Source organism: Rhinolophus sinicus, linkage group LG02, assembly GCF_036562045.2.
Source record: "Rhinolophus sinicus isolate RSC01 linkage group LG02, ASM3656204v1, whole genome shotgun sequence".
Lineage (NCBI taxonomy): Eukaryota > Metazoa > Chordata > Mammalia > Chiroptera > Rhinolophidae > Rhinolophus > Rhinolophus sinicus.
This window is the reverse complement of record NC_133752.1, coordinates 176,081,915-176,154,003: the sequence shown is the minus strand read 5'-3', so window position 1 is coordinate 176,154,003 and position 72,089 is coordinate 176,081,915. Positions and strand designations below refer to the sequence as shown.

General features: G+C 37.8%; 3 protein-coding genes across 3 annotated transcripts in view; 1 reads left to right on the top strand and 2 right to left on the bottom strand.

Annotated features, from left to right (window-relative positions):
• The window catches only part of APOBEC1 (apolipoprotein B mRNA editing enzyme catalytic subunit 1), a 3,363-nt gene extending 177 nt beyond the window's left edge, over positions 1-3,186 (top strand). The window contains exons 1-4 of the mRNA XM_019713467.2: positions 1-98; positions 1,179-1,576; positions 1,927-2,045; positions 2,500-3,186. The exon at positions 1-98 is cut by the window's left edge and continues 177 nt beyond it. Coding sequence (XP_019569026.2) covers positions 1,207-1,576; positions 1,927-2,045; positions 2,500-2,649 — 639 coding nt within the window. The 5' untranslated portion in view covers positions 1-98; positions 1,179-1,206 and the 3' untranslated portion in view covers positions 2,650-3,186. The remainder of the gene's footprint in view (positions 99-1,178; positions 1,577-1,926; positions 2,046-2,499) is intronic.
• Positions 3,187-30,887: 27,701 nt separating this feature from the next.
• On the bottom strand, positions 30,888-40,222 carry AICDA (activation induced cytidine deaminase). Its single transcript, XM_019713475.2, has 5 exons — positions 40,084-40,222; positions 35,484-35,631; positions 33,288-33,558; positions 32,863-32,978; positions 30,888-32,445 (listed from the first exon to the last, which is right to left on the bottom strand). The coding sequence occupies exons 1-5, from the start codon at positions 40,197-40,199 to the stop codon at positions 32,392-32,394; spliced, it is 705 nt and encodes a 234-aa protein (XP_019569034.2). The 5' UTR covers positions 40,200-40,222; the 3' UTR covers positions 30,888-32,391.
• Positions 40,223-53,315: 13,093 nt separating this feature from the next.
• MFAP5 (microfibril associated protein 5) lies at positions 53,316-65,627 on the bottom strand. Its single transcript, XM_019713463.2, has 9 exons — positions 65,394-65,627; positions 64,784-64,843; positions 63,729-63,764; positions 60,871-60,915; positions 60,506-60,538; positions 60,030-60,065; positions 57,180-57,267; positions 56,537-56,610; positions 53,316-55,259 (listed from the first exon to the last, which is right to left on the bottom strand). Exons 2-9 carry the CDS (start codon positions 64,839-64,841, stop codon positions 55,147-55,149), a joined length of 483 nt encoding a protein of 160 aa, XP_019569022.1. The 5' UTR covers positions 64,842-64,843; positions 65,394-65,627; the 3' UTR covers positions 53,316-55,146.
• Between the last annotated feature and the right edge of the window lie 6,462 nt (positions 65,628-72,089).

The window sequence follows — 72,089 nt, the reverse complement described above, 5'->3', positions numbered from 1 at the left end:
GAGCATTTTTTTCTCAGCAGCTCAATTTGTGTATGGGTATCATTTGACATACTTATCTCTTGGTTAACAGGTCCTTCAGCTGGCGATCCCACCTCCAGGTAAGAATAGTACTATCATATTGTGCATTTAATTAAACAAGAATAAATGAGTGTTTAAGAGCTGGAGGACTATAGCTTACCTTATTGTTCCTTTTCTTTTTTACTGTGCTCCCATTCTTTCTTTTTTTCTTTTCCAACTTCATTCTCTATGGTTATTGCTTTCTATGTCTTTTGGTTCCTGTTTAAATAAATTATCTTCCAGTTTTGTTCTGTTATTGTCTTACTATTGCTCTTCTCTCTTTAAATCACATATTTTTATAGCCATTAGTGAAAGGTCCAGGGAACTTATTTGTCACTTTGATTTTATCTTAATATTTTATATTATATGCCCAGTTCCCAAACATCATTATAACAGGGGGACTTTTGTCAAGGAATAGACTATCTCATGATGGGTGGAAAGCTTGATCTACGTAATAATACTTAAGGGGGAGTGGGAAATATTAGAATGTAATAAGCTTATGACTCAACCATTTTGGAAAGAAGAGTCATCAGTACAATCGTGAGTTTTCTGAGTCACAGCTTTGACACACGAAGAGTGTTAAATCTAAAGATACCATTGAGAGCAATTTGAATTTCTTTCTTATGAGATATTAGTATACAGAATTTAATGTGGAAGAATTCTGAAGCTAAATTACTCTATTCTTAGACTTGGCAATAGAATTTTGTTGACAATTCAAGGCTTCTACACCTGAGAAAATCTAGTTATGGTCCATTGAGTAATAGTGAAGATTAACAATTGGGACATGGCACCTCTATGTGTGAGATAGAAAGACTAGACTATAATGAGAAAAAGGACATATTGATACCTGAATTCAAGACTACCAAGCAATGGTACAGAGAGAGTGGTAACCAAATAACATGAGTTGGGAAAAATCTCTTCACTGTGTGGGTAACAGAAACTCTGATAATTCCAGTGGACCAGCCCAGATAAGTTTGAGACATAGAACAGAAACAAACAAAAAAAGTTTCCTGAGATGTCATGTTTTAGGCCTGCCTGATAGAAGAGGGGAGCATAAAGTTATTTCTAAGTTTTTCTCTAAAAATTGCATAACAACATGGGAGTGCTTTTTTATATTTCAGGAGAAGAATTGAACCATGGGAATTTGAAATGTTCTTCGACCCCAGAGATCTCCGTAAAGAGGCCTGTCTGCTCTATGAAATCAAGTGGGGTACAAGCCACAAGATCTGGAGAAACTCAAGCAAAAACACTACAAAGCATGTTGAACTCAATTTTATAGAAAAATTTACTTCAGAAAGACGTTTTTGCTCATCCATCAGCTGCTCCATCATCTGGTTCTTGTCCTGGAGTCCCTGTTGGGAATGCTCCAAGGCTATTAGAGAATTTTTGAGTCAACAACCTGGTGTGACTTTAGTTATTTATGCAGCACGACTTTATTGGCACATGGATCAACAAAACCGGCAAGGACTCAGGGACCTCATTAATTGTGGCGTGACTATCCAGATCATGAGACCCTCAGGTAAAACCAAAACCAAGAATCTTAAGTATTTATGAAAGACTGTGGTGGTGGTATGTTTCTGGGCCAGGAGATTGATTATCTCAGAGTGGATAAGATAAAGGACCAGGTCTGAAATTTATAGCAGGGAAAATATAAAAAATATGACTCCTTTTTTTGACTTTGCCACTATGGCTGCTCAGCCATCTTCAAATGATCTACTTTGTTTGTTTTAGGGATTCTGGGAAAGTCCAGCCCACCTCCAGCAGTAAATAAACCAAAGGGCTTTATATATGGTATATTTTTAAATTGGGCTTTCTTTAAGTAACTTTCTGTTGTATTTCTTGAATGAACCAGGAGTTTTGTTTCCTTAGAGCATGACCACTGCTGGAGGAATTTTGTCAACTACCCACCTGGGAAAGAAGCTCACTGGCCGAGATATCCCCCTCTGTTGATGAAGCTATATGCACTGGAACTCCACTGCATAATTTTAGTAAGTTATTTTAAGGGACAAAGATTCTGATGCAAAAAGACGCATACTTCTTCAAACTTCTTTCCTGATAATTTTGACATGTACTCTCCTCACCATTTGTCATTTATATTGAGGTTTAGTTATTTAACTACATCACTTATCTTAAGAAAATATAAGAACAAAGACAATCTCTTTGTGAAAAATAACTGAGAAAAGGGAAGAATAAACTAGTCTAAGATATATGTGGACACTATATTAATTAGATTTCATTGTTATTATTATAATAATACATACTGGCTCTATAGAATTGCAGATATTCTCCTTTCCCATATTGGTGTGTATCATTCTTTGAAGAAATGTAGTGTCCCATTTGTATTCTCTTAAGAGTAGTTCAATGGTCTTCCAACTGATGTTTTAAAATGTTTGTGGGGATAATAGTATTTAAAAAAATATTATCATAACTTTTTTATTCTAGAGTCTCCCTTCCTGTTTAATAATTTCAAGAAGAAGTCAGAAACAGCTTACATTGTTCAGACTTACTCTTCAAAATTGCCATTACCAAAGGATTCCACCCCATATCCTTTTATGTACGGGGTTGATACAACTTCCTGTGACTTGGAGATGAAGAGAATGATTCTTTGTGTATACTCTTTCAAGAACAAGCAATGATGATTCACTAAAGAGTGAGTGCCATTAGAATCTAGAAATTTGCATTTCCATACACAAACAATAAATAATCTAAAAATTAAATAAAGAAGACTGTCCCATTTACAACAGCATCAAAAACAATAAAATGCACAAGAATAAATTTAAACAAGGAGGTGGAAGAGCTGTACATTGAAAACTATAAGATGTTGATGAAAGAAATTGAAGAAGGCACAAATAAATGGAAGGGTATCCCATGCTCATGCATTAGAAGATTTAATATTGTCCATACTACCCAAAGCCATCTATAGATCTAATGCAATACCTTTCAAGATTCCAAAGGTATTTTTCACAAAGAACCCCCCCCCAACAATTCTAGAATTCATTTGGAACAAGAAAAGACCCCAAATAATGGAAGCAATCCTAAGGAAGAAGACCAAAGCTGGATGCATCACATTTCTGCATCTCAAACTATATTACAAACTATAGTAATCAAAACAGTATGGAATCAGCATAAAAACAGACAAGTGGGGCACCATAGAAAGCCCAGAAATAAATCCATTCATACATGGTCAACTAATATTTGACAAAGAAGCAAGAATAGTCAATGGGGAAAAGGTAGTCCCTTCAATAACGGTGATGGAAACCTGATACTCACATGAAAATGAATGAAATGGGACCCCTATTTTATACCACGCACAGTAATTAATTCAAAATGGTTTAAAGACTTAAATGTAAGACGTGAAAACTTAAAACTCCTAGATAAAAACATAAAGAAAAAGCTTTTTGGCTTTAGTCTTGGCAATAATTTTGTAAACATTACACCAAAAGTACAAGCAACAAAAACAAAAATAATCAAATGGGACTACATCAAATTAAAAAGCTTCTGCACAGCAAAAGAAACAATCAACAAAATGAAAAGGGAAACTATGGAATGGGAGAAAATATTTGTAAACCACCTGTGTAATAAGGGGCAAATATTCATAATACATAATGAACTCACACAACTCAATAGCAAAAAAAACCTACCAAATAATCGGATTTAAAAATGGGCAAAGGACCTGCATAGACATTTTTTCCAAAGAAGATTCAAATGGGCATATAGCTACAGGAAAATTTGGTCAACATCACTAATCATCAGAAAAATGCAAATCAAAACTGTAATGAGATAGTACCTCACAGTTATAATTTCTATCACCAAAAAGACAAGACATAAGTATTGCAAGGATGTGGAGAAAAGAGAACACTTGTATACAGTTGGTGGGAATGTAAATTGGTATAGTCACTATGGAATACAGTATGGAGGTTCCTCAAAAAATTAAAATAGAACTACCACATGATTTAGCAATTTTACTTCTGGATATATATCTGAAGAAAAGGAAATCACTATCTTGAAAAGATACCTTTTTATTTTTTCACATTTAAAAAAAAATTAATTTCAGGTGTACAAAGCAACATAATAGTTAGACATTTAAACCCCTCATAAAGTGATCACCCCAAGCTACTACCTCTCTCACATCTTATATAGCTGTTACAATACCATTGACTATCTTCCCGAAGTTGTACTCCACATCCTGTGACTATATATGCATATATATTTAGTTATAGTTGACATTCAATATTATTCTACAGCTTCAGGTGTATAGCACATTGGTCAGGCATCACACAGTCTATGAAAGTGATCTCCCTGATAAGTCCAGTGCCCATCTGGCACCTTACATGATCTTTATAACATTGTTGATTCTATTCCCCATACTGTATTAACTACCAATTTGTATTTCTTAATAACTTTAACTTTCTTACCCTGCTCCCAGCCCCATTCCCACATATCACCCTGATAAATCTAGTACCTATCTGGCACCATACCTAGTTATTACAATATTATTGACTATATTCCTTATACTATTCCCTATATCCCCAAGACCACTGTTTGAAGAGATATCTTCACTCCTGTGTTCATTACAGTATTTATAATAGTTAAGACATGAAAACAACATAAATTTCCATCAATGGGTGAATGGGTAAAGAAGATGTGGTATATAGAGCCACAAAATGGAATGTTATATAGCCAAAAAAAGGAAATCGTGCCATTTGCAAAAACATGGATGCACCTTGAGGACATTATGCTATTTGAAATAAGTCAGACAGAGAGAGAGAGAGAAATACTGTATGATCTCACTTTTATGTGGAAAAAACCCAACTCAGAAATAGAAGATTAATGGTTGCCAGAGGCAGGGGTGAAGGTAGTCAAAGTACACAAATTTTCAGTTTTACGATGAATAAGTTTTGGGGATGTATTGTATAGCATGGTGATTATAGTTGATAATACTGTATTGTATACTTGCAATTTGCTAAGAGAGTAGATCTTAAATGTTCTTACCAAAAAAAATAAATTGTAAGTATATGAGGTGATGACTGTGTTAACTCACCTTATCATTTTGATATATATATATATATCTATATATCTATATATCTATATAGATATATAGATATATCAAATCATTATGTTGTACACCATAAACTTACACAATGTTATATGTCAATCATATCTCAATAAAGCTGGGAGAGAAATTAAAACAAATGAATCTAGAAATTTTTACAAACAACATCATGGATTGTGTTATCTACTGCTGTTTCACAAATTACCTCCAATATTCTGTGGCTTCAAAACAACAATAAATATTTCTTATGTCACAGTTTTTCTGGGTCAGGAATTCAGGAGCATTTAGTGTATTTGTGGTTCAGGACCTCTCATGAAGTTACAGTCCAACAGTTAGCCAGGGCTGCAGTCATCTCAAGGTTTGACTGATGCTAGAGAATGTACTTCCCAGGTGACACACTCAGATGGCTGGCAAATGGATGCTAGTGGGTGGTGAAAAGTCTCAGTTTCTTGCCATGTAGTCCTCTCCACAGGGCTGCTTAAATGTCTTCATGACGTTGCAACAAGCTTCTACAGAGTAAGTGATCTTAAAGAGACCAAGGTTGAAATTGCCGTGTCTTTAATGACTTAGTCTTAGAGTAATACATTATTTCTTCTGGAGTATTCTATTGGTCACACTGACCAGCCATGATTCAATGTGGAAGGGGACTACACAAGGACTTGAATCCCAGAGATGACAATCATTGGAGGCCATCTTGGATTTTACATGTAAGGACTTCCACTGTGTTTTTAGAACAAATAATTACATGAAGCCAATTTCTAAGAAGGAGCTAAAGGGAAACAAAGAGCAAAGTAGCATCTATTTTTATTTGTTTCTGAATCAGAAGCATGAGATTTAATAGATGATTTATTAGTCAGAATTTATAGAATGATTTGTTGTTGTAATTAACAACACCCAAAACTTGAGTAGCTAAACACACATACACAAAAAGGTTATTTTTTGATCAATTGCAGCCTAAAGGCAAGTTGGGTGGGAATGTAATTGCTCTGTGGCGTTATTCAGGGACTGAAATTCTTTTTATCTGGTGACTCCACCATCTCCCATGGCCTTGGAGTCCTCTACTGAATTCCCTATATTCATCTAGCACACAGGAGGGTGGGGGGGAGAGAGAGAGAGAGAGAGAGAGCGCACATTAAATAGTATGAAAGAATGTTTTTAGAATCAAGGACTAGATATGGCAAGCATCGCTTCTACCCCCATTTGACTAACCCAAAATCAGTCATGTGGTTCTACCTAACTGTAAAGGAGGCTGAGAAACTCAGTTCAGCTCTGTGCCCAAGAAGAAATAAAAATGGGGTTTGATAACACATCAAGTGCCTGCCACAATGAGGAAACTAAGACACTATGACATTATGCAACTTGACCAGGGTCAGATAAGGAGTATCATGGCAGAAGTGGAATGAAAAATCAATGTGCATTTTTTTGGTCCCCTGAGGCATTCAAGATATGACAGTAACCAACATATCACCAACTTTCATAATGGAGTCAGACTAGCTCAGTGATCATGGCTTGCCTTCCTGGATTGGCATGAGAATAAGGCAATCTCTTTCTGGGGCATATAGGCTGGGAACTTATTAGATGTCTATATGAAGAGTATCTGTGCACTTTTAACCTATTGTGAAAGGTACCATTTATTAATTACTATAAAAATTTATATTAGGAAAAATACCTCTTAAAGAGAGGAGACAGTTTCTCACATGAACTGATACATGATTTTCTTTTATTATACAAGAAGAATAGTGTAAAGCACTAATTTTTAAAAGTCTCATATGTTTTGGTTTTCAGGAAGCTGAGAGCTAAGTTTTATACACATTTGTTACTTTGTCTTATATACTGAGCCTATTCCTGCATAGTCCACACCCCAGTTACTTAACTCTAGTCATTTTATCCTTGCTTTAAAGATTTTTTGCTAATTTGAACGATCATATTTGTGATTTGGGAAGTTAGTATAGATATGTCATAAAAATGTAAATGGTAAGCAATATAAAAACTATGTAATAAAGTTATGAAACCATATAGTAAGGACCTAAAAATTTAAATAAATAGATCACATATTAAGTATTATATGCCTATGATCAACATATTTCTAGAAGAAGGATAAGTCTGAGTTGACTCTTGACTAATCTCTGAGGTAGATACAAATCTTCTCAATCTTAAAACTTCCCTCTTGCCAAAGTAGACTCATTCTGATGCCTTTACTTTATGTCATTTTGTATCTGATCCTTCTCATATCCACTACTCTCATCAGACTTATCCCTCCAGTATTCCATTATCCCACAGTTCTGCTTTGTACTAAATCCACTTGATTTGCCTCATTCACATTTATATCCTCAGTGCATGGATTAGTAGCTATAAGAACAGCTTGCCCATAGTAGTCACTTAATTATATAAATTAATTATTTAGAATTATGAAAAGCAACATGAGAAGGTATAAGGAGCACTGTTTATTTGTCAGAAAACTTAAAAATGTTCATAGCTCTATCACCTTAACAACATTATAACTTTGGACAAGCACACTAACTTGTCTGGGCCTTAATTTACTCATCTATCATCAAAATTTTTATGATTCTGACTTAAAGAAAGGGAAAAGATTATGATGATAGATAGCTTATGGAAAGGGAAAATTGAAGCCAGAAATTTCTATTTCTTTCTATTATATTAGCTACCTATTGCTGTATGAAAAATTACCCCAAAATCTCATGGCTGAGTCAAGACACATTTATTATCTCATAGTTTCTGTGTTAGGAATTTGGGAGTCGTTTAGCTGGGTGGTGCTTGTTCTGGGCCTCTCATGTAGTCACATGAGAGGATTCAGAGGGGCTGTGCTCATCTGAAGGCGGAACTGAGGCTAGAGGATCTGCTTCCAAGCTCCCTCACTCACATCGCTGTTGGAAAGATGACTAGGTTCCTTGTCATGCAGACCTCTTCACAGGTTGCCCAAGTGTCTTCATAACATGACAGCTAACTGCAGTATACCAGATCGGACAAGTATGTTCGCAAACTCATCCTAGAAAACGTGCTGCATACCTCATTGCTGAATATCACTATGGTCACCTTCGAAGTGCTCCCCTTGGGAAGCTGTGTACCAATGCCAATGCCTAGTCCACCCTTCAAAGCAATTTTGGAACTTTCTCTGGAATGGCCTTCGGAGTTGTCATTGTATTACCCTTGATGTCCTCAATGTCATCAAAATGTCTTCCTTTCAATATTTCCTTTATCTTTGGGTAAAGAAAGAAGTCATTGGGGGCCATATCAGTTGAGCAGAGAGGGTATTCCAATACAAGTTATTTGTTTACTGGCTAAAAACTCCCTCACAGATACTACTGTGTGAGCTGGTGCACTGTTGTGATGCAAGAGCCATAAATTGTTGGAGAAAAGTTCAGGTTGTCTAACTTTTGCACATAGCCTTTTCAGCATTTCCAAATAGTAAACTTGATTAACTGTTTGTCCAGTTAGTGCAAATTCATAATGAATAATCCCTCTGATATAAAAAACGGTTAGCAACATCGTTGTAACAAGTTCGCGAACTTAATTGTCTGACCTCGTATTTTCACTAGGAATTCTCATCTACACCTCTATATTTCACTACCATCTTTATGTTGACATCTTCTAAATATGTACTTTTAGTTAGGCCTCTTTCCTGAGAAACATCTGCACTCATATAGGCCCAAGCAACTCACAAACCAATTTTTAAAAAGTAAGTATTCTGGATTCTATAAAATGACTCCACTATCTACTTGATAACTTAAAACAAAAAAACTGAGCTGTCTAGAAATTTCTCATTCCTTCTCATGTCCTGCCTTCCCTCCATTGTAGGGCGGTCAAGAGATGATAGTAAACTAAGGTAGTGGATATAGAGAGAAAGGGATGGAATCAAAAGAGTTGTTAAGATGTAAAACTAAAGGAGAGAAATGGATTGAACATGGGGATTGCAAGAGGAGGTTTCCAAGATGACTCTTGTATTCTGCAATTGAAATATTAGTGAAATTACAGTGGTGTTCACTAATATAAGGCATATGGTGAATATAGATAAATATTTATTTGACATTCTATTTATTTGATATCTTTATCAAATAAATATTTGATATTCCTATCAAATAAATATAAAATATAAAAAAGTCATTTCTAGGGGACTGGCTGTTTGGCTCAGGCAGTTAGAGCTCCATGCTCCTAACTCTGAAGGCTGCCGGTTTGATTCCCACATGGGCCAGTGGGCTCTCAACCACAAGGTTGCTGGTTCAATTCCTCGAGTCCTGCAAGGGATGGTGGGCTGTGCCCCCTGCAACTAGAAAACGGCAACTGGACCTGGAGCTGAGCTGCACCCTCCACAACTAAGACTGAAAGGACAACAACTTGAAGCTGAACGGAACCCTCCACAACTAAGATAGAAAGGACAACAACTTGTCTTGGAAAAAAGGCCTGGAAGTACACACTGTTCCCCAATAAAGTCTTGTTCCCCTCCCCCAATAAAATCTTAAAAAAAAAAAGTCACTTCTAAATCTGTAATTGCTAAATTGTATTCTATGGTGACTAGACTCTGTTAAAGATTCATCATGGACATTAGTTTTTAAAGTACACATTAGGAACTTTACAGAGATTCTGTGCAGAATTTCCCAACTTCTTACGAATTAAAGATAATTTTAAAAGGCACAGGTATTAAAAACTCATGAGAAAATAGAATTCCATCAAACACAGTTTGAGAAATGAAGAACATCTGTAAGAAAATTAAAAAACCTAAGAAAATACACTTCCTGCAGAAATGATACATATTTGAAATACTAACAAAAGCTGCAAATGTTTTTATAGACTGAGTGTGAGTATACATTTAGTGTCCAGCTTATTAGATGAAAAAAGAGTCATACTAATGCCCATCATCCACATGAAATTTCAAACACAGGTTTAAAAATAAAATCCTAAAAGCTTCCTGAGAGGGGAAAGAAATCTTACATACAAAATATAAAAATATCAGTCAGATTTCTCAAGATCAACATTGAAATCTAGAAGACATTTGACCCATGCATTTAAAGTTCTCAAAGTAAAATGTTTCTCAGCTTACTTTTATACGCAGCCAAACCATCTAGGGTGAATAGGAAATAAAGACATTTTCAACATGTAAAATATTAAAAAGAAAAAAGAATTATTTCCCATGCCTTCTCAGCAAGCAACTGAAGGGTTTATTACACCAAAATGAGGGACTAAACCTTAAAGGAAGAATGCTTGGAATCCAGAGCACAAGGAATTCAACACAGAAGATAAAAGAAAAAATCCACAGGCTGATAGCAAAGAGAGATCCCAGGACAATAGTAGTTTCAGTAAGTAATTATCTAGTTTGGAGCAAGAGGGTAAAGAGATTCAGAAAGAATGTATCTAAGAAAAAAATGTAAACTTTCCATTTTCCCATATCCTTGCCAACACTGGAGATACCTGTGTCTCTCCTTTCCTCTCACACTGCTCTACCATGCTACTTCACTTCAGGTACCAGATGTATGGGTTTTCCACACATCAAGCAATTCATCAATTCTCAGTGGACACTGACCAGGCATCTCACAAAATGAACTCAATTCTGACACTATTTTGTGTCAGATCTAACAGTTTAAAGGCTCAGTCCCACAAAACTGCCCCCATTTCAGATGCCAATTGAAAATCTTGGTTGTTAGTTGTGCTTCAGATTGACTGGCTATAAACAAACCCCATGACCCACTACTGGGGTTTGTTTAATTTGCTAAAAGCAACTCACAGAATCCAAAAAAACAATTTTCTTACTAGATAACGAGATTATTACAAAGGATATTAAGTGACACATGAACTGCCAGATGAAGTGATACATAGGGCAAGATCTGGTAGGGTCCCAAATACAGAAACTTCTGTCTCCATGTATCCTGGGACATGGATAATTCTGGTTCACCAACATAGAAGCTCTCTGAACCCCGTTTTTCTGAGTTTTAATGAAGGTTTAATTACATAGGCATGGTTGATTAAATCATTGGCCATTGGTGACTGAACTCAATTTTCTCCAATCCCTCCCTTCTTCCCTGAGATGGGGGGGTGGGGTGGGCGGGGGTTGGGACTGAAAGTTCCAACCTTCTTCATGTGGTGGATCCCCCTGACAACTAGCCTCTAACCTTAAGTTACCTAAGGGCATTCCAAAAGTCACCTCATTAACATAACAAAAGATACCTTAATAGCTCTCATTACTTAGGAAATTCCAAGGGTTTTAGGATCTCTATGACTGGAACGGGATAAAGACCAAATAACCAAATACATATTTCTTATTATAAGTCACAATGTCACATGGCGTATGATCAATCTCTTAAATCTTTGGCAATCTGATGGCTGAACAATGGCATTTTATTTTAATTTCAAATTCTTTAATTTGCTGTATTCAGCAGTTTGTGTGTTCATTAACTAATTACAGCTCTTCTGGGAATTGTCTTTTACTATTTATCCTTTGCACATTTTTCTATTGGTTTGTCATCTTTCCTCTATTAATTTGTAAGAGAGCTTTGTGCATCAGAGAAAACATCCATTCCCATCATAGGTATTTTCCCCAGTCTTTTGACTTTATGATTTTTTTTCTTAACAGAAATTTAAAATTTTTCTGTAATTAAATATATGATTTCTAGTTCCTATATCATGCTGATAAAGGTAACTCATATATCAGAATTGTGATATTGTGAATTAAAATTTGAATTATAATAAGAAATATATATTTGATCTTCATCTCCATTTGTAGAGCTTCTAAAACACTTGGAATTTCCTAAGTGGTAAGAGAGAGATAAAGATGTCTTTTGTTATGTTAATGAGGCAATTATTGTGGTTTTTAAAAATTAAAAAATATATAGTCAATATACAATATTGTATTAGTTTCAGGTGTACAACATACGGTAGTTATTCAACATTTATATACCTTATAAAATGATCACGATGCTAAGTCTAATAACCATCTGTCACCATAGAAGGTTATTAAAATATTATTATTATTATTATTTTTTTTTAAATTTTATTTTATTAAATTTATTGGGGTGACAATTGTTAGTAAAATTACATAGATTTCAGGTGCACAATTCTGTATTACATCATCTATTAAAATATTACTTACAGTATTTTCTATGCTGTACATTACATTCCCGTGACTTGTTTATTTTATAACTGGAAATTTGTACCTCTTATTCTCCTTGCCTTTTTTGCCCGTCCCATCACCTCCTTCTCCTCTGGCAACCATGAGTTTTGGCCTTTTAATTATAATGTGGTTTCTTGGTATGGGTCTCTTTGAATTCACCTCTTTTAGGACTCTCTGTGCTTCCTAAACCTTTATATCTATTTCCTTCTCCAGGTTAGGGAAGTTTTCAGTCATTATTTTTTTAAACAGGTATTCCCTTTCTGGCTCTCTCTTCTGGTATCTCTATAATGCAAATGTTTGTGCACTTGATGTTGTCCCAGAGGTCTATTAAACTTTTCTCACGTTTTTTCTTTTTGCTGTTCCAACTGGGTAGTTTCTACTACCTTGTTTTCCACGTCATTGATCCATTTTTCTGCATCATCTAATCTGCTGTGGATTCCCTCTAGTGTATTTTTAATTTTATTTATTGCATTCCTCAGTTCTGATTTTTAAAAATATTTTATATCTCTTTGTTGAACTTCTCCCTGTGTTCATCCATACTTCTGAGTTCAAGCATCCTTATGACCATTACTTTGAACTCTTTATCTGGTAGACTGTTTATCTCCATCTCATTTAGTTCTTTTACTGGGGTTTTGCCTCATTCTTTTATTTAGAACATTCTTATATCTCCTTATTTTGCCTAAGGCTCTGTGTTTGTTTCTATGTATTAGGCAGGTCAGCTACATCTCACAGTATTGAAAAAGTGGCGTTATGCACAAGGCATCCTGTGGGGCCCAGTACCACAACCCTCCCTGGTCTCCAGGGCTAGGTATTCTAGGGGTGTCTCCAGTGTGGGATGTGTATACCTTCCTGTAGTGGTTGGGCCAAGAGTGTGAGTACAATATTGGACCTGGTTGGCCCCTGTTCTCCTGGCTGTAAGGCCTGGCTGCCACTGTGGCAGGTACACTTGTGGGTGGGAGCTGGCCCCCAACCCCATGTTGGGGGCACTCTGGTGCCACCCACTGGGTACTGGGGAACAAGGTGCCACTTTAAAGGCCTGCTGGCACACCTGTGTGGTACTGGAGGGTGGGGTGCCACTTTGGAGGACGACCAGGATGCCTGCTGGATGGTAGAGGGTAGGGAGTAGTTTTGGGGGGTGAATGCTGACCTAGGCAAAGAGATTGGGTTAGGTAGGTCCTCAGGGGAACACTGGGAAGGTAAATAATTAGCAACTTAGTGGAAAGTGTCAGACCCGATACCTGCCAGTTTGGGCTGGCTGGGTGGAGGGAAGGCAAAGCAAACAAAGAAAAATTGGCAACTGCCAGTGCCTCAGAGAAAGCCTCAATAGATCCTTCTGGCACATGGCCTAAAATTAGTCAATATATATCCCTCACGTATGACCCAGGCACCTTTCAAGCTGCTGCTCTGTGCTGGGACTTGGAGTGAGTGAGTTTGAATGTGGGCCCTTTAAGGGGTGATTCTTGGTTTCCCATAGCTCTTCAGTCTCTGGGGGGTAAGCCACACTGGTTCTCAGAGCCAGATGTTGTGGGGGCTCCTCTTCCCAATGCAGGTCCCCCAGGCAGGGGAGCCTGAGTTGGGTCTCCAAGGCCTTGCTCTCGGGGGTCTCCCTGCAGTTGTGATATCTCTCCCATTTGTGAGATGCCACACCTCTACCTCTCTTACCTGTCTCGATGTGTTTTTTTCTTTATATCCTTAGTTGTATAGAATCTGCTCTGCTAGTCTTCAGATCATTCTAGAGGTAGCTGCTTTATATTTAGTTGTAGTTTTGGTGTGTTTGAAGGAGGAGGTGAGCCCAGGTTCTTCCTACTCCACCATATGACTTGCTGGTAATTTTTGGAACACCCCTATGTTACCCAGGGAAGGGGGCTTGTTGCTTGGGGAAACCAACCCTGTGATTGGAGGGTTGGAACTTTCAGTCTCAGCCCTCAACCTCCTAGGAGAATAGAAGAGTTGGAGGTTGAATCAGTTGCCAATGGCTAATGATAATCAATCATGCCTATGTAATGAGGGCTCCACAAAAATCTAACATGGTGGGGTTCAGAGAGCTTCTGGGTTGGTGAATACGTGGAGATGCAGAGAGAGTTGCACACCTGGAAAGGGCATGAAAGCTTCACGCCCTTTCCCCATACCTTGCCCTTTGTGTCTCTTCCATCTGGCTGTACCTGCGTCATACCTTTTAAAATTAAACCAGTGATCTAGTAAGTAAAATATTTCTCTGAGTTCTGTGAGTTGTTCTAGAAAATGATTCAATCCTGAGGAGGTGGTTGTGTGAACCTCTGATTTATAGCCAGGTGGTCAGAAATGCAGGTGACAACCTGGACTTGCGATTGGCATCTTAAGTTGGAGGGGTAATTGGAATCTCCATTTGTAGCTGGTTAGTCAGAGGCACAGGTAATAACCTGTGCTTGTGATCAGTGTTTGAAGGTGGGGCAGGGGTGACAGTTTTATGGGACTGAACCCTTAACCTGTGGAATCTGATGCTATCTCCAGGTAGACAGTGTTTGAATTGTGCTGAATTGTGGGATACCCTGCTGGTGTCCCAAGCATTACTTGGTGGTATGGGGGAGAAACTAGACCCCACCGCAGAATTGGGTCCAGAATCTAATTCAGAGACCCACAAAATGCAGGCTTGCCCACATCACAAAGTCAAAACCTGTCAGCCTGTACTTATGGGAAATGCTTCACTGTCAAAGAAATCTATTATAACATACACCAATCACAACCCTCCCATTCAGCTCTAGCTTACTTTGAAAATAAAACCTGCTAGGCTTTTCCTAGAGGAAATCCCAGATCTCCTAGGAATCATGCCCTGTTTTCATGTTGCTGCTTTTAGCACTGTAAAACTTGTTCTTGCTCAAACATCCCTCGGAAAAAATGCTTCACTGCTTGTCAGGCACTGTACTCCCCAATCCATAAATTGTTTTCCCTTGAATAGTGGACATCAAACTTGTTACTAAATTGTCTCGTTTTTGTCATTTGACAATGCTTAGAAAGACTTTTCTCTCTACCAGAGTATAAATATATTCATGTGTCTCCACCTCCTCCTCACTCAAGGTGGGGAGAGTGAGTTGACAAGAGAAATAGCGTAGACTCACAATACTATAGGGTTATAAGGGCCCATTTGGGATGGTGTTTATACATTTATAGTCTTTAATCTGCCCTCTTGTGTGGCATTCTTAATTTGCACTGAGCTGCTAAGGTGCAGGCATGGAGAGTGCTGTTGGTTAGGGTTAGCTATGTTTAGGGTTTTGGCAGATGGGAGCAATAAAAAGAATGAGAGGCAAAAAAGCTTCAGATGAGTATAAATCTGTGAGGTGGTTAAGAAAGAAAATGAAAAAAGGAGGGGGTTTGTGGGTTGGGTAAAGTCAGAAAGCCAATGAACTGGAAATCTTGATAAGATCATTAAATAGATGTAGTGGGTGTATTTAAACAATCAAGCTTGAAGAATAGTATGTTTTGGTCAGAAACAGGATGGATTAACTATTTTGAAACAAAAATAGCTATAACATCACCGAGGGTGTGACCAAGAGAGCCTGGCTGAGTTAGAGTAGGAAAGTAGAAAGGAGGAGGTGATGTAACTAAGAGGTAAGCCCCATTGGTCTTCTTTTTCAGAATTTTCGTGGTGTTCTCATGTTTCTTGTAGTTGATGAACTTTAGAATAATTTTGTGGAGTTCCTAAAAATTTATCAGAATTTTCAAAATGTCATTAATGAAACTTTACGTGCCTGATAAGAAAGGAGACCCTCTCTTTACTCACCAATTACGTGTTAACTCTCATGTGACCATTTCTTCCCAGCCAAGGTTCTCACAATAATGGTGTATACTTATCATTCTATTTCCTTATCTTCTGCTCCCCAACTCTTTGGAAAACGTTTGCTAAGGACACTGATGGACTCTCTTCCATCTTTATCTTTCTTTACCTATTTGCAGTTTTCATGTATTTGACCACATTATTCTTGGAACTCTTTCACATCAATGACATATTGATTGTCTCCTGGATCCCTCCTCAGTTTTCTTCTTAGGCTTTTCTTATTCTGTCCACCCCTGAAATATCAGTGTTTTACAAGATTATCATTCATTCATTCATTCATTCATTCATTCATTCATTCATTTATTCATTCAATAGATTGAGTAAAACCAATCTGGGAATATAGAAATTAATAAAACAGACCCCATGTTTGCCTTCATGGTGCTCAAATACTCATTTTCTCATACTTTCTAAAGACACTTTCCAGGAGATCTCGTCCATTTCCATGGCTTCAACTACCACGTGTAATCAGGAGTGATAGTCATAATATATCAACAGCTGATATCCTCAAGCACTAATGAAATCAGAGCAGGGCGGCAAACAGACAACGAGTCTGGCTACCCTCCCTTGTACTGGCTAAATATCTGCCCAACGTATAATATATAAATGGTTGTATATGATAATTTGATTTCTGGTAGTTAAGAGAACAGACTAGAACCTCCAAACTGTTCAAATTCTAGTTCTGTTACTTCCTACTGTGTGACCTGGGGCAAGTTACTTCATCTGTTTGTGCTTCAGGTCCCTCTTCTGTAAAATGGGGATAACAAAGTACCTAATGCATAGGGTTATTACGAGAATCAAAGGAGATAACACATGTAAAGATGTGAAGTATTTAAAACAGCTTGGATACAATGTACTCAGCACTCAGTAAATGATAGCTATTATTATTCGTCATTCCACAACTATGTCTCTAATCCTGATTCTGTTTTTCTTCAGCTCCAAAGTTTTAGATTAAGTGGTTTTTCCTCCAAATATACCAGGGATGCTTGGGAAATCTACAAGGTTCAGTATAATTAGTAGGAGCATCCTTGTAAACAAATGGGGCAATCAAATTTTATATGTACTTGATTACATGAATGGGTTGAATTGGGAGAAATAATAAAAAGGAAACATATACGGTACTACTCATTATGTATCAGGTTCTGTTAGAAGTGGTTCATATATGTGAACTCATTTAACCTTAACTGCCCCACCAAGTAAATACTATTATTTCCCCAGTTTATAAATGAGAAAACTGGGGCATAGAGGATTCAAATGCTTTGACCAAGGTCACATAACTACTGTGTTTTAAACCACTCTGCCTCCAGAGTTTAAGCTCGTCACACCACTATGCTGCCTCACCAAGAGGAAGTGGTTGTTTGTGACAAAAGAGTATTTCTTACAACTTTCTTTTCATATCAGATTTATTTCCCTCCAGATTTTACAATTTGGAAACATCCTCTGGAGGAAGTAAGCTGTGGACCCTTATTCTGCTAGTTACTAAAACAATATGTCCTTTCATTACATGTGGTATCAGAATCCTAATGGTGACTTGTTTTCTTATCTAATGTTTTAAACATCTGATCTTTTATCATGAAAGACATAGTCCTCATTTTAGACATAAAATGAGTTTTCTGAGACAGAACAGTTCCTGTGGGCACGGACAGCCCTGCTTCATTGCCTAATGAAATTGTTATTAAAGATTAAACAGGCACACAGGAGTCAGAGAGAAAGCTGGAGACAGAGGAACAAACAAACTTGAGCTAATAAACTCCTTGTCCCAGCACTCAGAGCTAGTGAACACACAGATGTGTCTACCTGTGTACAGACCTGGATGATGAATTTTGACCTGTCCACAATCTAATTCTATTCATGCTTTCAGTGTAAATGACAGTCACTTCGCTTCACTGAGACCCTATGCTTGCTGAGAACTGGCATCATCTGAAACTGGCCAAGACAGTGTTTCTCAAACTTAGGTTCTTAAACTATCAGAGATAATCACAACCTTTCATGTAAGAATATACTGGATCATTTTAAGTAACTGTTTTATAACTGAGAATTGTCAATGTCAAGAGAAGCCTGAATGAAAGCACCAGGAACTGTGCCAAAAAACGATTCACATGAACTTGAATAAATTGAAATTATGGGACAGCTGTGCCATCCTGAGACACAGGATGGAACTCTGAGCTCAAGTTTCCATGGCTATATACGTTGTTGGCATATTTACTTTGCAGTATATGCTTATGAAATGTCATCTTTGTATAAACCAATGTTTATATTAAAACATTTCATTATGAATAAATCGCCACTGAAAATTTCTTAGGACAAAAAGTGTGGAATTTTGTATTCCAAGTAGGTTATCACCACAGGTTCCGTCTAGTTTTATTATTCTACCATGGACTGATTTTGTGTTTTTAAGACTCTAGTTGAACTTCACCAGTTTTTATGAAGGCCTTCACAAACTTCTGTAGATTATTGATTTCAATATACTTTTTCTCTCTTGACTTAATTTTGGATTTTGATCCCATTTATAATAAAAAGTACATGAAGTCCCCATGAGATATAAATTAGAAGGAAAAAGAAACCAAATTTCATGGACCACGGCAGCTTTAAAACCCTGAGGATAGATTTTATTTGATTAACACTCAGAGGTGGTTGTTTGTGCTGTGCAGATTTCATGGTTCAAGGACTAGAACAGTTTGCTACGCATCAAGTTAGCCAGGCTTTGTGCCTACCTCCCTGATGATGTGTGACTTCAGACAAGTTTTGTTTTGAGCTGTCCCAGATCCTGGAAATCATACCCGCCCCTGGCCTCTTGGCCTAAAGATGGGACAGCTTCTGAGCTGTTACCAGCCCCACGACACTTCACTTTTTTTTTTTTTTTTTGGCTCCCTTAAGCCTTATCCTCACTTTGTAAATAGTTAAATTGTGTCATCTGTTCCTGCCAGAATTCTAAATGTTTTTATGAAATCTATAGGAAATACATTCTTACTCTTCCCAGCTTTTGGAGGCATTGGCTATATTTAATGATTGTCTTTGTGGACTGGCATGTGGATGCATGTGTTTGTGAGTTGCTATGGCTTACAGAGCCAGGAACAAATCATACACCCTTCAACTTGGACACCTGTATGGAATGGAGCCTAGGTACAACTCTTGTATACCCAACTATGGAGTACCCAGAGTTACCCAGAACCTGTCTTTGGGTCCCATGCCCTTCCCACTGCAGCAAATATTAGAGATGGTTAAGGAGTTAGAAGAAGGCCAGTACTCTCTGAAACATCTACCTTTTTTCCATTTTTATTGGGGCTGGATGCTGGTTTGTGAGCTAGAAGATCCAAGAAGGGTATATCTCAATAGAGAGGTGTTGTTGGAGATGATAATCTAAAGGGTTTATTAACTCTATCACCTTAAGTAGCTTTAAAAAAAAATGGGGGAAGGTAATCTTCCAGTTTGGACTGGAGGTAGGAGAGACATATCAGGAAGCAAACCAGTCAATATCTCTAGCTTGGGTTGTCTCTTGGTATATGACATATTCACTTTATGCTATAATTTACCAAGTACCTTAGAAAAAAGCTGGTGGATGGTCTGCAGCTCTTCTGGGCTTGTGATAGTACATATGAGCAAGTTGCTAGGATAAAGCCATAGCTGCTGCAGTATGGTATACTCTTGGCAGAGGGGTGAATTATACTATGTAATTTCTGTAAAGGCAGTGTTGGTGGGTCAGCCATATTCTTTGACGGATAAATGCCAGAAATATTCTCTCAGATTTTCACTGGTCATCAAGTAGAGGACTTGAATAGTGCTATCTAGAATGATGGTGTAAAAGGGCTGCTTTATGTTAGATTATATATTCAGGTAAGCAATAGAGATAAAATAATATGTCTTAAAATATAAGAAAAATTACCCTATATCTGCCTGAATACCCAAGTCCCTGAATATGAAAATGTTTGTGCAATTTCCTAGCTGTACCCCAAATCACATTTCACAGAGAGTCAATGAATAGCCTCATACCACAAAGTAATACACTTTTCAACCTTTAGTAAAGTTTTATATATCATTTAAGTACTTTTTTCCACAAATAAACAGAAGTTACCCCCTATATGATGAATAAAGAACGATAAAATAATACTGAAATATAGTTTCTGTGCTGTAAGCTTCCTTTACACCAGCCTAAAAATTTATGCACAAACAAAATAAAAAGCATTACATATCATAGATATTTAGTCTTCTAAGGAAATAATAAAACCATGTAGAAGTGGAAAAATTTTCCCTTCTTCCTTTCTAGATTCTATGGCTGGCCTAATAATTAAATTGACGTAAGACAGATAAGTAGGAGAAAAACAAATTTCATACGTATGGGAGCCTCATAAAAACGTGTGACTCAAAGGAGGCTTTTAAATCTTTAAGATGAAGAAACAATAAATTTGTGAATAATTGACAAAATAAAAGGGATTTGGGATTGGGGAATAAATTGGTGAAGAATTAACAAGGTTTGTTTATACTGTTGGGACGGTTTTTTCCTGCAGCCTCCCCCCCCTCCCCCCCAAGAGCTCCATACCCTTATTGGAGCTGCCTCCCTCCATCTCCTTATCGGAGATGTCTCCCTCCATCCCCTTATCGGAGATGTCTCCCGCGGCACTATGGTTAGAGGCCTCCCTGTCAAAACAATGTTGAGCGATCACATCTGCTAGAGACGGACCTCCCTAGCACCCCGACCAGATTTCCCCCCCAACCCGGAGGCCTAAACATATAAAACAAAGTGGCCAACCCCAGTTAGTGCTCAGTTCTTTGGGAACAATCCCACTGAGCCCACTGGCGTAATAAAGCTGTGTTCTCCCTGATCTCTGTGTGCTGCTTGAGTCTCTAGGTCCTTGTCATTCTTCCGCAACAATACAACTTTCTGGACACTACATTCCGTGTCTGGTGACATGGAATTCTCCTGGTACAGGGAGGATAGCTTTCACATGGGAGATTTATCTCCTGCATTCAGGGAGACAAGGGAGGGTCAGAGTGTCTGTTTTGTACTGGCTGGTTCTCAAGTACCTTTAATTCAAAAGAATCAATACATCAAAGTGGCATATTTTGAAGAGGGATATTTTGCTCCCTTTCAACCAGAAAATGTTAAACCTGAGAATGACAAGAGTTCTTTATCTTTGATAAAAGAAGAGACCCTATCAAGGGTTAAAAGGAATACTCAGGGCAGTGTATGACCTGGGTGACAGGTGAAGGCATTCTTAGGTTCACTAACTAAATGCACTCATGGCCTTAGGAAAGAGACATGTATGATAAAATCTGGAGTGATGGATCATGGAGACAGCTAGGGACTATTTGGAGACCTGTTGGCCTGAAGACCTATAGGCCTGAGGTAATCCTTCCTTGGGAGAAGGAGGGTTATATTATTTTATGAAATGATCAGTCAAGTGTAGCCACAAAAGGAGACAGACAGACGCAGAAAAAGTTTATTATATTCCCAGGTCCTAGAGACAGGAAGCATGCCACACAGGAGCATGTGGAAGCGTAGTCAGGAGGCAGAAGATAGGAGGGAGCAGAAGGTTTAGGCCACAACCTTTATTGGGGTTTCTAGGGAGAAAGGGTAAACAGTTTAAGATTAGCTAGTTTAAATAATTTCACTGAGCTCTAACCTATAGGGATGGCCCCTGTACCTGGGATGATTAAGGGAGAGGAATATTGACTCTTGGGGGTGTACAGGCCAAACGGAGGAGGGATGGCTCTGGATTGGTTAATTTACATATCAAGGGCATGCTGAGTCCTTGCTCTCACTAAGAATTGGATAGCCGCAGGAGAGTCAGCCTCTCCCCAACCAGAAATGTTGTTTTAAGGTGTCAAAACATAATATACAGAAAAAATTAAATACAGACAATACAGGGGACCCTTCTATACACATCAATTGCCTATATTTATATGTATAATAACATTAAGTTTATACATGAATTGAGTTATAATTGGCTAAGTGGCATGTTATGTTGACATTTAATTAAACAGTTATTTACTTTGATTTTGCAGGAATTTGGCAATGGGGAACTGGGTATTTTAGAGGTGTTTGGTTGCTTTGAGGTCTCAAATATGCTTTTAGACCCTCGAAAAACTCATAAACCTGAGGATAGCTCAGACTCCAGGCTATAACCTAGTCTATCATATTGCCTTACTCTACCTTCACATTTTTCAGCAGGGATGGGTTGTGACAACCCTTAACTTTTAATAGGTATATTATCACCCCTCCACTCAATAGGACCAGACAAATTTGCCCTTGACTAATGGACTGTAAAATTCCCTGGCATCAACTGACCTGATCCACCACAGAACAGGTACAGTGGCCCTGCTTTCCATGGAACCAGCAGATATATACTATTTGTGGTCTCCCAGGCAAGAGAAATTATGGCCTGGCTGCAAGCAATCTCAGTACAATTGAGGATCTGTTGCTAGCTTCACCTGTAGCCCAATTTAAGATGCTCAATCAATCAGAACAGCGTATGTATGTATCAAGGGACTATTATATTCAGATAATCTTCTATGACAACAATGGACAAATAAAAATACAAATCCTATAATTCTCTCTCATGCACAGTCAAACTTCCTGAAAGAACGATTTCTGATTGTTGCTATCTACCCCCAATTCTTTACTGCCTATTCATTCTTCAACCCAATGCATCTACCATATCACTGAAGCCCTTATTATCTTATCTCCTTCTAACCACTCCCACTTTCTGAAAACTCCCTACTTCTTTGTTTTCATTTATGCAACTCCTTTGGTTTCCCCTTTTTCCTCTGGATGTCTTTTTTGAGACTCATTGGTAGATTCTTCTTTCTCCTCCCATACCTTACCTGTCTCTGCTCCGTTCTCTATCATTCTCACTCAATACACTTTCCTGCTTTGGGACCTCATACACATGCATGGATTAATTTAATAAATAAGGCTAATGACAACCAAATCTATTTTTTCCAACCCAGACCTCTATATACAACCTGCTTTAACATGTCTCAAGATTAACTCATTATCTTTATTGTCCTATTCTTTTTTTCTTCCTCTATTTTCTTTTTTGGTAATGGGATTACCATCAAATCATTCTTCAAAGTGAAAACATTAGGAGTTATCCTCAACTACAATCTCTTCCACAACTAATTAGCCAAAGGTAGATGCTACTCCCTAGTATTCATTGCCTCTTTCCCTTATCCATGGCTCTAATTCTGCCTTAAAGCCTTCACTCCTTTTATCCTGGCCTAACTGCAGTAGTATTTTAAGAAACCTTCCAGTCTGCAGTTGATGCTCTAATTCTTCCTCCACACCACAGCCAGAATGTTTCTAAATGGCAAATTGGATCAAGTTATTCCCCCTTAAAAAAAAATCCTTTCAGATGTTCTCTATAGTTTTCAGTTTAAAAATTAAACTCCTCTGCTTAATCCTGGGTGTTCCATGATCAGGCCCCCCTGCTAATGTGAAGATCAGCTTTATCTCCTCCCACTACAGTTAGTTATACCTCCTTTAATCTTCTGCACTACTTTTAACCTCTCAGTCGTCAAACATGCAATTCTGTCAGGTATATCCTTACCACTTTTCACTACTAACTTCTTTTAATCTAAGCAAAAGGACTGGGCGGGGGCAAGAAAAAAGCTTCTGGAATTCTAGTAATGTTCTATTTCTTGGTCTTAGTTTGTCATACATTTACAAAAATTCTCAAACTGTCACTTATGATTCATGCACTTTGTGTACATATACATTAACTAAAAAGTTATTTAAAACTTAAAAAGAATTAAGCTCACAGGTATCCTGCTCTAGAAAGCCTTCTTTGAAACTTCAAGCTAATTAAAATGACTTCTTCCATGCATACATCTGTGTATTTGTGTCAAACTGTGTGTAATTGTAGATTGTTGGTCTCTCTCTCCTCTAGGATCTTTTTAAGGGGAAAGACTGTTTCTCATTAACTTTGTAGGACCAGCACCTAGCACAGTGTTCAACAAAGTAGTAGGTACTCAAAAGATATGTGATACAGATACAAATGACTCCTCTCCTTCTGCTTGAAGGAGATAGAGGCAGCCTGACTGGTCATAGTCACGAGAAATTGGAGTTAGATTCCACAGAGTTTTGACAGAGTCCTGTTCCTACTAAAATCAACAACCTTTACCAGAAACTGAAGGTCTAAGCTCAGCTTAAGTAGAAGAGAACCAAGAAGCAAATTTCAGGGATAGATATAGATTGAAAGCCTAGAACAAGAGATTAGAATTGGGATAATTCAATGAGACTAGAGTTTAGAGGACAGGCAGGACAGAAATAAGCCAAAAGGGATTCTGGGTGATGGTGAGAAACACAAGCTCATATTTGGGCTTTGAGTTTGGAGTTCAAGGGCTGTTAGGTATCAGTGTGCAAGTCACACTGACTATAAGACCAGGGATAGGAGAGACAGCCAGTTAAGCAAGGGACTGGGGCTGCTGGGTGAGACCTGGGGGCTCAGATGCAGTACATTTCTCTCAAGTACAACTAGACAGGTTAGTTAATATGACATCAGGGAGTTAGAAATTCGTTGGTAGACTGAGCAAAAACAGACCAAAAACAGAACATAGGGCAACCATACCAGGACAACCATCCCAGGACAAAAATATCATCAATCATACTCTGGGACAAATGGCTTTGTCTCATTCGTCTCCCCCAAGCTGAGCAGTAGAGCGAGTCTGGCAAACATTGTAACCAGAGGCACCCACATCCCAACATCCCCCTCCCAGGTAGAAATAAAGGTATATAAATACCAGCTTTTGCCTTAGCTAGTGGGTATCCCAGCTTCGGGTACCCCCTCCCGCTCGGGAGCTGTAACTCTTTGTTTGCTATAATAAACTATCTTCCTGTGCAACTTTTTGCCTCTCCCTGATCCGAGTATCCATTCTTCGGCTCCACGAGAGTATGAACCCCGGCATTCACTAAGCAACATCCTACATCACAACTATCATCAAGGGGCAAAGCTTTAGTCAGTGGAGAAACCAGCAGTTTGTTTCTAATTCACTCTCCTTTTGCAATCTTCATATCTAGTCATTCACCTCATCAAATTAAGCCTCTATAACTGTTTTCTGCCTCTCATTTCTAATTCCTCTTGATACCACCTTAGTAGTAACATGTTTTGAATGGCCCAAAAGATTAGTTGGACCAAGTAACTTGTGCTTCTCTGGAGAATTTGAAAAAATTGCCAATTAACCATCAGAATTAAGAATAAAAAATAGAGACAATAGGAGCATCTGTGATGGATTATATACAAGTTAAGGTATTATGGAACAGAAACTTTGAGGAAGCAGAGGGAGTCAGCGAATAAAGGAGGTGAACAGAAGGAACCCTTCGGGAGAAATGGAGACACTAAGAGAGATAGGCCATGTGGTGACCGACAAAAGAAACAGAAAAATGTAGCCAGTCACTAGAACCATCTGTCATTTAGTAAAAGCATCTCACTTTTCCAGTTACTGTCTATATATGGACATAAAATATATCCTTTTTTTGGGTAAATTGAGTTGTTCTGTTATCTGCAACTAAATGAGCGACCCTAAGACAATCACAGACTTGAGAGTCAGCTGTCCTGAAGTTTAAATCCACCTTGGGGTTATGGTGTAATGAGTGGGTGAGGTAAAGTATGTAAAACAACTCGCACGTGACAAGCATAAGGCTGCACTCAAAAATGTTAACTCTCCATGATAGCTGTTTTCTTCATCAACTCAGCTAGGCCCCAGTTATTCAATCAAAAGGTTAATCTAGGTGTTGCTCTGGGGTATTTTGTAGTTCTGTCTAAAGTTCAATTGACTAAGTATTCTACATAATGTGGGTGAGTCTGATGCAATTAGTGCAAAAGATTTAAGAACAGAACTGAGGCTGTTTTCCACAGAGAAGTTCCACCTGAGAATTTCTGCTGTAGAGTTTCAGCAGCTCTTCCTGAGGACCTGCACTGCAGATTTTGGTCTGGCTTTGCTAGCTCCTGCAATCAAGTAAGCCGATTCCTTAATCTATATCTCTTACTCGTTTTTCTTTCTCTGGTTGAACCCTGACTGAGAGACTCTCTTTCCTGCAGATTGTCTACCCTATGAAGTGTTTCATAAATCATTGGTAGAAGCAGGAAAGTTTTTAGACACTCAAAGACCCATGCCATCCCCTTTGCTAGACTTGTTTTATTGAAATTTTCTCAATTCTTTAAAGCTTTGGAATAGTCTATATGTTAGTAAGTAAACATTGGAGAATGTAAAATAAGGAATTCCTATTGCGTTCTATGTTTTAAATGGTATTTAACTTTAATTATTAAAATTTACAAGTTATATTTTTTTACAGAAGTATATGTTTGTGGAGGTAAAAATGAAAGTTCTGTTTTCTCCACCTTCTTCCTCTTATCCAGTTTTTCTCTCTGAAGATAACCACTGCTAATAATTTGGATTTTGTCTCCAGCTCTTTTGCTAAGCATATATGTATATGAATGTTTATGTTTTAAAAAGGTCTAGCTATAGACATACACACATATACGTATTAAAGCATAAATGAGATCAAGCTATGCAAAGTTTTAAAACAATGTTTTCACTTAGCAATATGTTTTGACTATTTTTCTAAGTCTCTCTGTATATACATATGTGTGCCTTTACATTGTTTCTTCTTAAGTTGTGGCATACTCATTACTAAGTGTGATTGTTCTATAATATGTTTACTGTTCTGTTGAGTTGCTCCCTACTATAATATAGGAAAGAATATCCTTGTATATGTAACCTTGGGTACATATATAAGAGATATTCTTTAGATTAGATTCCTAGATATGGAATTGCTGGGTTAAAGATTACATATATTTAAAATACTACATTATTTTAGTATAATAGTAAACTAAATATAATATAATATATGGTAATATAATAGTTGACTCTCCCACCAAAATTATATGGGATTACTATTTAATCACATGATATGTATCATCAATATTTAAAATACTTCTACCAAGTTCATGCAGATCACAACTGAGCCATTTATCACTCTATCCACCGGAATTTTTGGAAACATTAATATATTTCTTTAACATTTTGTCCAAAGTCCAGTTAAATTTCAAACTCCTCTAAATCCTTTCTTGGTTTATTCAACCCACAGTAATCTATTCCTTCTAAAAATCCAAAGATTTAACTGTTAACACTTATTTGTCATTAAGTAATATAGCAACTTCTCAAACTGCTTTGTAATTGCGTTGTTATTCAACTTCTGGACTTTAGAATGACTACTTTGTTGTAGTCAAGACTATGGAAAGAATCCACAATCAAATCAACCAGTGAGGCAAGTAGTTGAATCCAATCAAGAATTTAGCTGCAACATGGTAGGGGGTGCCAAATTTCATCTATCCAAATCTGGTAAATAAAGTTTAGTTGCTGAGGGTACTTGAGAATCCCTTGTTGACAAACCAACCGTACAAAAGGGCCCATGGGTCCATTCTTACTCTTAACATTATAATCCTGGAACTATATAATTTTCAGATTCTGTGTTCTGGTCTGGAATATCTGGTGAATAAGCAACTACATTATTGTCCTGAATCTCTAGCCCATGTTAGATATTAAATTCTGTTGTCTTAAGTAGAATAAATACTTTGCAGCTCTATAAAGGTCTGGACTTGGTCACAATGCTATGCACCTAGTAAATATTAGGAATGAATGATTAACAGATGAGGCATTTATTGCTTGTGAAATTTTCTTAAAAACAACAATTATCGTCATCACCACAAAATAATTTGCAGTAAAATGTAATAAGAATTAGTGAACACCATAGATATTGCAATGGACTAAGCAAGGGATGTTGATAGCTCCAACTAAGGTGTGTCAACGGCCTTCAGCCAAAGAGCACACAAAGAACACACCTATAGATGAAAAAGTTGGATTTATTACTCTTGCAGTGAGGTGTCTTAGTTAGAGGGTGTTTCTCTTACTGAGACACTTCATGACTATAAATTCAATTATAGAATTTAGGCTTTGGTTTGGTGGCAGAAGGTCTAAGAAAAAGAGGATTTGCTTTAGTTTAGATATTGTGAGAAAGTGGGGTCAATTCTATGATTAGGTATGTCAATAAATCTAAGAAGTGGCAGTCATTCCTTTTAGTCAAGAGAGGGTATTTGGTATTTTGCGGTGGCTCAGACACTTTATAAAGTGGCTTTGTTTTCTCTCATTTTATCATGGTTTCAGAGTAATCTTGTCTGAGGTTGGTATTCTATGAGACTGTTTATGTCGAACAGGGAAATATACCTTGGTTATGGTTGTCAGGCCAGCTTTTGACTATCAGTGGCTGCTTTCTTTTTTTTTTTTCTGTTTCTCAGGTGCTAGTAGAGGAGATAAAAGTAAATAAATCCCAATGTCCTGCATACAACGTCTATAGTACTGGATATGATGGCAGGAGGTGACGTCAGAGGGTGATTTGTAGGTTTCTGACTTATAAATAGAGAGGATTACTATTCACTAAGATAGTACCAGCTTTGTGTTATCTTCCAATTTAATACCAAAAATACAGATGCTTCTTGACTTATATGGGGTTACATCCTGATATATCTAAGTTGAAAATACTATCATAAGTTGAAAACGCTTCTAATACATCTAAATTATCAAACATCATAGCTTAGCCTAGCCAACCTTAAGTGTGATCAGTACACAATATTTAAAAAATGCTGGCAACACAGTACACTGTAGAATATCAGTTGTTTATGCTCATGATTGCATGGCTGACTGAAGCTGCCCAGAATCATATGGTATCATAATGCATATAGCTAGCCTGGGAAAGGTGAAAATTCAGAATGTGCAGTATGGTTTTTACTGAATGCCTATTGCTTTTGCATAATCATAAAGCCAAAAAATCGTAAGTTGAAAAAATCATAAGTCGGGGACCATCTGTATATGAAAAGTTAACATTATCATACCCATTTTACATATGGGAAATTAAGACTATGCAGGTTAAATACCTTGCCCACTGTTGCTTGGAACCAGAAGTCAAATTCAGGATAGCCTGACTATGAAGTCATACTGACTTTGTAAAAAGTTGAGATAAATTTCACATAATTTTAAAGTATACAATTCAATGATTTTTTAGTACAGTCACAATGTTTTGCAACCATCACCACTGTTGAATTCTAGACCATTTTCATCATCCTCAAATGAAACCCCATGTCTATTAAGCAGTTACTCCATTCCCTTCTCCCTGTGGTTGCCCTTGGCAACCACTAATCTTTCTGTCGCTATGGATTTACTTATTTTGGACACTTCATAAATGGAATCATACAATATGTGGCATTTTTTTTTCTGGCTTCTTTCACTTAGCACAATGATTTCAAGGTTTATCCATGTTGTAGTATGTATCAGTACTTCATTCCTTTTTATGATTGAATAAAATACCATTGTATGGACATACCACATTTGTTTATCCATTCATCAGTTGATGGACGTTTGGATGTTTCCATTTTTTTGGCTATTCTGCTATGAATATTCATATTCATGTATGAGTTTTTGTTTGAACATACATTTTTAATTCTCTTGAGTATACACCTAAGAGTAGAATTGCTGGGTCATATAGTAATTCTTTATTTAACTTTTGAGGAACCACCAAATTATTTTTCATAGTGACTACACAATTTTACATTTCTGCCAGCCAATATATGAAGTTTCCAAATTCTCCACATTCTCACCAACAATTGTTATTATGCCTTTTTTATTTGTTTGTTTATGGCCATCCTAGTAGGTTTGAGAGGTATCTCATTGTGGTTTTGATTTGCATTTCCTTAATGGCTAAATATGTTGAGCATGTTTTTATATGTGTATTAGCCATCTGTAAATCTTCCTTGGAGAAACGTCTATTCAAGTCTTTTGGCCATTCTTAAATTAGGTTGTGTTTTGTTATGAGATGTAAGAGTTCTTTATATATTCTGGATACTACCTGCTTATCCGATATATTATTTGTCAATATTTTTTCCCATTCTGTTAAGTTGACTCTTCACTATTATCCTTTCATGCACAAGGTTTTTTTTTTACATTTTTTAAAATTAGTTTCAGGTGCACAAGACAAAGTAATACTTAGATGTTTATCATTTATATCTCTCACACTGTGTGAACCCCCTCCCCCCATCCACTATCCCTCTGACATCGCACACAGCCATTACATTTCCACTGTCTCTATTCCTAATGCTGTACTCTGCTTCTTGTGAGTATATACATACACACACACACACACACACACACACATATATATAAACACACACACACACACACACATATATATACATATACATACATATATACACATAAACGTGTAGTTGATACTCATTATTGTTCAGTTTCAGCTTCAGGTGTACAATGCAGTGATCAGGCATCTACATCATCCCTGAGGTGGTCTCCCTAATGAGACAAGTGTCCATCAGATACCCCACAAAATCTTTACAACATTATTGATTACATTCCCCAAATTAATTTTCAAAACCCTGTGGCCATCCATGCACAAGTTTTTGATGAAGTTTAATTTCTCTATTTTTTTTCTTTTGTTGCTTGTGCTTTTGTTGTCATTTAAAAGACTATTATCATATACAAGGTCATGAAGACTTCCACCTATATTTCCTTCTAAGATTTTTATAGTTTTAGCTCTTACACTTAGATATTTGACAAATTTTAAGTTAATTTTTGTATACGGTATGTGGTAGAGGCCCAAATTCATTCTTTTGCATGTGGATATCCAGTTGTCCCAGCATCAGTTGTTGAAAAGAGTGTGATCTTTCTCCCATTGAATGGTCCTGGTACCTTTGTCAGAAATCAGTTGAACATAGACGAAAGGGCTAATTTCTCGACTCTCAAGTCTAATCCATCATACTGATTTTTTAAATGTAACTTTTTATAAATCAGTTTTAGAATTAATTTTATTTAGCATCTTATCTCCAAAACTTCCAAAATAATTTATCATTTATTCAGTTGATCGAAATGAGCTAGAATTAAATTTCCTGTGGGAAAAATTTACTAAAAATTAAGGGAATGGTTTCATAGCAATATTATGACAATGTTAGACTATGTTACAATTATGTACTTAATTATTAGAATCATTTCTAAAGGTATAAATTTATGAGACATTAAGGAATCCATTTCAATATATCTGAAAAGGAAATTACAATAACAAGAATATTAGATACTATATAGCATAATATAAAATATGAATGGATACACAAAATAAGGATTTTTAATATTTAACTCTTTCACAAATTTATATACAATAAGATTAAAACAATATAGTTGTGCATTCAACTTTCCCTATGGATCTGCTTATCTGTATTGCAAGGTTTGCTGGGTAATAAGTGTACAGTGATATGGTTATTCTAAATATTTTTTTCACAGTCAAGGATAGTTGTAAGGGACAAATAGGAACTCTGCCATGTTGGCGCCCTACATTTTGCTGGATAAAATCTTATTTCCTTGCAATGTTCTGTCATCCTTCACTCCCAAATACTATTCTCTCCTGTTACACTCTCTTATATAGTGAGCATTTCTTTGAGAGAAGCATCATGTACATACAAAAAGTAGAAAATTGTGACCTGGTTGACACTGCTGAGGTTAAAAACCCATAGCAGAGAACAGAATTTTCTCTTCTCAATATTCAAGCCACTCCCTTCTAAGCATTCATTAATTATCATATGTAAAGTTTTAGTGTGGTTTCTAAACTATGGACTGCTTCCAGATTTGTTACTGGAAACACCAACTCATTTTAGGTGTCATCTTCACAGTCCTCATATTCTTTATTACAAAGCAGCCTGAAGGTGACCATGCATATTCCATATTAAGAGGAAATGCTTTTAGGTACAAACATAAACACATGCCTCAGATAATTAAAACATATAGCACATGCTTGGATAGTAATGCTTTGAAGAGATGGTTTGGAGTTACAATTATTCAGATTCTCTCATTAGGAGTTTCCATAGATCATGACGTGATAGAAGTTTATTCACTTGAAAGTGAACCCCAAAGGGAAAGAGAAAAATTTATCACTGATACCATCGAAAACTCAGAATGAGTCAAATAAAAAAGGACACAGATTATGAAAACACGATCCTCCCACCTTGCTGTTAAGGATTTACCTTCTGCTTTCTCCCTGCTCCCAGACCCTGCAGTTCTGTCGTTTCCCAGTAGGGGACATTGTTGCGTTAAAAACTGTACCAGTTCAGTATCACCCTGCCGGGCCTGTGTTCCTTCTCTCTTTTCAAGACATACATCTTTTTAAAGTCATATATATGAATATTATTTCTTTAAACTCTTAAGAAATTGAGAGCTGAAGAAAAAACAATTCTTGAAGGATCCTTCTTTCACCCACTATCTTCAGAGATATTTCATTGTAAGTGACATTCTTGAAGGTCGGTATCAAAGTCCCAAAGTACGAAATGCATCTCGTAAGTCATCAACCTCATATAGGGGCTGTGGAGAAAGAGAAATAAATTGAGTGGATGACTGTAGCATTTTGGAAGAAGGTAAGTTAGGAAGGAGGAGAAAGAGGAGATCGGAAGAGGAAAGGAAGGAATTCTACCAGGAGGGGAATACATCCTGAGGAACGGCTAACAGAACGAAGTCATGTGAGGCGGGATGAGGGGGAAGGAATCTTAGCCGAAGGCACTGAATTGTGAAACAACAGCATAAACTCAATTGTAGGAGAAATGACAACAAAAAAATACAAATAGAAAATAAGGTTTTCGCCAGAGGAAGATGAGAGAGTGATAAACACACAAACATATATACATATATGAAAACGTCAGAAATATAAGAAAAGAAAATGTAAGTAACTCCAGGAGGAGACGACTTGGGAGAGAGAAAGAAAATAAGCAAAGGAGCCCTTACCAAAAGGATGCGTCGAAGCTGTCTGGATAGACGAACTGAATTTTCGTGCAGCCCCTCCCAGGCTTTGAAAGTTCGTTCACGATTTTCCACAAAAGTATTCCAGCAATAAAAATAATCTTTAAAAGAAGAGGGGAGGGAGTAGAAGATCGCTTAGATCCCAAATCAAGAGGAAAGAAAGAAATCCCTAGCCCCTGACGCTTTTTAATTCTATAATAATTTCTCCCAAGGCCATGTGCCCAACCCCATTAATTTTCCTCCAATTCTAGTTGATAATTTTGGGCTCCAAAGGTGAACTAGAACGCTTATATAGTTCTCTTACCCCCCCACCCCTCCCGTCGGGTTTCTCCTCTGACTCCTAGTATTCTGGATTGCAATCCCAAGTGAGAGCTGCTACCCTGAGTCTGAGAAGAAAGGTTCCTTCGCACCTTTGAAGGTCATGATGGCGATTTGGACCCCAGCGCGGTGCAGCCGCCGCAGCCCCTCGGGCTCAGCCTTGCGGTCCTCGCAGAAGTAGAGGCGCGCGGTGAAGATCCTCAGGCTGAGATTGGGGTTCCCTTTTAGAAAGTTAGCCACGTGCCGGGCACAGTCGTAGCAGGGACTCCAAGAGGTGAACCAGGTGACACGGTAGCACCGGCCAGGGTCCAGGTCCCAGTCGGAGATGTAGCGAAGGAAGAGCAATTCCACGTGGCAACCTGACTGGGGAGGGAGCACCGAACTCAGCAGATGTTTACTGGCCTCTGTTGCGGTGCTGGTAGCTTTGCAGTCATTAACCCATCTCCCTCCCACAATGATCTTTTTTGGGGTGGCTGTAGTTTTGTCCTTAAGTTACTGAAAGGTTAAGCAACTGGGGGAAAGAGCACTGCTGAGCCAGAACGCTTGCACCCTAGGCCCTGAAGAGTGGAGAAAGGCTATGGATAGTCTGAGGAATGGGGAGGATGAAATGAGTTGCATTTAGCTGGAGTAGCATCACATGATCTCAGTAGAGATTGGATTTGTTAGTGAAGTTACTTTTTGCGTCTTTGAGGGGAAGGAAATTGGCTTGTAAGTACTTGGTGATGCAACATTGTAGAAATATACCACTAGGTGGAGGTAGGGAAATTTATGGTTGGGAGGGCTGGAAGAGTAAGATAGATTTTTGTGAAGCCCACAGGTCAGTGTTGTAGGAGAGGCAGTAGGGACTGCTATGGACTGAGAGCAATTAAATAATGTGTTTGCTCATTGTATGAGCCCTGTGATTGTAGTAATAATCGCAATAGTGAGATATAGCAAGTCCACTTAGTACTGCAGAGAAGTCCTGGGTCCCAGAATCTGAAGACCTGGGTTCCATTTCCTGGCATCACCCCTCCTGTGACTTAAACAAGTTACCCAATTCTCGATCTTCTAATCTTATCAGTAAAATAGGCTGGTATTGTCCTCATTACATGAGAGGGAAGTAAAGGGTTGGTAACAGCAAAGCCTTCTATAGTTGGAATGTGTCATATCACCAAATAGGAAAGAGATTAGGATGTAAAACAATTACAGTGAGATAATTTACATAATAGGAAGGGAGGCAAAGAAAACTGAATAGTAAAATAAGCACTAAACAAGGAGCTAGATGATGTCATTCCACCCATGGGTTCTTCGAGACCAGATGTCACTGCATGTTATGAGAGAGGAAATATCCATTAGCAGAAGCTTATGTCAACCCATTTGGATTTTGGTGAAAAAGTTTCTTGGAAATGCAATTTTCTGATCTCCGCTGCTGAGAGATTGATTTACCATATTTTGCCGTGTATAATGCACACTTTTTTTGTCCAAATTTGTGAAGGAAAAATAAGGATGCGCATCGCACATGGGTAGTACTAATTCCATCTCTATATAAATGTTTTCAATTCTTTTATTTATGCTTTTGAGTTAAAAGTGCAATAATAAGTAAATAAATGCTAAAGTTTCTTTATAATACAAAAAACAAGTACCTAAATATAAACAAATACAAACTGGAATTAAAAAACTATAACGAAAGATTTTTTTCCCCCTGAAAGTTTGGGCCAAAAACATGGGTGCACATTACACACGGGAGTACATAATACATGGCAACACACTGAGTTTTCTGGATCTTGCCATGCTGAACGTACTCACTGGCCTATGCTCTATGTGAGACAGAGGGAACAGAAATTGTTGGGAAAACAGCACTGAGTCATTGTTCATGTTTCCTAAATTTTTCTTCCTTAATTTTCAAACATTCTAGAGACACAACTTATTTTTCACATTTAAAATTTAGCTTGAATGATTTGATTATATTCTCCCCAAATCAAAAGGCTCTTACCTCTGATTTCTTCCTTAATTTCAAAGGCAATTCAGATGCTGGGGAAAGTGGAGGAAAGTTTGGGAGCAGTTATTCTTGGCATTGAAGCGAAGTGTGGCATTAATGTGCCCAGCATGATGGGGAGGACATTGAATGACATCCTTTGGGGTGTATCTATTATGATTGATTTGACATGTAAAATATTTTTTAAAATTTGAGGAATCTAGTGAGGACAAATGCAAAACAGGTTGAAAGTAGTACCATCAGCAGGTAGGGGGCTCTAAAAGTGCCCACGGTTTAGCTTTTAATTGCCTCAGAAGCAAATATTAATTGATACCTTGTTTCGAAGGTAACCAAAGTCCAATGAAAAGGAGGTGGCACTGTCTCGCCGTTTCACCACATAGCACAAGTAGGTCTCATGCCGACCCTTAGCCCAGCGGACGTTTTTGAAATGGTAAAGAAACTTCCTCTGCTTCATCAGGAGGCTGTGGGTAACAGGAGGAAGAAAAATGTAGGAGTACAGCTCATTCTCTGGTCACTCCTGGCTTTCCTTCAGTTGTTTTTAAATCTATAATTACTTGGGCCAAACCAGAAAAGATATTCTTGCTTCCTTTGCTGGAAGCCTAAGACCTACTGAGCTTGGAATCCATTATAAAGCCTTTTGATGCTTATATTTAAGACCAATTGAGAGATAGCAAGAACCCCAAAGCCATACAAACTCACAGGACAGTCTCCTCCCTCAGCTCTCTTCTAGATGTTGATAACTTGGAATGACAAACTTGTTCCTCAGTCCCATAATTATATTTTTTCAGGTTTCCCCGGCAATCTCTACCTAAATGCCCAATGTGTACTTCAAACTCAATATGGTCAAAAATTTTATTCCTAAACTGCCCTGTCATGAGACTGCCCTGCCTGTCCTCCTGACTTTTCCATCTCAGGTAGCCAGGCCAAAAGCGTGGGACCATCTTTGATTCTTTTTCACTCCTCATATTTATTTAGTACTCTAAATTTATTGACTCAAACCTCCAAATATCTCTTGAATTTGTACCTGCTCTATCCTGTTTTCTGTTTCAATCTAAGCTATCCAAGCTATACTAGAGTGATCTCGCCAAAATCCAGATGTGACCATGTCTTTCCCATGCTCCTAACGATTCTGTTCTGCCTACAGGATAAACTCCAAATTCTTTGATGTGGTATTTAGGCCAGTTTTTACATTTGGACATCAATTTACATCTCTGCCTTCTTTCCTGGTACTTTCCCCCCTTTTCCATCACTTAGGCCCCCTCTGCAGCAGGCCCCTGTCACTAGTCCTCTTTCCTTTTTCTTTCCAGGCATCTTGCTGATGGCACTTCCCCTGACTAAGTGCTTCCCTACCTTTTTCCACAGGGCAAAACCTACACATCTTTCAAAGCCTAACCACAGTTTCAATTCTCCTAGTAAGGCCTTTCCCACCACCACTATCCCAAATGTACCAGGCAAAAATCGAAATAACAGCAACCAAAACCCCTCTTGTATTTTCCCATTGTTTGTTCTCCAGCTTATCCCTATCAAAGACTTTCTCCTTTGTTATCAATTGATTGCTGATACCTCTGTCTCTCTGGTTAGACTTTCTGTGTTTTGAGGCAGAAAGTGTCACTTTATGAAGAATATATTTTTTAAAAGTTTAAGAGCAATACTTGACTGTTGTCAACTTGAATACTACGAAAAAGTAGAAAGTTATAAAATTTAAAATATTAAAAAAATTTAACATTTGGAATATCAGTCAGCATCTAATAATTAAACATAGTGCCTAATGACAATTACTGTTAAAATTATGTTTTTCCTTCTAGTCTTTTTATAAGCATATATTTACCTGATTTTGATTATACAGATCTCATATAATTTGGTGTTCTGCTCTTTTAACTCGGCAGTGTAATCTAAATACTATGGTATATTCACATGCAGGGACTGGTCTTCTTGCTTGGTGTTTCCTAGCTCCTGGCACAGTATCTTGCATATCATAAGCTCTACGTGGATTTGAATTTGTTGAAATACTCTCTGCTGACTCAAGTTTCTTTGCTGTTGGGAACATAACATAAGCTACACCTTGTGGTTGGTCCCAAAGCACCAATAGTGTCTCTGGTTTTTGTCCCTAGTCCTTTCCAGAAATGTATTTATCCAATTTGTGAAAATAATGTTGCCACCTAATGGCACTTGGCAGAAATGAAAAGAATTTGTAAAAATAAACACCTCGTCAAGGATTTGAATACGGTTTGCTGGTAAGAGAATTGAAACTTTTTTCACTTTTTTTTTACATTGAGGTGTAATTTACATACTTCAGCCATTTAAATTGTACAGTTCTATGAGTACTGGCAAATGTAAACACCCAAAACTGCTACCACAATCAGGATACAGAACATTGCCAGGGCACCCCTCCCCCAAAGTTCTCACCTTTTCAGTCAGTTCTTCCCCTCCCCACCCCAGGCGACCATTAATTTGCTTTCTGTAACTGTAAATTACTTCTCATTTCCCAGGGTTTCATATAAATCATGCATCATCTCTTTCTTTGTATCTGACTTGTTTCACTTAGCATAATGACTTTGAAATTTATTCATGATGTTGCTTGTATCAGTAGTTTGTTCCCTATTACTGCACAGTGGTATTCCATTGCATGGGCATAGCGCATTTTGTTTATTCATTCACCTGTTGATGGACATGTGGACTATTTCCACATGTCACTTTATTGTGAATAAAGCTCCTGTGAACATTTATGTACCAGTCTTTGCATGGACATATGTTGAGGATTGATATTTTAATACTGTATACATGTGGTAGACCCTGAATTTAAAAGTTAAGTATCTAAATGTCAACCTTATTAAGAAGATAAGCGAGGACAAGAACTTTTTATAGCTGTCTCAATTTAAATGTCTTGCTTTACACACATGAATACACTTTCAATCCTGTGGCAGAGATTTATCACCAATATACATATTATGTGTGTCAGACAATATAAAAATTAGCCAACCATATTATTTTAGAATTAAACATGCATATTTGGCAGGAATCTGAAATGGATGCTAACAAAGATCTAATAATAATTGGCTTTACTTTAAAATAATAGTAATTTCATATGGTAATCACCATAGTACTACTACCACCGTTACTTTTATTATGGTTACATACTTAGCGTATAATAGCCCATAGCATATGTAAGTTGAATATATAATAAGTATTTAGTAAATACTGAAGAGAAAGAAAAAAAAAAAAATCTCTCTTTGGGGCCCAGTCAGTTTTAAACAGATTTAGCATCATCTCAGTACCAATGACTCTCCTTTACATTTAACCTACTCTCTGGACTACATGGATGATAAAGGGCGGGCAGGGTTAACTATATCAAGCACAGCAGGGGGTGTGGCAGGTCTTGTTACCATGAGGAAGAAAATGTGTTCTGAAAATTATAGAAAATGACATGACATAGGTAAAGGAATTCAGATGGACTTTTGCTTCCTACTCCACATGAAAATACAATAGTTCTTTACTGTTTCTGTCAAAAGTTACTAGTCACAGTGAAGTGAATTGCATGACTGTGACTTGTTAATTAACTGTCTTGATCCATCACTTCTAGATGCCTATTGCTAGCACCTTGTTCTTCTGTTGGGTTTTCTTCTGGGTACAAAGGACTTTGAAGAGGCAGTTTTCAGGCGCACAGGTTGACAGCTGTCTGGACAGCTGTGCTCCCTGAGGCAGAACACTAGTTGCATCCCCAGCAATGCAAACCAGAGACAAATGGGTTAAAAATAATTGTGATAAAATCAACCTCTCCTGCCGGGTGCCATCACTAATGAGTTCTGCAGGTATTATTTTCCTTAATGATAATCATACATTTCCCTTTTTCTCCTGTTGAATTGCATCTTTCCTTCTTTTTTATTTGACTTTCTCTGAATTTCCACTACTGATTTTTACCACTGTTTTACATTTTATTATACAAGTATCTCCACTGAGCCCTTTACCTCTGACTTATACTTTAGTTTTCAAAATTTTATTGAAACAGAGCAGACATTTGACATTTTTGCCCTCAAGAACATTTCCTGAAGAACACTTACTCTACCATTAAAAATCTTAACTCTGTAAGTGTAAATTCTTTGTAAAAGAATTAAATTGAGATAATGTATATAAATCAGGTATCATTCTCATAAATTTGTAGTAATCATAAGCAGGAATAAAATAAGTTCTGTGATAGTAACTTAAGTGACATAAACTGCATGTGAAGACATTGTGAAAATCTTCCAGAATACACATTTAAGAAGTAAGTCCAGCCATGTCTAAAGAAATTGAAATTTCTAGGTAAATAAGAAAAACACCATTAACTGCTTAACAATTGGACCTATAACATTAAATAACTTGCTTGACTAAATTTTTCTCCTTATGACAGACACAGTGATAGTGACTTTCAAGCAATTTATTTTGAATACTGGCATTTAATGAAATAATTTCCTTACTATGTAACTAAATTATTCAGTAAAATCTCCCTAGGTAAGTTTATCTTCATGTGCTTTTTATAGTTGCGTATTTATAAAATTATTATTACAATCACCACTACTGTTTTTAGTATAGTATTGCTATTTCCTTGTCATGATCTGAGTCTCTAAACATTTGCTGTGTTAATATTATTACCACAAACTAGATCTAACGGCAGTACAAATCTCAGTACAAGTCAATACACGGTACATATATGTTCGTATAAATATGGAAAAGAGAGAGAAAGAGAGAACTAAGTAGACAGCATGTAAGATCTGCACAGAAGATGAGACAGATCCAGAGAAATAAATGTGCATCTTGACCAAGCAGATCTTGTGAATCAGATAGTTATAGAAGAGAAAGGGGTAGGTATGTCATTCCTCAGATTTTCTCTGAGAGAAAAGCCAGTGCAGCCACCCATGAGGAGACTGCCTCTTTACCTGTCCATAGTGGAATCCAGAGTGTCTTTCGTGGCTCCCTGCAAGTATGAGGCCAAGGAAAGGCTTGCTTCAAGCCCAGCTGCTTCACTGACTGACAGTGCATTGGCCCCACACATTCAAATTTGAGCTTACCCTTTTGGGCTCCTCCTCCCACAGCATCACCACCCTCAGGTACCCCAATGGCCTTCCTCCTGTTTGGGTCCAGTGACGATGGGTGGGGTTGTCAATGGCAGAGTCACATGGATGAAAATGATTGAGGGCCCTCTGCTTAATGTACAGGTTCCTTGAGGGCTGCTTCTCTGAAAATCCAGACCATGCTCCACAGGTAACAAAGATCGGGAGACTGTAGCAATAGACACTGTGTCAGCTGTAATCTTGGTAGCAAATAATATCTTTAATTTTAAAAGCATAATAGTAATGTTCATTTAAATACTATCTTGTGTTCCCAGAGCTAAAAGCATCTATTCCCTTGTTTAGACAATCTCTGAATGAATCTCAATAGAGACCAGCACAAAAACAGAAATTTTGCCTCCCAAACCACTGGTTTTTTTTCTTTCTGATCATGTTACAAGAATTGCCAGAAGACTACATGATTACACCAAAGAGCAATTTTTGCATAAACCGTCTTTTCCACAAAAGCCATGTATTAAATTGAAGTCAGAAGTAGCAGCATCTCAAACAGTGAAAAAAGAATGTTTCATCAGACAGAATCAGCATCTCAATGACTGCATTGAACTTGGAAAACAAGTTGGGCTTTTAAAGAAGAGGCTTTAAGTTCCTGTCCTCATACAATGCAGTCTATTAAAGATTTTGATTCTCTCCCATCTCACTCCTTACGCATTCTATTGATTCATTCAATAGAGCCTTAATGCTACATGATAGAAACTGTGCCAGGCACTGAGGATACAGTGGTGAGCAGAGAAGCTAGAGTCCATGCTCTCTACCTACCTCAAGACGTTAAATGCCATCTATACATTGATGATGCCCAAATCTATAGTCTTCAATTCAAGGCAAATGTATCCAACTTCTGCCTCAGTGTCTCCATTTGGATGTTTGACTGGCATCTTAAACATGCCTAAAACTGAGCACTTGCTCTTTCTCCCAACACATAACCTGCTCCTCTTGTCATCTTCCCTACCTCAATAACAGTGTCATTCGTCCCACTGCGCAGGCCAACCTGGCAGTCTTCCTTGATTGCTCTCTTCCTTTTAAGTCCCATGCCCAATCCATTAGCAAATCCTGTGAGCTCTGCTTACAAAGTAAATCCAGGAAATGGACCACTTTTACCACCTCCACATCCAAGTAGACTGCATTATGGCATTTAGCCTCCCACCTGGTCTTCCTGCTTCCACCCACCTGTCTTCCTGCTTCCACCTTTATTCAATTACAGTTTATTCTCCACACAGGAATTAGAGTAATCCTTTCAAAAACATTTTAGATCATGTCAAAACTCTCTGTGACTCAATAATAGTCAACATCCTTACAGTGGCTCATAGACCCTATACCATCCGCTCCTGCTTTACCTGTCTGACCTTATCATCTTTGACTTTCTTCCTTGCTTGCGCGAAGAACACATGTTCCTGCCTCTGCCTTTAAACTTGCTGGATCCTCTGTCTGGTATGTTCTTTCCCTATATAGAGTTATGGCTTGATCTCTTAATTTTTTATTTCTTTACGCAAATACTTTCTTGTAGTTGAGGCTTTTCCTAGTGACCATATCGAAAATTTCAACATATTTCACCATCCAAACACTTTCCCCTTTCCTAGTTTGTATTTGTATTTAGCATTTATTACCTAAAATAACACGATTGTCTATGTTCTTCATTGAATCTTAGGTCCATGATGAGGGGGATTTTTGTCTGATTTTTCCCCCCCATAGTGATACACAATGTTGGCATGTTGGCATGTAGCAGACCCTGAAAAATATTATTGAATGAATCAACGAGGATCTCATGGAACTTACAGTCAAGTGGGAAAGACACATCATTCAAATAACTGAACATGTAAATATATAATTAAAACTGATGTTTGATGTGAAAGAAAAGTACACATCACATAACAAGAGACCTGACTGGCCCAGGGATTCAGTGAAAGGACTACTGGTTGGGAGATGGTAATAGACAACCTCTTATCTCCCTTCTCAGTCGAAGATTCTTTGATGATTGGGTTGTTGAAGAAAGAGTGTTCGCTGGTGCTTCTTAGCATTCCACGCCCCAAGTAGAAATTTTCTAATTTCACCCTTTGTTAAATCAGAGATGTTTAGAGTTCCCTATTTGCTCTATCCTTTCTCTCCTCACCCCACTGATCCAAGGACATTAAGGAAAATTTCTAAAGTAGGTTTATCCAAGTAACAGCTAAGAGTTTTGAGTGTTTGTTATGGTTAGGCATTGTGCTAATCACTTTAAATACACAGTAAGCATACTTAGGAAGCTGGTGGTAGGGACAAAGTCTCTTGTGTACTCCTGAGTTGTGCTCATGGTCACTGATCCTATGAATTGCATATTCCTCTTAGCTTCACTGTGGGTCCCCAGACAAGGATGGCATGATGCTAGTTTACTCCCAAGGGTTCTGTAGGAGGGAGTGAATTTAATGTGGGCAAGCCTCACTTGTCTTTACCATGAGATCTCTCACTTTACTCCAACACAACCACAACAAATTGTAAAGATACAGCAGATTTTACTGAGGCGTTAGAGAAACCAAAGGGAATTAATGCATGTGAGAGAAGTCATACATTAATAGGTTTATTATGGCTTTTATTATACTTTAAGAGAAAATTTCCCCAAAATTAAACTCTTCACAGGGGCCCTGCTCATGACCACAACCCATTCCTAACCTTGTTCCCGTCCTTGAGTCTACTCTGTTATAAAGCCTGTTTTTCCAGTTTCCACAGGGGAGCACTGCCTTATATTCTCATGGATTATTCTCACCCAAGGACCTATGCTTCCTCTCTAGACATTAATGTCTCCAAGTCTTAATTATTTCTGAAAAAAATTCTGCAGGGTGCCAGAAAGACAATAGATGGTAGTCACCTTTGGTACTCAATTCCACAGAATAGATGGATGAGGGAAGGAGGGAAGGAGACTTCTTCTGCAGAAGCCACAGTGGGGTATAGACATGTGAAATCTGATCCTTTTAAGTTGTCTCTGGACATTACCATATTTTCATCCAATTGTCCAGAGAATAACACACACACACACACACACACACACACACACACACACACTCTTCCAAAAGATAAATTTTAATTCTCAGAGATGGTACCATTTCTAAATCCAAAAAAATAGAAAATAAAAAATTCCCAACTGCCCCAGTGAGAAGCTCCCACACTGATATTGCAGTTTGTATGTCACATGACTATGCAAAGCTGTATTAGTTCTTCTTTCATATTCTCTTTAAATTATGCCCCTTTGTTCCAGCCAGAAATAAAAAAAACTGGCCCATTGCTTAGCCACATGCTTCTTTTTTATTTGGTTTGAGTTTGGTTTGTTTTTGTTTTTTTGTGATTCCACGCTTGTTTAAGTGTATAATTCAGTGGCGTTAATTACATTCAATGCTGTGCAGCCAACACCATTATGTATTTCCAAAATCTTTTCATCCCCAAAAGAAATTCTGCAACCATTAATCACCATTCCCTCCTTTTCCCAGCCCATGGTAACCTCTAATCTACTTTTTGTCTCTATGAATTTGCCAATTTTATAAGTATTTGTCCTTCTGTGTCTGGCTTATTTCACTTTGCATAACATTTTCAAGATTCATCCGTGGTATAATATGTACCAGAACTTAATTCCTTTCTATGGTTGAATGATATTCCATTGTACGTATATACCTCTTTTATTTATTTATTTATTTTTATTTTTATAAATTTTATTGGGGAATATTAGGGGATAGTGTTTTTCTCCAGGGCCCATCAACTCCAAGTAGTTGTCCTTCAATCTAATTGTGGAGGGCGCAGCTCAGCTCCAACTCCAGTTGCCATTTTCAATCTTTAGTTGCAGGGGACGCAGCCTATCATAATTGAACCGGTGACCTTGTTGTTGAGAGCTCGTGCTATAACCAATTGAGCCATCTGGCCACCCCTCCGGAAGCTCATCAGGAGCTTGTGTCTTCAATCTAGTTGTGGAAGGCACAGCTCACTGGCCCATGTGGGAATCGAACTGGCAAACCTGTTCAGAGCTTGCACTCTAACCAACTGAGCTATCCGGTCGCCTCACCGCTTTTATTTATTTACTCATCTGTTGACAGATTTTTGGGTTGTTTCCACCTTTCGGCTATTGTGAATAATGTGTATACATATCTGAGTCCCTGTTTTCAAAACGACTGGAAGTGGATCATATTTTTTTTTCAGGTGTACAAAACAACATAATGATTAGACATTTACACCCCTCACAAAGTGATAACCCCCCCCCCAAGTCTACTCCCCCTCTGACATCATACACGTATATAGCTGTTACAAAACCAGTGACTATATTCCATATGCTGTACTTTACATCCCGGGACTATATATAATATACATTATAGTTGACATTCAATGTTATTCTACTTCAGCTTCAGGTGTACAGCACAGTGGTCAGGCATCTACACAGTCTATGAAGTGATCCCCTGATAAGTCAAGTACCCATCTGGTGATCACATGCTTCTTAATGGCAGCTATTTCAACCACACACACACACACACACACACACACACACACACCCCAAATCCGGCCAAAATTATGAAGCTATTGCTTTAAAAGGTACAATAACTTCTCAGGTAAGGGCCCTCCTTTCTGCTTAGCCTTTCAGGAGAGATTCCATTCTTCTATTCAGAAATGTGTTACCTACCAGGCAGCCAATAGCTGGAAAGTAGAAAGACTGGAACTGAGATTTGAACCCAAGTCAGTCTTACATCAAAGCACATGCAACACTGTCATGCTGGTAAAATCAACTCTACAGATTTTAATTGGTTTGGTCATGTCAGGTTAGAAATCTTCATCAGAGCTACAGAGAGGGATTTTCCCTCTACATTACTGTATAATTTAGAATTGGGTTTGGTTGTATATGTCAAGCAAACTCAATAAATGACTTACGCAAGATACAACTTTTCACATAAAAGATTTAGACATTTGAAACAAGAACTTTGAGCAATTTGTTTTGTCAAGACTATCTGTTGGCCACATTTTAGCCAGAATGTTTTTCTCATGTTTCAGTTCAATGATGGGACATGAGCCTCAGCCAAAGAAAAATGAAATGCTGCACATTGGGAAACATACAAGACCAGGTAGTATGAGAAACAATATAGAAAGGTGGCTATCGAGTCAATTCCTCCAAATTGGTTTCTGAAGCAGAATTATCTGTGGGTATTTATTTATCCCATTTTATGAAGTAGATTTGATAAGGTATTGGAAAAATCTGATACATACCACACAAAATACTCAGTGTACATTCTTGCAATATGTCTCCTTCTATTTTGAAAATCTTACTTTTTGTGTATAGATTATATAAAGGTTATCTCCAACATATATGTTTTAGATATTCAGTATTTGAAAATGAAGGTGCTAGAGAACAAAAATATTCTATTGTGTCTGTTTTGATGTTCTATTCCTTTGGTGGAAATCAAAAAGTGCTTTTAAAAGTAATTTGTGAACACCATCTTTGAAAACTGAATTTCATTTAATATTTGTTGAAGGTCTATAATGAGAAAACATAAGGTTGAGCTTTGAAGGGGAATAATGATGTACATTATAGTTCTTCAAGAAGTTTATAATTTTGTCAAGCTTTAAAAATAGACAATACTTAAAAATGACAATATAAAAGAATTAAGTGTTAATGAAAGATAAATCTGAAAATTACAGTATCATAGCATGTCAAAATTGAAGGAACCTTAGTGTTCATTAGCCCTATGCTTCTCTAAATAGGGTAAGCATGTCTGGAGATACGCCTAAATCTGAGTGCATAGCAATATATCAGGGAGTAAGTCAAAGCCAGGATAAACATGTCATGCTATCCTAGAATGTAAAAGTTTTCCAAAGATTATGAGAAAGCTGTATTTTTTATTTAAAAAATTATTTAGAGCAGACTATGCTGTGCACATTAGTTTTCCTTACACGCATCGTTTTCCCCCAGTATTTTCCCCCACACTCATGTAAAAAGTTAAAGGCCTCAGAACAGGGAAGATCTCAACAATTTTAATTTTCCTCTGTATGTGCAATAAACCCACATCTGGCAGGCCCACAAGTGTGGTTGCTAATATAGCACCATGTAAATATTGAAGATAAAACATAGATTCCAGGGCAATTTCAGCCTAACATGGGTTGTTTGGGATTATATCCTCATATACTTAGGCATTTCTTATTTTACAGTTTAACAGGGAAAAAAATTAAACAATGATTCTCTATAGGAAGTACGAGTCCTTGGCTAAAGTATCACAAACAGTTGTCTCTCTTACCCTTTTGTATAATAACAGTATAATACCATCTATCTTCCATAGATGATAGAAGTCAAGGCTTCATGATAGACGTGTTTTTTGAGATCTTGATGAATAGATATAATTTTAATAAAGAGTATAGAGCAGAAAATTGCTGGAGGATAGTTTTTGAAAACAGAAAGACTTAGATTTGGCCTTTTCATTGAACTAATTGCATGACATTGGGAGAGAATTCTTTCCTCATAAAGTCATTCCTAGGATCTACTTAGCTAATGTATGTGAATGTGAAAGCATGGTATATGGAATATGTGGAATACGCTTGATAAGATTTCTTATCCTCTTTCAGGGTGACAGGAACAGGAGCAAGGGCGGGACTGTGGGGATGTGCTCGTTATGTTTTAGCAACGAGGAGTAGCTGAGTCTGGTTTGAGTGATGGCTCATAACAAAACAATGATGACAGATAAAATTCAGATGTTACTCATATTTCATACAAGCTTGTGAAGGAAAACTTTCTAACAAAATCGAGAGTTAAATAACTTGTATAATGGCTGTAAAAAAAACAGTTAGTAAAGAGGTATGATTTGTCCAGCATAAGAAAAATCGCTTTATTTCTCAGAAAATTGTGTTCCCTATTCACCTTCCTTGTTTTAAAGGAAGGAAATGTACATCTCTTATTATTACAATAGCATTTTTCATTCCTGGGGATTTGGAGTTAGTGACATTAAGAAAAACAATTTTGTGGGGTTTCATTCAGCTATTTTTAAAAGTTATTTTTCTTACTAACTACCTTCTCCCTGCACTAACTTCTCTTGAAAAACCCCTGGACAACCTGGTGAGCTTATTTTTAACAAAAACAACATGACTTGGAAATTGTGCCTCTGGTGGTTAAGTGTTGGACATCTGGACTTCACCACAGCTAATTGTCATCATGAGAAGCACAAGGTGAGGTTTCATTATGGCCAGTATGTGCATCCAGCAGGCCCCTTGGGAATCCTCCAGAGTACACATTCCTGTGACTGAGTCAACATACTCAGACAGGACTCCCCAGGCCACTATTTTTGGACACCAGGTAGATTGTTCAATATGATACCTTGTTGTTTTTGAAAGAGCCCCCAAGAAGGGGTCTGCTTGGGTGAAAGTGTGGTTTTTGGAGTACTTCAACTTCTGCATTTCCCAATTTTTGTTTTTCTCAGTTTACTGCCAGCCATATCACTGAATTTCTCTGGGGCATGAAGAAGTTGAAGGACAGGACTTTAAACATATACTGGAATTACTCAACTTCTGCTGTGCAGCTGCCCAGGACTTACTGAGGTTGAGAGAGCAACTAAGCAAGCATTCATCAAAAGCCTAGGACTGGGCAAAAGGCTAAAAAAAGAGAGTTATTTTTGATGGGAAAATTACCTAAAGAAGCTTCATTGATCATGCACATATAAGATATGGTAGAGGGTAGTGGGAAAAGTTTGGTTTTGTAATCAAGCACATAAAGACTTGAATTCTATCTGCACCATTTCCTAGCAAAGTGTCTTTGAGTGTGCTGCTTCATCTCCTATGTTTTATTTTTCTCCCATATGTAAAATGTGAACAAATAATAATGACAGCTAACCTTTATTGTGCACTTACTTTATGCTATGTTCTGTGCTGATTGTGTTGCTTATATTATTTCACTTAAGTCCAAGAGGTAGGGATTATTATCCTAATTTTCAGACATGAACACTGAGGTTCAGAGTGAAAAAACTATCTTGCAGGAGTGTTAAAAGTAATATAAACAAGTGACTCAGCATGTTGCCTAGTGCATGGAAGGTATCCTATAAAGAACAACTGTTTTCATAAAATATTATCTTTCAATAGCTGATATATTTAGAAGACCAGACATTTCAAAAATATAATTGTGATCATCAATGACTTATTTGTTTTCAGGGTTCAAAGTTTTCTGATCAGCAATGTGAGTGAGTAGTTCTGAGATTCTCATACTATATGTCTATCTGAATAGTCCCTAACAGTCATTTGAATCAGATCACCTCCTGCTCTAGGTTGTCCTGGCATCACATTGGCAAATTCTTCCTCCTGGGTTCTCTTTTTTTTAGGGTCTGTGCTGATCATTGCCTTTCTTCTACTGCTAATTAAATCACAGCCCCTCTTGACTTAATTATTCGGTATTCTTGATGAGATGTGAGAAACAATTGCAGTCATGGGACAATCATGTGGTCCCATAAGATTATAATGGAGCTGAAAAATTCCAATTGCTTACTGACACTGCAGTGCAACACATTACTCAGTGTCTGTGGTGACGCTAGTGTAAACAAACCTACCGCGCTGCCAGTCGTATACAAGTACAGCACAGTATGTACAGGACATAATACCTGATCATGATAAACCACTGTTACTGGTTTATGTATTTGCTATCCTACACTTTTCATCATTATTTTAGAGTGTCCTCTTTCTACTTACAAAAAAAAGTTCTCTGTAAGCAGTATTCTGGGTTATGTACGGGCAGCAGCCTCATATAGTCTTGTGTTTATTGAGTCTTGATTGCATCATTTTCTCTTGTGCTTGATTTAATCTCATGGTTTGTACAGTAACACGCTGTACAGGCTATGAAATTGCCTAACAGCACATTTCTCAGAACAAATCCCCATTGTTAAGTGGCCCCTGACCGTATCAGCAGCTCCAGATTCTTTAGTACGCAGTTGAGCTGGGTTTCCTTCTGCCCCTTGATGCCCTCCCCCTCCACGTCCACGCATTGGCTAAAAGTACCAACAGGGATCTCTTCACTTTGTTATGAGAGTAGCACAGGAAGGGTCAACTACCGCTGCACAGTCAGACAAAAACACCTCTGAGCCATTCAGTATACTCGGCACTTTGGTTAATTTATTTACCATGACCCCGCCTCCTACGCATCCTGGTTAGTTTAGATCTTCATCCACAGGTTCCTTAAAGGAGGTATGGGTACAGCATAAAAAGAAGTCAAGTTCAAATTATCCCTATTGAAATAATTATCCTGGATATGCTATATAATTATTAATTTATGCCCCAGACGCTAAATGCTACATAGTATATGATTCCATTTATATGAAATATCCAGAGTAGATAAATCCAGAGAGGCAGAAAGGTCACTGAATTTTACACTTCAAAATAGTTGATTTTATGTTATATAAACTTCACCTCAAAAAAATTTCCTGATTAATTCAGCGGTTTCAAGGGACTGAATCCTGTCTGCCCTCCAAGGGACACAGTTCTAGAGCAACAGAGGCTGATGGGCCAGCTGTGCCTACAAAAACTAACCTTGGATCCTTCAATGTTATTAAAAAGATTTTAGATGATGAAAAAAAATTAGAAACCTTAAGCTGTAGAGAAACTAGTATTCATGGTCCACCCTTTACAGGTTTCTACACCTGCCTACTCACGATGTAACCAGCAAGAGTCACCTCATTTTGTTACAAGGGAAAGAATAGAAGAGTCAAACTACTCAAGGACAGTTAGGGAGAAGCCAATCAGTTTAAGTAGAAAAATGTCATACAGTTTTATTAAATGCTGGGGGTGCCAAAAAAATGTATATACATGACTTGTATTCTTCTTTTGTTATCGGTATATGTTGAGTATTACAATTTTAATACAGTTTTTTCCTTTCTTAAAATGTGTATACATTTTTGGTATCCTCTGTATATAATATTATAGGTGCAAAATCTTTGAAAACATGTATGATCTTATTAATTCTCAGAAACACAGATGTATTGCCACCAATTTACAGTTGAGAAATTATTCATTTAAGATCACATGACTAGTGAATGCCAGGTCAGCACTAGCCCTGAAAGAAACACAAATTCTTTTATATTAAAATGAACAGGATGATATAAACATACGTATTATTATACCTAGATCTATGTTGATTTGAGGTCTAGATGTTCTGTACATAAATTACATATTTTTTAGTTTCTACATGGCAAGAGAGAAATTACTCCTGTTTTATATCATTAGAACATTGTGATTCTTATGAATTATACTTTAATTATGAATTAAGTGAACATTTTAGAAGTAATTTTTGTTTTCAGTACTTATTGATTTTGATGTTAGTATTACACATTTCATAAGCTTATTTGTATTAAATATTACTTTACCTCCCTTTTCCCCAAATCTCATCCATATTCAAGAATGGATGGATGGATGGATATATGAGTGTAATTTTATACAAATAGAAGCAATGTTTTTCTGTGCAGTTCTAATTACTCTTCATTGTAATTCCTGTGTTCAACCATTTGGGACAGAACAACATGTTAGGAAATATTATATAATGACGCAGTTGATACCTCAATAGCCATTGATCCCTTAAGTATAATTCAGGTTGGTTTCGATTATAATATTTCCATATAGTTGCTCAAAGCTCATCTATTGGGGCGGTTGGTTAGCTCAGTTGGTTAGAGTGTATGCTCTTAACAATAAGGTTGCTTGTTTGATTCCCACATGGGCTAGTGAGCTGTGCACCTCCCCATCCCCCGCCCCCCCCAACTAGATTGAAAACTGGACTTGAAGCTGAGCTGCGCCCTCCACAACTAGATTGAAGGACAACGACTTGAGTTGGAGCTGATGGGTCCTGGAAAAAACACACTGTTATCCAATAAAATAAAATAAAAAAATGCAAAGGAGATACAAAACATTATTAAAAAAACCCCCAACTCATCTGTTACCTTTTTTAAGGGGTTTCAGGGAGGCGGTGAATCTCACACAAATTTATGATATCATCCTGAACTCAATATTTATGAATTGTTACATAAATTTAATAATGTACTCCATAAAGCTACACAGTATATATGTATGGTTAAGTAAAAGAAAAGAAAATGGAGAGGAAAGAGACAAACACCAGAGACAGAAAAAAAAAACAAAAAAAAACTGCAGGACCCTGCAGTTTGGAAAATACTAGAACCTTATTGAAAGTGACTGAACAAATTAGAAAAACATAAACTAGTAGCAGCTATTTTAAAAAAAAGTTGAGGGTTTGAGGTGAAGTGAAGCTCCATTTGACAACAGGAAGCTATGGGCTCTGCACCTCTATTTATATAAATATTTGCTTTTTCCATCTTAGTCTGCCCAGAAGTTGTCGTTTGACTGCTGCTTCTGCTTCTCACTTTGCTTGACTGGCTTTTAGAGAAAAAAAACACAAAAAACAAAAAGAACTGGCCACCTGTTTTTCTCTCCATCAGAGAAACTCAACAAGTCACTTTCACTAAAAGATACACGCATTTTAATTTTTATTGGAGTGTTGTATTTTTAACCAAATTTTTGCCTCCCTGAGTTGATAAAACTATGACAGTCCTTCCACGGTTGTCCCAATATCCTTCCATTCTACCCTGTAAGGTTCCAGATTTCTTAGGACCTCTTCATCACACTTGCCAAATTCCCTTCTCCCATACAGATTTGTGAATTCCTATCTTGTAACCTGCAGGCTCCCCTGCCCTGATGTTAACCTGTCATCACTCTCCCATCTCCTTAACTCTCTTGTCTGGTGCTCTTCTATCTTCTTTCCTGTTTCTTCTCAGGTATCCTTCTTCACTGTGTTACAACTGTGTTACAGAAGGAAGGGGAAAACTTAGAGGTTGCAAGTTGCTCGCACCTTCTGACCAGGTATAAAATATTTGGTTAAACATTTAACTTTTGCCACAAGCACCTCGAAGCAGAGGAGGGTGGAGCTTGTGGCTAGCAGCCTGATGTCATATCTGCTTGATGTCATCAAAAGTAAGGCCCAGAAGTGGGGACACCAGCTGGGGTTTGCACCATCTGCCTGTAAGTCAAAATAATAGAGAAAGTGTGCATGGAACTATATTTAGAGAGTACAGTGCGCACTTGAATTTCCAGAACTTGTTCATTCAAGGAGAAAGGAGAACTTTCTTTAATCATAAGCATGAAATATGAAAAAAGAGTAGGATCAACTCAACTTTGGAAGAGAAAATAAGGGTGAACCTTATGGGTAGGCAGAAGAGACTGCTATCTTTTCAAGGTACAGGAAGACATTAGATCTCAAAAATTGCCTAACTTTTATCAAATCCTTTAATTCCAACATTAAAGATCTATTGTTTTGGTTCAAGTAATTCTTTCTCATCCACATAAGTTCCTTGCTTAAGAAGGTTGTCATTTGTGTTCACCAGGAAAAGAATAATACTAATGTCTTAAAGAGTAAAAGGTTTTCAAATCCTTTCACGGGAGGAACAAGGAAAGAAAACTAGAACATCAGGGATCTGAAATGAGGCAAGGGGGGAAGAAAACGAAAAGGAGGCAAATGGAATTCTGCCAATGGAGAAGAGGATACAGAAGGAAAGAACTGGGACCAAAAACAACCCCCAAAACTTTGTCCCGGGATCATTCTTAGGGGAAAGTTATGAGGAAAATAAGACTTTAGAAGGATGAGGAAAGAATGGCTGAGAAACGAGTAAGAAATTTTGGTTTACATAACAAGAATAGTGAAAAAGGCAGAGAACATAAGAACAATGAGAAATGGCAAAACACAGGAATTTGATCATGCAAAAGAGAAATAAGAATAAAATATGAAACTTCACCTAGCAAGACAGTTGAGCCTGAAGAGGGCAGAAAAGAAAAAGAATTTTCTGGTGAACTGAGGAGGGGCTAACCCAGAAGAAAGTAAATAAATTTGGAATGTTGGAGAACCAACAGCAAAGTTATGAAGTGAAAGATACAACAGAGAATAGCAGAACAGAGAAATTTGAACAATATTGGTATTTAGTTTTCAAAGTGGGATAAAAGCATGCATTTGGGTCTTCTTTCTAAACATAAAGTAGAAAAGAAATAACCAGACCAAAGACCTCTCTCTTCTGAGAAAGAAATTGGGGAAAAAATATTTTAAAATGTTTAATTTGCAATATACACAATACTGGGATTGAAGTGATTTCTGGTGGGAATGCCACCTCTCGTTCAATATGACGTAGGAGGGTCAAGTTCATGAAGAGATTCTTACGTGATTCTTCTTAGAAACTCTGTGCCTATGAGATTTTTCTGCAATGGCTACAATATGAATTTAATATGTCTGTCTATATATGAGTACGTTTACTTCTAGAGACTGGAGCAGAGATTACATGCTTTGGAGCTTTTTCTAATATTTCTCTTTTATCAGTTGTGCAAATTCCGTTAAACTAAATTGTTTCTTAACAGCAAGAATCCAATCTTCGGTATGGTAGTTTTCTCAGCAATAAGAAAGAAATCCGCCCCCTACCGAGTGGCATTTTGTCATATGTAACTGGTTGTCTCAGTCTCCTAACTCTTACTTGAATTCCATTGACTTTTTAAAAAGGATACTGAGTTATTCAGATGGAAGGTTCATAATATATAATTTTTCACTTATAGTGGAATTTTGTTCTATCATATTGTGGACTGCTGTCCTAATATAGGGTATTTCCTCCCTTATAAAGCAGACATGGTTGTTGTGAATTAGACTGTATCTAGGCTCCAAGAAATATGAACATACATTTAAATCTCGAGAATCATAGAATTAAAAGAAACCTTAGAACTAACATAAATTTAACCTCTCATGTTAAAGAGGGGGAAATTAAAGCAGGGCTTAATGAGTAAACATGGCTTATCTGAGGCTACCTGGTACTGCTAGATCCAGGATAAGAATGTGAGTTGTTTAAATATTGTGTTTCTTTTACATTTTCCTATAAACCATTAGATAAACTTAATGCCTGTCTATTAAAGTTCAGGTCTGAATGCCCTTCTTAGGCCCCAAATCAGGCTATTCCAGAACCTATTTGCACAATAATCTTTACAGATTTTGGTAAGTGGTGAGAAGAAAAGAAGTTAGCAAAAACTCAAGAAAACTCAGACCAGTGATATGATTTGATGTTAGTTGTCTAATTAACCTGTGGAAATGGGTTAACTCCAATACTACCGTAAATGAACAAGAAAAATGAGACTTACTTTCCAGCCCTACCTGCCGATTGGACAACCACATCAAAACTTGAATAGGGAATCCTGAGTCCAAGTTCTATACTTGGCATACTCCCTCTCCTTAGCCTCAGTCTCTGAGTTTAGCAGAAGACAACATTTTGGTCTTTATATTGCTGGTAGAGTTGTGTAACTCTTGGCTCTGGAGAATTTTCTAGGAATACAAAAAATTATCATGATCTTTCTCATAAGGAGGACCTTCCAGGCAAATGTTAGGCCAATCAGCAAAATAGTTAAAATAAGAGTAAAGAGGACTATGATTTTATAGATGAATGGGGAGTTAATCTAGGAAACTCATGAAAGTAAATGAAGTTCTATGGCTAGCCAAAATAGACAGTAATAGCTTCTTCCACCCTAAAATCTATCTCAGACAGATTCAATAGTAAATATTATTAACTTTAAGTCTATTTTCCCTTGAAATTGCATGTAGAGTGTTTGTATATGAGCCATGTGGTCATCATTTATGGCTATAATATTGGGAAGCAGTAAAACTATGCAATAATATAGACTTTGTTTTGTAAGTACTGAAAAATGAGATAAATGTTATCAGTCTGGGTGAAAACTCAGGGAGTAGGGGCAAAAGCTAAACAGTGCCAAAGGACTGGTTTAAGAAATACTAATGTGGATGAGTTAGCTGACAATGGTTGGACAAGGAGTTCCCTCTTCCTAGAGCATTCTTTTCCTCCCAGCCACACATTCTTCTTCTCCCGTTGATCACAGACCACCAGGTCTCTGCAAATTCACATTTTCACAGGGAGGAAGTCGGAAGTAGTTGGAACGACGGAGTCGCCTTGGGGGCAGACCAGCCATCTGACGGCAATACTCATCTAGAAGAGAAGCAGACCATGGGATGAGAATGCAGGAAGATTCCAAGGGCTCATGTTTTAAGAGAAAGAGAAGACTGCATTGTGGTGGAGTGAGAAGTTTGAATAGAAATAAATCCGAGTTAGAATCCCCGCTCTGAGACTTAATAGTTCTTTCCAACTTACTGGAAAGTTTCTTAACTTTTATGAACTTGACTCTTCTGTAAAATAAGCATTAAAACACCTGCCTCAACAGTTTAGTTGTGAGAATTAAAATGAAACAGTATATGCAAAGTACAGGTGGTCAGTAAATGTTAGTTTCCTTTGTACACCTCGCTCCCAATTCTTCCAATCATGGCTTATTAACTAGCCAAAAAATGAGGTCCAACCACTCAATATATATTTAAGTGTTTACTATGTGCAAACAGCTAACTTGACTAGGTCCCCTGAGACACTTGAAAGTGCCTAGAGTCCCAAATACTCATCCTCAATCTCAAGGTGCTTCCCTTGCAGGTGGCTTGCACAAAGCCAATGGGGGCAAGCAGCAAGTTTCCTTCTGCGAAGTTAAGTACAACTCTTAGTCAGGAGCTCAGTGCAAGGTGGGCTGCTGAGTCAGAAGTGGCTTGTCTGTGGTAACTTCACCAACCACAGCCACCTTTTGGGGCTGGCGATGGGAAAAATAAAAAGTGTCTTTGTTCCCACCTGCATGGTCACACATTTTCAACACTTTTAATTGTTTTTGTAAAGTCTTTCTACCTTCCTCTACCTCTGAATTTCACAGTGAGCAATGTAAATGGTTCCTGGAAGTGGTGGAGTATTTATAATGTAGCCAGTTTTAAAATGTCCAGTCTATTTTTAATTCATTTGTAGGCCCATTCCAAACATTACTGTCTCTAAATTAATGTGTTTTTTTCCTTTTTTTCTTTTTAGAGTTAGGAACATGATTGCAGACTAGTAGAGTCTATTATTTGTACTGGTTGACTCAACCTCTTCACCTAGAACCCCAGCGAATAATCTTCAAAGCAGCCAGAGCTTCAGAGTACTCTATATACAGGAGAGATTGGGGGTTACAGTCTAGCTGGGAAGAGATCTGGGGCTACTTTTCTTAGGGTCATGTTTATGTATTAAGCATGTTGCTTTACTTAGATTATTTGGGGTAACTTGGTGGAGCAGGGACAGATGGAAGTTAACAGGCTGCTTAAAGCTCTCCTCCAAAGCCAGACCTTGGATCCATTAGCATTGTGTCCTTATTTACGTTGCTCATAACTGCTCCTCCACTAAAAACACAGATGTCATCTTACCTTTCATAGCTTCATGTTCTTTACAGACAAGACGGGAGCAGATCTCGTTGTTGATAATGTACATGCGTCGTAAACTGCCATTGTCCCAAGGTCATGGTTAAGGAAGGAGACAGAGAAATCACTGAGAGGGAGAACTAGCATAGGCCTAGTACTCCTGTATTCCCCTGTCTTCCTTATCTGGACTTCCTTAAGTATTTTAGACTTTCTTCCCCGCCTCCTTCCTAGGTAGAGGGGATAGAATGGTATTAATTATTCTTCTTAGTAACACTTGGCACACTCCACCTAGAGTCAAGCTTAATACTTTTCCCCACTATTTTCTACCTTCAGACTTGGATCTTTCATTTCAGTCTTTTACTATGAGATAATAAATTCCATATATCTGTGTTTCCCCCATGACTACCCTTCCTCCAGTCCTCACCTTCATTTGCCCTCTAGCATCTAGACTTGTTAGTCAACCTGTTCTCTCTATACTTCAATCCAGACTCCAGGTTCTAGCTGGTGCCTTCAGGAATAGCTAGGAGGGTTATGCTAAAAAATCTGTTCCTTCAAAGATTGCAATTCCATAGTGGGTGGTCATGAAATTGTTACTGACATGAAAACACTATCATGGAAGATGCTCTCTGGGCATTCTGGGATCCCTTACCTGGTGAAGCATGACTGATGAATGCATTGCCTGACTGGTCGATGCACAGAGTAGAGTCTTGTGCAAAGAAATTTCTCATCCCGGCACTCTGAAGAAGCCCAGCACACACATACACACACAAAAAACAAACAGGGAGAGGCATAACAAGCAGGAGAGGTATAAACAAAGAATTAAAGGGATGGAAGAGGAGTGGAAAAAACACACAAAATAGTCTCTACAGAGAATCATTGTAAGTTGGGCATCTCCTTCCTACTCACCAAAACAGAGCAATCGGAAATTGACTAAAATGAAATTTAGGTGCTTCCCTATTGAAGTAGAAGTGGCTAAAATAATCTCTGAGGGCTCTTCTAGGAAAAAAACCCTTCTAGGGCAATCCAGATGGCAATACGAAATATCAAACCCAAATGCTGATAACCCCATTCTGAAGAATGAGACTTCTAAGGTGGGTAATTATTTCTCTGTTCCAGTAGTTTTCAACCGTAGCTGCACATCAGAATTATCAATATATTAGAGAAAGCAATTTTAGCCGTGCTATCTATAGTAATATTGAGTCCTCGCAGCAACTTCCCAGCCCACCAACCATAAAAAAGTCCAAGGGGAATTTAGGTAAAGGATTGTTTCAGGATCATGCAACCGTTGTCCAATCTTTATCTTTCACCATGAGTTTTAGGAAAGGAGCTCAAAAGAAGGGAGAGGGTATGTGTGAGGAAGAATAATGGATACTAAAAATATTCTTTGAGAAGGAATTGGATGTACACTAGAAGATGTATTCTCCAAAGAACAAGGAGGCAAGGCATCCTCAGGAAGAAAAAAAAAATCTTAGGAGAAACAATCATACATGTAGTGGTATTTTAATCATTAGACGAGGCTAGAAGGCAGAAATTTTATTCAGTTGTTACTAGTTCTAGAAGTCACTGCTTCTGCAACTGTCATGTTATCTCACTTGAGACCCGTGTAGGACACCCATATAGATAGGAAACAAATGAGTTAATAACTCTTTTTTAGCAACTTCTAAAAGAAAACCCATAATGGTTTATTTTGATTTGCACGATTAAAGAGATTTAGAAGTTAGGATGGGAACTGTAATTTTGCCTTTCTCTCCTAGAGAGTTGAGAAATTTTTTGTATTGAGAGTATCTTTGTGTTGTTGACAATAAGCAAATTTAGCAGGGATACAAGGCAAAGAGCCATATGCTCAGATGAGCTTTATCCTAGAGCTAAAGAGAGAAAAGATTTTTATCCTATAGAAGCTCTTCCTCAAAAAAGAAATGTTCTTCTCTCTAAATAAGATGCATCATCATGGGTTCTCCTTTTTTTTTTCAATTTAAAATCATTATGGGTTGTTTGATAAAAGTTATTTGATAAAGAATCGCAAGGGTCATAGTCATAGTCACTCCTAACCTAGGGGTAGTTTAAATGTGGGCCTGTTTTGAATGGAGAACAAATCAAAGAACAAGGTGAATCTTGAGGGAATAGACTCACCATGGGAGTGACCTGTAAAAATGTGATCAGAAGAGTTGCTAATAGGATAATATAGGAAGTGTGCCAGGTGATCTTATCTATCCCATGGGCTCCATCGCATGTCTATGTGCTGAGAATTCTCAAATTTATACTTCTAGCCCAGATCTTTCTTCTAAGTTCCAGACCTATAAATCCAATTGCCATTTTATGGAAGAGTTCATGGATTTTTCAAAGGCTCTTCAAACCCAACATATCTCAAACTGACTTAATTATCTTTACCTTCAATTGAAATATTTCTTCAGTGAATGGTACTACCATCCACCCAATAGCCACCATCTACCTGATGGAAAACTGAACGTCATCTCAGCAGTCTTCTCTCCCTTACAGCTCACAGTTAATTTTCACTACCTCTACCTTACTTCAGGCCATCATCTTTTATTGGGACTACTGCAACAGCATCTTCATAGGTTTTCCAATGCATAGATCTGATTAGAACTTTCCTTTGCATAAACTATTCTACAATTGTTTTTCATTTCCATTCTAAGCCTTTGCCCACATTGTTTTCTTTACCTAAAAGCTCTTCCCCTTCCACTTACTTGATTCACTTCTACTTGTCTTCTAAAGAAGCAACTTAGTCAATGGACCCTCCAGAAAAGACTAACCCCCAACAATGAATATAGTCAAGGACTTCTTTTGAGTCTTTCATAGCTTCGTTTGCTTATCCTGATAATAGCATTTTGTGAAACTGAATAAAGTTATCTGGATATCTATCTTGTCTATGAGAAAAAAGATATCTAGTAGAAGAAAATCAGTTTTTTCACCCTTATATTCATGGCACCTGAGTAGCAGATTTTTAGTAAATATTGGTTAAAAATCTAGTTTCTATCTTCTCATGTCCTACTACTTGCTCCTTGTAGTTTTTGGCCCTAATCATTAAAAAAACTCAGTTTCCCCAATATGCCAAGGTCTATTTTGCTTTCACATCTTTGAACATGCTGTTTCCTTTGGCTAAAATGCATATTCCCCTTGACTGCCTGGCTTACTCCAGTTCCTTCAAGATTCAGTTTGACCATTTCTTCTCTTCTAGAAAGTTTTCCTTTATCTTCCCATACATTTCTTTGTGTATATGTCTTGCCTTTACTCATCTAGTCTTGGAAACTTTGAAAGATCACGTGTCAGTGTTTTGTATATCACACGCCCAGCACAGTTCCTGCTTGTTAGGGGATCAAAAAATGTCATTAATTTACATTTAATTATTGGAAGAAAGTGATACATAAACTGTAACCCTGTCTACTTAGGATCCTTCACCAGCTGTACTGCCTTCCATAGTCAGCTCTGGGGAAAGTCCAGAACAGCCCCGGTGGCCCTGGGATCCCAGGTCTGAACTCACCCTGGTCATCTGTGGAAGGTTCGATATCAGCCAGAACTGAAAAGGCACAAAACAACAGGTGTGAGAAGGACTTTGAATTGGTGAAGGGGGAGGCAGAGTAGAAAAAGGCAGAACAAAGATATTAGGGCAAAATCAAGGCTATGGCTGGGTTTGTGTCTAATATCCAATAAAATATAGTTAATTGGAGTAATTGTGAATATTATTTTGAAGAATATTTGGCCTATTGACATTATACTAATTTTTGGAAGCCCTTATCTTCCATGCCTTATTTTAGCTATTACTCTACTTTGTTTCATCTTTTTAGAGGACTAGGAGACCTCGCTTTCATTTTATCCCATTGTCACTGAACAACGGGACCACAATCCCTCTATCCCTTTCCCAAAAATAAAAATATAGGATTAACTCAAGTGCTGAAATAAATATTGTGAATACTAATGAGAATCATGCCATTTTTTAAGAACTGTAGTAAAACTTACCTGTTTCATCTGTAGAGGGTTCATTGACCAGATCTGCCAAGATACAACACAGAGAATGAAAAATGCAGGTAGGAAAAGGAGAAAGGGAAGTAGGATATGGGACAATGATCTAAAACGGGGCGAGAAAAATCAAAGTTAAACAATGGACTGTGGGGTAAACGTAAGGGAATAACACAAAAGGAAATTGAGGAGAGAAAAAGATTGGGCAGATTTATAGCCCAGATCAGTGGCATCTAAGACGGCACTGCATGAGCTCAGAGTACCCACCACCCTCTTTTCTAGTCTTCATTTTTCTTTGTATAGATACCATTCTCAATCCTTCTATCCCCAGTATGAAAGTCAAGAAATAAACAAAGGTAGCTTACTAGGATCATCTGTGAATGTTTCTGAAGTCACTTGAGTCACATTGGCTGAATAAAAAACAAAACACAAAAACACAAAACAATTAACCAGAAAATATTTTCTGAGCATTCTCTTTACCCATCCCATCCTTGCCCTCCCAGTAAGTGAAATTGTCCAGCACAGTAGCCAACAGGCAGTAAGTACACCACAATTGTTCTGTTTGCTTCCCAATCTAAGTCCTTTTCCCTGTAACCCAATGAAGCAATCCTACTTCCATGAATATTCCCTTAAGTCCTAGCCTAGAACATCCTTTTTCCTTTGTATTATACAGAGAAATAAATGAACTATGTGCCCTCAGATAACCTTCCACAAACACTCCTTTCTCAGTCAGACTTAGATTAAGCATTGGACTACAGGAATAATTCATATTATTTCATCCTAACAGATAACAAATACATTTAGATAATTTGGGTTTACTGTGTGCCAGGCACTGTTTAAATCCATGTTTTTAAAGATGAAAAAACTGAGCACCAGAATAATAAACAATTCACCCACGGTCTTAGAGCTTGTTAACAAGTACAATGGATTGGTGACTTTGCAATGTTTACTGAAAATGAAAATTGTCTTTACCAAGGACACTGACTTTGATATTTATAATTTTGATGTAATTAGATATCAATCTGATGATATGCTTATATACTAGAGTGTTCACAAAAAGTGATGTTGATAGTTTTTTGATGCTTAGTGAGAAGCGAAGTGAAGAGAGGGGATGGCAAATGCCAGTGTTAGTAGAGCATGCCTTGCAGTTGATCATTGGGAAATAAAGGCAAGAGGAGAAGGAATAAAAACGGTCCAGGTCTTAAGGTGGAATCTATTGGGTTAAACCAAGAAAACTGTATCTGAAACTATAAATAATAGCATTTTCTAGAACAGCTTGTCTTGATTTATAAAAGCAAAATAACAAAGCAGTGTTAACTTCTAAATAGCACGTATCCCACCTACTATTATCATCATTCATTGTGGAAAGCCTATAGTTATAGTTATAGTTTATTTTATCCACTAGGGGTCAGCAAATTCACATAGTTTGCTTTGTTTTGAACTTCAGAGTCTAAATGTCAGATTTAAATCTGGTGAGAAAAGCATTTTTGTAAATCACATCAGAGTTATTGATCATTGTAATAGCGGTAAAACACAATAAAATAATTTGAAGGAGTTTCTTCTGCTTACTGCTTACCTCCTTACTTCTTTCCTTTCCTTCCTTCCTTCCTTCCTTCCTTCCTTCCTTCCTTCCTTCCTTCCTTCCTTCCTTTCTCTTTCTTTTTTTGTTTTAAATTCTAGAGAGAAAGATCATCAGATCTGACAACAGAGCCTTTTTAGCTACAATGCTCAGAATAAGCTTTCTTCTTTCAGAACAAATTTTGATAAAATGAATCCAAGTCTGTTTCAATTCCACAGGATACTTAAAAAAAAAAAAAAAAAAAATCACTGACCTGAGTCATTCCAGGGACAGGAGAGGGGAGTGGAGCCTCTCTCATTTGTAGCCTAATCTGGCCTGGTTTCCCTTTCTCTTTATTCACATTCCAGACCAGCCACTCACAGAAACAGAAATGAAGCAATGGGAAACAGCAAAGGGGTTGAGAGTGTATCCTAGCTGTCTTCTGAGGATTTCAGGGAAGAGTCCTGTTTTTCTACACATGCATCAGTTTACCCACCGTTTCCATGAGCTATCACCATATAAACGCTCATGTAAGATTCATGAATGTTCTATGAAAAGGAATCTTAAGGAGACATGTTACCATATCTTGTGATATTTCTGGTAGAAAAGCATCACAAAGTCATAAAACAGGACTGGACCTTAACCAGCCCGGAGAAATGAATTCAGATTTTCAGTTTTGCTAGTGTTAAAATCTGGTCTATGTTCAGAAATGCAGGGATTCCAACATTTTATCCATATCAGAGAAAAAAAAAAATTTCTATATTTTTATCATCTGTTCCAGGACACAGAGTAAGAAATTATGTCATGTCCCAGTGTATGCATAAAACTGAAACAAGTTTAAAGATAATACTTCACTCTTACAACGTATTTGCATGTACTTTATTTTTATTTCAGTTGATCCTGATTCATTAAAAAGTAGTTGTGGGGTGGCTGAATGGCTCAGTTGGTTAGAGCGCGAGCTCTGAACAACAGGGTTGTTGGTTCGATTCCCACATGGGCCAATCACAACTAGATTGAAGGACAGCGACTTGGAACTGATGGGCCCTGGAGAAACACACTGTTCCCCAATATTCCCCAATAAAATAAAAATAAAATACCAGTTTGGATCCACTATTTTGATTGTATGACCTATTAGTGGGTTATATACTGCTGTGCTCACAAAGGGTGGGGAAAGATAAATTATAATTGTGTTGAATGTCTGGAGGCAGGGTGGAGTTTCCTTCATTAAGCTGAATAAAGTTATCTGTTGGTCCTTTGGAAGCCAAAACTTTTGGGTTATGTCCAGTTGTGCCATAATTTTACTCTAGTATTGAGATGACTTCTCATCCTGTGTTTGCATTTTAGTTTCTCCACTGTTTCATGGATAGGTAAATGCTTTGTGTTAGAATTAGTGGGCGTTTTCTGAGTGTGATAAGAGATGAGTAGAGGAGAGTGGAAGCAAGAGATGGCACAGAGGTGGTCTTGGGAAAAGTATTTCAGCAGATAAAAAAAAAAGACAAGGTTTTATGAATGAGATGATAGGATTGTGGAAACTGGTGAATTAGATCTCATTTCACACACTTTGGCAACACATCTCTGTTGTATTACCAATGCTTTAACTCTGACCATTTGTCTGCATTACCCTGATAAAAACCCCAACATAGCCCAGATCCAAGGGTGACCTACCTTCTCCTTGACCACTGACCCCTAGAGGTGTCCAATCTGTACCAAAAGAAGGAGAAAAGGGATGTGAGCGACTTGCACTCTATACCCCTTAGGCTTTTGAGATGAACCAGAAAATGATGGGGAAATGGTTGTACTTTATCTTTCTATGTTTTATTTTTATATAGTTCAATACAAAATCACTCAGACCATTAGTGCTACACACAAACATGGAAACACTCAAGAAAGATGACAAATTTCTGAGAGCAAACCCCTCCTCTGTTACGCCCTGACTTAGGATGCCCTCTTGCCCTCATTGCCAACCAAAAGAAATGGAATCCTGTTCCACAGAGAAGACCAGCAGCCTTTTTAATGTGCCCTGTCTTTCTCTCTCCACAGCCATCTCACTAGATACAATGCTGAACAAGGCAAAAAGATGATCTTCTCACAGTCTGTATCTGGCAGAATGAGAAAAATAAGAGTAAAAGTTTTTTGAAATCCAAGGTTCATTTTCTGTGGCTAATCTTTTAGCTAGCTTCTGTGAAATCTGTGAAGATCATTTTTCTTTTGTGTATAAATTTGGCACATTTTTTAGTGTGCATGTGAATGTACTTGTATGTATGCTGCTGCTAGTGTTTGTTAGGTTTTAGTGTATCTATTCGTACTATTTTCCTGTTAAATTTGGTCCATTTTCTTATTAGGTGGTCTCTATATGTTTGTGTATGTATTAGTGCATAAGCTTCTTTTTCTTTAGTATTTGTTTACTTGAATATTTATGTGTGTGACCCTCTCTTGGCTAATATGTATTTGTATATCTTCATTTTACCTGAGTTTCATAATTCTTAAGACACTTTCCCCTAAGTCAGGTCACGTCTATCCACATCCCTGTCCTTTCTTCTTTAACACAAAGTCTATTCCTTTCTTCTCTTTCATAGAAATTCTAGAACTCCGCAGCAGGCATCTCTCCCCCAATCCCCTTTTGACCTCCTTCCATCTCACTCTCTAATACACACAGCCACACACATGTATAGCTGAGAGGCTGACATTTTAGGGAGAGAAGAATAAAAGTAGGGACTCACCCGAGGGAATGATGAGTGCAGTGAGAAACAGCAGCGCCTTGGGTCCCAAGAGCAGCATATCTAACAGGGGAGGTGGGGAGAGTAGAAATTGGAATGCTCAGGGACACACCAGCATTTCAGTTCCAGGAAAGGATGTCTGTAGCCCATATCTTAGTCTTCCCAGGAGTTTTCTTGGTCCTCCATATGACTCAACCCCGTCTCTCTTCTTATCTTTTACCCAAAATTTATTTCTCCTTTGAATTCTGTTCTTCGATCACTTACCATTATTCTCACTCTCATTATTCTTTTGTACCAAGTCAGAGGAACTTTTGTATTCAAAATGGTCCATGTTTTCCCCTACCCTGGGGTCTCTTTCACCTCTAGGGCCTAATCTTTTTTTTTTTTTTTTTTGATATCTGTGACTTGTTTATTTCATCTGCTCATTTTTATGTCTCCTCTTATTTGAATGTCATGAATAATTGGAATATCTGTTCAGTTTTAAGTTCAGTGACATTCCCCATTGCTCCCCTCCAGCCCTTCAATGTACACACACATACACACATGCACACACACACACACACACACACACACACTCCCTCTGTTTATTTAGGGTTTTATACAATCAACTCACTGTCTATGGTCCTCTGCTCTTTCCACCGAGTCCTTTGGCTGCTGACTGTGTCTCTCTCCTTCTCACGCTATTCCTACTTTGGCTGGAGAATAAGATGAACAGGGCCACTCCCTGGGAAGGACTTCAAATTTGGCCTCCTGAAACAATGAGATGAGGGAGAGCGAGGGAGAAAAAGAGAGAGAGAGAGAGAGAGAGAGAGAGAGAGAACACGCGCCAGGCCAGAGTAGTGCAATGAGGCTGAAATGAGAAGAGGGATGGGAAATTGCAGTCACTCACACCCTCATTCCAAAGGTTATGACCACATTGGTGAGAGATACTGCTGCTCCCTAGAAGGACTGGCCCAAACTCATGTATGACTTTCTTCCATGAGTTATTTTCCCTCTTGCAATCTGGCCCCAACACACCGCTCCCCTTCCCTGAGGTTCCTTCTTACCTAAATAGTTCTGTGTCATCCTTGGAACACACATCACCAGAATCTGTTCCGATCTCTTACTGTCTTCCATGTTGAATTTTTTCTCCATTCTCTTTTCTCACTTTCATTTTTTCAAAATTCATCTCTTCAACACCTACAAATTCCTTTCTATTCTTGTGTTTCTCTTCTCTCTTTGCCTCTTTCTCGATGCACATGTTCAGAATCTTGTTTTTTTTCTTCCTCTAGAAATCCTATCTATTCCCACATCCAAACAAACACAGATATCACATGAGTTTTGTCCAAGAGGAGGCCTGGCTGTCTTATGGTTAGAAAAGTTGAGGAATACAGACCCTCAACACTTTTGAAATGTGGAGAAATTCTGTGAGAGGAGATACCAGCTGTATTTTGTCTTTTGTCTTTGTTTAAGCTTATGCTAAAAATCTTAGTTTCTGGAATCTTAAGGACAAAATGCCATCAGAGGCCCAAAGAAAATTAAGAACCAAGTTTATTCTGCTTAAGTTATTTTCCATCAGTACTTTTCCTCATATCATGTAATATGTAGATAATATTATACTTTCTCAGATCCAGGAGTTTTAAAGACTTTGTATTTGCTCTTATTTATAGAAACCCTTGTCATTAGGCCATTAAAATATCTCCACTTTGGAGAGAAGCAACTTAAATTATAGAAACTCAAATCTGAGGAGTGGTTGACCTTATATGTACTAGAAGCATATAAGTTTCAAATTACCTGTTAGCTCCTATAGTCTACACTGTGTATCTCCCTGATGTGCTAAATTAGAAGAGTACCGGTAGACAGAGAGAGCAGATAGTATTAATAAATTACAGACTAGAAAAAAGAAGAGTAAATGATTGGGGGAAGGAAGGAAGAAAAGAAGGAGGGAAGGAAGGGATTGAAGAAGGGAAGAAGAAAACTAGCTAGCTGGTTGGGAGGAAGGGAGAGCAATGGACATAATGAGAAACAAGTAAATAGCACCTCTGGTTCCTCTGAGGGAGCTATAAGTGTTCCATTTGTGAGATACATGGATTCTGATCAGTCCCTAGAACAAATTTGAGTACAAACCCCAGCTCTTTCTATTCTGGTTGGCCCAGAACTTGCTCTTCTCCCATCTGCTCTGCAGTGAGAGTTCAGAGGCTGGAAAACAGATGTATTCTAGTCTGGGGTGAGGCAGGGAAAGAAAAGGCAGGGGATGGGGGTGGGGGAAAACACAAAAAAAGCAGATGCAAAGCAGACCCAAGGCAGAACATACAGTAAAGAGCCTAGAGCAACACTCATGTTTTCCATGAAGCTCAGACAGATGGAGAAACTGAACTCAGGCCAATCATTTGGCAAGGAGAGCAATGACCTCAGTGTGCTGGCCTAGCTGGAAACTGGTGTAGGAAAGCCTCCCCAGGCAATAGGAGGGGGTGCTCTCCTGGGGTCCTGGGAGGGAGTCTGAAGTTAGGGCAGTGAAAATGGAACAAAATGTTCAGAGCAAGGGAGAGGGAGAGGGAGAAGGCAGGCTGGGAGCAAAGGAAAGGAGAAAAAGCAAGTCAAGAACTGGTGTAAGAGCAGTTACCACTGTCTATTCTCATTGGGCCTAATTGACATGCAGCAATGTGGTGTGTTTCAAAGTAGTTTGGTTAATTTTTTTGTCTTCATGGCAGCTATGGTGGCTCCCTTTTTTTCTAGGTCATCTCCCCATTTATTTTAGAGCCCAGGTTTTGATCCTCAGATTTACTTTGCACAAGGTGTTTTGGTCAGCCTCTGCTCTATCCCATTATCAGTTCATCATTGAATTACATGAAGTCAGAATCAGCATCACTAGTCAAAAATGAGCAACTGTCCACAGACGTGAGCATGTAATATTCAGAGGTTTTTGCTGACACTGGGGAAGAGCTCCCTGGGCATCAGAACTCCCATCCGACATAGGCTGGATCTCCTGTGGGTAAAGAACACATTCTCCAGCATCAGGAAAGTCCTCCATGGAAATAAATGGCAGGCGCAGAAGCAATTTAATGAAGGCAATCTAATGTTTGAGTTACCTAGGGAAATTTTAGCTTTCAAAAAAAAGTCTCCAAGCAATAGAAGATGGACAAAGGGCAAAGAAAGAGAAGGGGGGCAGAGATACGAGACAGCACATTGAATTTATCCATCTGTTTATTGGCCTGTACAGAATACAGCCATTAGCTGAAGGCCTCTGGGCAAATGTACAGAAACGTTATTACTACAGTTCAATCCAACTAAATTAAATCCAGGGCCTAAAGACACACACAAAAAATTTCCATAAAAGGGAGGAAAAGAAGGGAGGAGGGTTATATGGGGTGGGGGAGGAGGATAAAAAGAGCAGTAGAGGAATGAAGCAATAAAGTAGTGACAGCCAAACCTAAAAGATAGACTCAGTGCAGGACTTAGGAGCCAGCCAACATATGTCCTCAGAAAAGTTAGGCTGGGGAGAACCTCCCCCTTCTTAGTAGCCTATAACGCTCTGTTCTTCATGCCTCTGTGCATTGTACTTTCTGTTCTTTCTTTCTGAGATATCCTTTTCCCAACTCCAGTAAATAAATGCTTATATGTACATCAAAACCCAGCTTAGATGCTGCCTCTTCCCAGAAACCTTTCCTGGTTCCCTCTGCTTTTGAAGAATTAATCATTCTCCCTTTACTGAGCTACCCTCTTTGCTTTTATAATTATGGCATCAACTTTATTATATTTTTTCTTTTACATGTTCATATTCTACATTAGACTGAGTGTTTCTGATTGCAGAGGTTAAGTCTTACTCATCTCTAGCTGACATAATGATTAGCGCATAACTCAAAATTTGGTCATTTGAATTGAGTTGAGATGAAGACTTCTATTTTGATATATAAACAAGAAGTAGAGGATAAAGTTCTGGAGAAGGTAGCTTGAGAGTACAGCAAGTGGAACTACTAGCCAATGTTCTGAAGCGGTAGGAAGGTAACAGAGCTGAAGGAAATAGGCAGAGGAAATGGGCAATGGTTATTTTAGAAATGAAAGAATCTTAGTAGAAAAGCTATAATTAAAATCAGTGCATGTAAAACATAAGTAACTTATATCTACAATAATTAGTGCTTTTGTCTCATCATTCTTCTTTGTAGAAATTTTCTGATGGCGCTGCTGGTCTTGTATTGTTACATCCACACTCTCTTGACCATGTAAATGTAAAATGCTCGGTCTAAGTTCAGGATGCTGTTAAGGTTCCTGAAACAACCCACAACAAAAATTATGAATAACTGCTAAAACTGGCTACACACAAACAAAATAGAACAACTCTAGAAATTCATTAACAGGCGAGAAATCTCCATCTTTCCAATCTACCTATAAACAAACGAAAACAGAGAAAACGTGGAATTTGCATATATGAAAAAAACCCAGGAAAGTTTATATTTACATGATTATTAACAAATGTATATAATTATTAACAAATAATAACCACTAATATAATTATTCAGTTTAGTACATTTATACGATTAATACATATTTATATTTTTATAGATTATATGTGCCTAGGCTGTCTGTAGGATGGCCCCCAGTGATCCCCTTGTGTAATCCTCTCCCCTGAGTGTGGGATGAATTTAGGGACTACTAGCAAATAGAATGCAGCAGAGACAATGGGGTGTATCTTCCCAGATTAGATAACAAAGAGACTCTGGCTTCTAGTTCTGGGCTTCTTTCCTGACCTCTTGTTTGCTTGTTTATTCTGAACAAAGCCAGCTGCCATGATGTGAGCTACTCTATAGAAATACCCATGTGGCAAGAACAGATGTCTCTAGCCAACAGACAGCAACCTAAGGCCTTTAAAAGCCATGTGAATGAACTTGGAAGTGGGTCCTTTCTCAGTGGATCCTTGATCAGACTTCAGTCCCAGCCAACACCTTGACTACATAGCCTTGTGAAATATCCTGCGCCAGAGGTATGCAGTTAAGCTGTGCTTGGATTTCTAATCAACAGAAATTTTGGAAAAATAAATGTTTGTTGTCTTAAGCAGCTAAAGAGATAACTAATATGTCCTATAACTACAATACTGTGTATAATTATTGAATCTATTATATAAATATAATGACATTTGTGCATTTTAATAATATAAAGTTCATAATAATAACGGATGTTTATGGAACACAATATGCTAAACACTGTGCTAAAAAGCAAGTATGATTATGCTTCTTTTGAAATTAGTACACCCATAGGGAAGCATAGAGAAAAAAAGGGAGATGAAAGGGAAGAAGAGATAAGGGGAAGAGACAGAAGAGAAGGAAGAGAGATGGACAGTAAGAAGAAAAAAAAAGGAGGGAGAAACAGAAAGGGTGGGAGAGAGAGCATGAGAACTCAGGTGGAAACCATAGAATGATTCTTTAATATTCACTATGAATCAAACCTTTATATAATTTAGTACTACAATTTACTTGAAATGTAGAAAATCTGGTGAGGGACCATGGAATTAAACATTTTGAAAATATAGTTTGTAAGGAAGAACTAAAGGAATTTAAGTTATTTTGCTTAGAGGAGAAAACCTGAAGGAAGAATTTAATAATTTAAAAATGTATACTATTTTGAAGATTTTGGTAACTTTATAAGTATTTACCATTTCCACAAAAATTAGGATAGAATAAAAATGAATTTATTTTGGAGCTTAATTTAAATGGTATCTTAAGAGTGAGTGACTTCCTGAATAAATGACCATGAATAATTAAAATTTATTTATTCATTCAACAAACACGAGAAACTTTCTATTCTCCAGCCATTCTGTTGCAGGCATTTGGAACATAGCATAAGTAAAACAGACAACATTTTGCTTTTATATTGCTTACATTTTCTAAGGCAAGCTTTGGAATTATTTCTTTGGAGATAGACTTCTTCTCTAGTGACTTGGCATTGATATAGTTCTAGGAACAGAATGATGGAGTGGATGATTAATAAAAGTTGGAACAGAATTTCATCACAGGGAAATTGGAATTTGCTTGTTGTTCAGTGGGGTCACCTGTACCTTTAAAATTTTCTGGTATAAGAGTGAAGAAAGCTATTGAAGCTGTCCTGAGACTGGTACAGTGCTACTCTTTCAAACCCTACATACTGATTGGTTATCATGAACCTTTTGTATCTTTCCGTTTGAAGAGCTTTCTCCCCAGTTCCTTTAATAGTGTTTTAACAGACCACACCAAAACTTCGTTAAACTGAATCTTTTCAACAGACTAGGGAAGTTCCAAACAAGGAACATTTGTATCTTGCCCTTTCCCTGAAACCTAACTCACCTCTCTTCACAAGTCTAAGAAAAGCTGTAACACAAATACCTCTTTTATGCTCAATATTATAAATTTCAGTCTTATTCTCTTATTTTCTGCAGCATTAGGCACTGCTGACCAGTCCTTCCTTTGTGAAATGTCCTCTTCCCTTGAGATCTGTGACATCATGTCCCTTCTTTTCCTCTTAGCTCCACTCAGGGTTCTTTTACATTTCTTTTTTTTTTAAATTAAAGTTTATTGGGGTGACAATTGTTAGTAAAGTTATACATTTCTTTTTCTTCTTCTGATTACAATTAAATGCCAGTGGTTTTCAAGGTTCTTGCCCCAGCCACCTCTCTCTTTTGACTATACTCTCTTCCTCATTAGTCACATCCACTCCCATGTCTTTATTTACCATCTATTGGTGTATGCTCTCATATTTATACCTCAGTTGAATCTACATCTATCTCCATTGTCTGAATGTACAAATGCACATCTCTATTTGGATGACCATTGGCACCTTGAGTCAGTCAGGCTTTAATTATAGAGAGCAGACTCATTTAAGCAGGAAGAGGAAAAGCTAAAGAACAGATTGTACACTGAGCTTCCAGGAGTAACTAGCAAGAGACTTCCACCTGGAGGTCCCCTTCCAAATTGAGATGTCATAGCTCAGGCTCTAGAACCTCAGTGGGTCTGCTACAATCCACACCAGCAAAATGGACCCTCACTCCCTGCCTCTCTCCTCACTTACTTTGGTTTTGCAGTCTGCCACTAGTGCATGTAGTTGTTGGAACCTAAATCACATTCAAACTCTAGCTGTACTACAGTCTACAGGGTTTGTAGTTTTTTTTTAGTTTATTTCTTTTTAAAATTTATTTTTTATTGGGGAATATTGGGGAACAGTGTGTTTTTTTTCTCCAGGGCCCATCAGGTCCAAGTCGTTGTCCTTCAATCTAGCTGTGGAGGGCGCAGCTCAGCTCTAAGTCCAGTCGGCGTTTTCAATCTTAGTTGCAGGGGGCGCAGCCCACCATCCCATGCAGGAATTG

Bases quoted from the DNA above. Each gene is read 5' to 3' on its own strand.
- AICDA (XM_019713475.2), bottom strand. From the start codon at position 40,199: ATGTGTGGGGCCAATGCACTGTCAGTCAGTGAAGCAGCTGGGCTTGAA. The intron at 35,632-40,083 runs GTAAAGAGGCAG...TGTTACCCACAG, and splicing joins CTGGATTCCACTATGGACAG to CCTCCTGATGAAGCAGAGGA. The intron at 32,446-32,862 runs GTAAGGGCTCCT...CTTTCTCCACAG, and splicing joins AGCTTCGACGCATCCTTTTG to CCCCTATATGAGGTTGATGA.
- MFAP5 (XM_019713463.2), bottom strand. From the start codon at position 64,841: ATGCTGCTCTTGGGACCCAAGGCGCTGCTGTTTCTCACTGCACTCATC. The intron at 63,765-64,783 runs GTGAGTCCCTAC...CTTTTGGTACAG, and splicing joins TGCACTCATCATTCCCTCGG to ATTGGACACCTCTAGGGGTC. The intron at 60,066-60,505 runs GTAAGTTTTACT...GTGCCTTTTCAG, and splicing joins ACCCTCTACAGATGAAACAG to TTCTGGCTGATATCGAACCT.